This window comes from Oncorhynchus nerka, linkage group LG4 (assembly GCF_034236695.1).
Source record: "Oncorhynchus nerka isolate Pitt River linkage group LG4, Oner_Uvic_2.0, whole genome shotgun sequence".
Lineage (NCBI taxonomy): Eukaryota > Metazoa > Chordata > Actinopteri > Salmoniformes > Salmonidae > Oncorhynchus > Oncorhynchus nerka.
Window position 1 is genome coordinate 51,851,312 of NC_088399.1, and position 71,289 is coordinate 51,922,600.

Consider the following 71,289-nt stretch of genomic DNA (forward strand, 5'->3'; position numbering starts at 1 on the left):
GTGATTATTTCCACCTGCCTGGAGCCTTCCTCCGATTGCCGGCTTGTTGACTGTTCCCCTTGTCTCCTGTGCCCTCTGCCACCTCTGGAGTATTGCCCCTGGAATCGATCTACTTTGGATTTCCCTCAATATATAGCTATTGGATTACCCGCCTCATTGACCCCTTGGGCCCGGGGAAATGGCCTCGCCCTCTGAAGAGCCTCTCTCCCTGGCTCTCGCTTAGCAACTCAGTCACAATCGGATGGGCCCCCGCCGTCAATCTGTTATTCTCTGCTCTCTCTTTGCTTTTGATCTGCTGGTGTTGTTTAAGTTGTGTTCTGTGGGTTCCTGCTTGTGCTACTTGGTCTTTAGTTGTTAACAATGTTGGGCTGTGGTGGTTGGTTAGCCAGGTTAGTTAGCTGGCTATGCTAGCTAGCAGGCTAAAATAGCTAACATTAGCTGGCTGGCTAGCTTGCTGGCTAAGATAACTTCATATAACATTCGTTATGTATTTCCAAAACATGTGGTTACATTTTTGCTACCTTAACTTTAAGGCTGCCCTGAAATACAAGTCACCAGATTTGATGAGGTACTTTTATTATGAAAAGGCCTCCACTGCTGAAACATAAGTCACTTCCCCCTGCCCCCACTGACGGCTTCGTTCTCACTCTTGGTTGTTACAAGCAGTGTGGCAGTGAGTGTGAGAAAAAGCACTGTGCAGCACCACCATCATTACTCACTGAAGTAACTGATGCTCTGTGTCATTCCATTTCTCCAAATGTCAAATTTTTAAGTTAAGGGTTAAGGTACGGGTTAAGGTTTGGGATAGGCTTCGAATAAAAACTAGAGTCCACGACTGTGATCAAACACACAACCTTCTGATCCAGAGTCATGAGATTACCCCTACCCACCACCCGTTTCCACAGCACCCTATGAAAATCCAAACTTAATTTATTTTAAGTGCTCACTATTGCCCCTAGTGGCTGGTATTGAAGGTCTTTCCTGACGTCCTCAGGATATGGATAGACGTCCAATTTCAATGTCAATCTTGAAGGACCTGGCTATGTATCTAACTAGCTAATGCTGGGTAGTTCTGGCTGTGTGAAAAACTGAAGGGGAATTTTTTGAAGCCAATAATTACTTGCAAGCTACAGAATTGTTTCCACAATCACCGTCTTAGTTTTCGTCATAGGGTCAGCAAGTTGGCTATGGATTGTACCACCAGTCAAGAAGAGAAAAACAATATATTTTTTCAAAGGAAGGGCAAAGGACTGTAAGTAAGGTTCTCAACTGCCTGCACACCACCCCTGGCAAACTAGCTGGCAAATTTGAGAACTTTCAACTTAGATGTCATTAACTTAATCACAGTGATCATGGGTCGTGAATGTGTGTTCCATGTTTTAAAACTTTGTTTGGTGCTATCATGATCATAGCAGGAGAGTGACAGCCATGAACAGACAGACAAGCAGAGAGAGAGAAACCAACAGGTAAGTCAGAAGTGTCTCTCCAAGCCAATAGAGTTCATAGACTGGTGATATGTCACATTGTGAATCAATCTGAATGATCATATATGGTCTCTGATGAAATGATAGCATCGTAAGTCTAGAGGGTGTATCGCATGTGTTAACATCATTCAGGAGTGAAGCAGCCATGATGATCCCAACAAACAGACACAGGCAGAGAGAGAGAGAGGCTACAAACCAACAGGTAAGATAGTGTACAAAATGGTGGTTTAATTGAATATATCCACATTAACAGTCACAGTGGTATTCAGTACAGTATGAATGGCCATGGCCCTAAGACTGATTGGACTGTACCAGAGTAAGTGCCCCTCTGCAAGGCACCCATTAGCCTTGTAAAATTGCCCATTTGTAGGTTAAGATTTGTCTATATCCTTTCCTCAAAAGTCACTAGAATTTAAACCGGCATGCCCCCGAACCCCCGTAGCGGAATGTGTCCCCCCTCAATGTCAGAGTCGCTCCTACGCCCCCTCTCTCTCTCCATCCCAGTGTCCCAGTGGAGAGAAGGGGGGTGTCTGCAATGTGATTTCTAATCTTTGGCAGTAATACCAGTGAAGTGTTGTTTAGATGCAGTGCAGGGGGAGGCCATCATGAATTATAAACTGGATGAAAGCCACCGCCGCCTCCTCCTTCTTTCCTCCCCTCTCCTCTCTTCCATCCTCTGTGTCTCTCTCCTCTTAACCTTCTATCCACTCCTCCGTCTGTCCTCTATCTTGAACCCTCCCTCCCCAAAGTAAAACATATTTTCACACTACCCTCACCTTGTACTCTAAAATAAATTAAACACACTCATAGAATTAACTCAAAATAATGTTTCCAAACTCACAAAATGACTGTAGTGACCCTGTGTTTATAAACGTGGATATCGACTTTTCCACTTCAACATGCTCTTGTGGCACAGTGGATGCATAAAGAGAAAAACTAGAGTCCACGATGTCATTAACAAAACCACAAACAAGCTCACTCTCCCTGCCTGTTTCATTACACTACGATCAGAGACAGCTGCAGACAATGATCAGCTCGGGGGAAATCAGATTTTCCACATTTTGATGCCATATTTATAATTATATACAATATATGCAACCAACTTTCCACCAACAGGTTTCTGTGCCAATGCAACACCCACAAACAATAAACAAAGAATACCAAATTCGGGCACTTTAGTATCAAGGTTTCACTATGTCAACCTTGACGAACAGAAATACACTATGTGGCCAAAAGTATGTGGACACCCCTTCAAATGAGTGATTTTGGCTATTTCAGCTACACCCGTTGCTGACAGGTGTATAAAATCGAGAACACCGCCAGGCAACCTCCATAGACAAACACTGTCAGTAGAATGGCCCGTACTGAAGAGCTCAGTAACTTTCAGTATCAACATCATAGGATGCCACCTTTCCAACAAGTCAGTTCGTAAAGTTTCTGTCCTGCTAGAGCTACCCCGGTCAACTGCAAGTGCTGTTATTGTGAAGTGGAAACGTCTAGGAGCAACAAAGGCTCAGCCGCGAAGTGGTAGGCCACACAAGCTCACAGAACGGGACCACCGAGTGCTGAAGCACCTAGTGCGTAAAAATCGTCTGTCCTCGGAACTGTGCCCCCCCAAAAAACACACAACCCTCCCCAAAGCAAAAACAAAATGTTTGACAACCCTCCACTATTTTGGACCACCTCTCCACCTCAATACATTGCGATCTGACCCTTAGTTGTGTGTGTTGTGTGTGTGTGTGTGCGTGTGTGCATGCTAGTCAGTGTTTGGTCCATTGATCTTAATTCTGGCTCTGGTATTTCTTTGTTATTTTAATAAAAATGGTAGATATTGTATATACAGACCCAGTCAAAAGTTTGGATACACCTACTCATTCCAGGGTTTTTCTTTATTTGTACCTTTTTCTACAGTGTAGAATAATAGGGAAGACATCAAAACTATGAAATATTACATATGGAATCATGCAGTAACCAAAAAAGTGTTAAACATGATGACAGCTTTGCACAGTCTTGGCATTCTCTCAAGCAGCTTAATGAGGTAGTCACCTGGAATGCATTTCAATTAAAAGGTGTGCCTTATTAAAAGCTAATTTGTGGAAGGTGAACAGCTGATCTCCACGTGTGTGGTTCCCACAGTGAAGCATGGAGGAGGAGGTGTAATGGTGTGGGGGTGCTTTGCTGGTGACACTGTCTGTGATTTATTTAGAATTCAAGGCACACTTAATCAGCATGGCTACCACAGCATTCTGCAATGATACACCATCCCATCTGGTTTGTGCTTAGTGTGGAAATTATTTGTTTTTCAACAGGACAATGACCCAACACACCTCCAGGCTGTGTAAGGGCTATTTGACCAAGAAGGAGAGTGATGGAGTGCTGCATCAGATGACCTAGCCTCCACAATCACCTGACCTCAGACCAATTGAGATGGTTTGGAATGAGTTGGACCGCAGAGTGAAGGAAAAGCAGCCAACATATGCTCAGCATATGTGGGAATTCCTTCAAGACTGTTGGAAAAGCATTCTAGGTGAAGCTGGTTGAGAGAATGCTAAAAGTGTGCAAAACTGTCATCAAGGGAATGGGTGGCTACTTTGAAGAATCTCAAATCTATTTTGATTTGTTTAATACTTTTTTGGTTACTACATGATTCCATATGTGTTATTTCATAGTTTTTATGCCATCGCTATTGTTCTACAATGTAGAAAATAGTTTTAAAAAATAAAGAAAAACCTTTGAACGAGTAGGTGTGTCCAAACTTTTGACTGGTACTGAATATATTTCTGTCAAAAAAATCCAATGTACCTGAAAGAATATAAACTCCATCTCAACTGTAAGATGCTTCTTCTATCACCTTTCAAGTCTATCTGTTACAAAATAGATACCAGATGCCAGAAGCGTTAAAACACCCAAACAGAGTTCTGATGTGACGTGACCTTTCTTTACAAAGCCAACAAACTTCATCCTCCTGTTCTGTGGTTTAGCTGGGGGGAGGTATGTGGGTTTTTAAAGGCGTATTGATTGCTCAACTTCTTTCTGTCTATTTCCACCTCAGGCTAAACAGGTATACAGAACCACTCAGAACATGTAGTGTGGTAGATATACCCAGTGGTAGCAGCATTTAGAAGGCAGGGAAACCATGAAGGGATCTCATAGTGTATTTGTATATATTAAGGATTCCCATTTTCCTGGGGTCCAAACACATTAAGGCACATTAAGGCACACATCAGATAACATTATTACACCACTACATCCAGTGGGGCAAAAAAGTATTTAGTGAGCCACCAATTGTGCAAGTTCTCCCACACTGTTGCTGGTATTTTGGCCCATTCCTCCATGCAGATCTCCTCTAGAGCAGTGATGTTTTGGGGCTGTTGCTGGGCAACACGGACTTTCAACTCCCTCCAAAGATGTTCTATGGGGTTGAGATCTGGGGACTGGCTAGGCCACTCCAGGACCTTGAAATGATTCCTACGAAGCCCCCTGGTCTTTTTAAGTGGGAGAACTTGCACAATTGATGTCTGACTAAATACTTTTTTGCCCCACTGTATCTACAGTCCCAATTGTATAATACCACCATACAACACTATTACAATGTACGTGTATGTACAGTGCATGTGCTAGCATGTGTGTGCATATGCGTGTCTGTTCCTGTGTGTGTGTATCTCTTCACAGTACCCGCTGTTCCTTAAGGTATATTTTTATCTGTTTTTTCAAATCTGATTCTACTACTTGCATCAGACACCTGATGTGGAATAGAGTTCCATGAAATCATGGCTCTATGTAGTGCTGTGTGCCTACCTTAGTCTATTCTTGACTTGGGGATTGTGAAGGGACCTCTGGTGGCATGTCTTGTGGGGTATGTATGGGTGTCTGAGCTGTGTGCTAGTAGTTTAGACAGACAGCTCGGTGCATTCAGCATGTCAACACTTCTTATAAAAACAAGTAGTGATGAAGTCAATCTCTCCTCCACTTTGAGCCATGTACATACAAATCATTGATGTTAGCTCTCTGTGTACATTTAAGGGCCAGACATGCTGCCCTGTTCTGAGCTAATTGTAATTTTCCGAGGTTCCTCCACATTAATTATTGCACGATTTAGTTGAGGCTTAGAGTTTAATGAATGATTTTGTCCCAAATACAATGTTTTTAGTTTTTGAAATATTTAGGACTAACTTATTCCTTGCCACCCATTCTGAAACTAACTGCAGCTCTTTGTTAAGTGTTGCAGTGATTTCACTCGCTGCAGTAGCTGACGTGTCTAGTGTTGAGTCATCAGCACACTGTACATAGACACACTGGCCTTTCAGAAAGTATTCATACCCCTTGACCTTTTTCCATACTTTGTTGTGTTACAGCCTGAATTTAAAATGGATTAAATAGATTTTTCCTCACTGGAATAACCACAATACCCGATAATGTCAAAGTGGAATGATGCTTTTCAACATTTTTACAGCTGAATTAAACATGAAAAGCAGAGATGTTTTGAGTCAATAAGTATTCAACCCCTTTGTTTTTGCAAGCCTAAATAAGTTCAGGAGTAAACGTTTGCTTAACAAGTCACATAATAAGTTGCATGGGCTCACTCTGTGTGCAATAATAGTGTTTAACATGATGTTCCCCACACTTACAAGTATCTACAAAATAACGTCACTCGGGTGAGCAGTGAATTTCAAACACAGATTCAACCACAAAGACCAGGGAGGTTTTTCCAATGCCTTGCAAAGGAGAGCACCTATTGGTAGAGGGGTAAAAAAAAAAGAAGACAATAAATATTCCTTAGAGCATGGTAAAGTTATTAATTACACTTTGGATGGTGTATCAATACATCCAGTCACTACAAAGATACAGGCGTCCTTCCTAACTCAGTTGCTAGGGAGGGAGGAAACCGCTCAGGGATTTCACCATGAGGCCAATGGTGACTTTAAAACCGTTACAGAGTTTAATGGCTGTGAGTAGGAGAAAACTGAGGATGGATCAACAACAAGTGTGAAAAGAAGGAAGCCTGTACAGAATAAAAAATATTCCAAAACATGCATCCTGTTTGCAACAGGGCACTAAAGTAATAATGCAAAAAATGTGGCAAAGCAATTAACGTTTTGTCCTGAATACAAAGTGTAATATTTGGGGCAAATCCAATACAACACATTACTGAGTACCACTCTCTGTATTTTTAAGTACAGTGGTTGCTGTATTATGTTAGGGGTATAATGTATAGTTAAGGGCTGGGCAGTTTTTCAGGTTAAAAAAATGACGGAATAGAGCTAAGCACAGGCAAAATCCTAGAGGAAAACCTGGTTCGGTCTGCTTTCCACCAGACACTGGGAGACAAATTCACCTTTCAGCAGGACAATAACCAGAAACACAAGGCACATTTACACTGGAGTTGCTTACCAAGAAGACAGTGAGTTTGAGTTAAATTGCCTTGAAATACTGCACAATTCAGGTGTAGAAAGCTCTTAGAGACTTACTCAGAAAGACTCACAGCTGTAATCATTGACAAAGGTGGTTCTAACATGCATTGGCTCAGGGGGTTGAATAGTTATATTATCAAGATATATTAGTGTTGTTTTTTTTGACAAATGTGTTTATTTTACAAAAAATTCACACACTTTGATATTATAGAGTACATTTTGTGTACATCGTTGACAAAAAATGTTGAATGAAATTAATTTTATCCCACTTTGTAACACAACAAAATGTGAAACATTTCAAGTGGTGAATACTTTCTGAAGGCACTGAGTATACGAAACATTAGGAACACCTTTCTAACGCTGAGTAGCACCTACCAGTTTTGCCCTCAGAACAGACTCAATTTCAAGGTGTCAAAAGTGTTCCACAGGGATGCTGGCCCATGTGATCTCCAACGCTTCCCACAGTTGAGACAAGCTGGCTGGATGTCCTTGGGTGGTGGACCATTCTTAATACACACAGGAAACTGTTGAGCTTGAAAAACCCAGCAGCGTTTTGCAGTTCTTGACACAAACCGGTGCGCCTGGCACCTACTGCTCAAAGGCTCTTAAATCTTGCCCATTCACCCTCTGATTGGCACACATACACAATTCATGTCTCAATTGTTTCAAGGCTTAAACTTCCTTCTTTAACCTGTCGCCTCTCCTTCATCTACACTGATTGAAGTGGATTTATCCAAGCTGTATCACAACCGGCCGTGATTGGGAGTCCCACAGAGCGGTTCACAATTGTTCCCAGCGTCATCCGGACTTGGACGGTGTAGGCCGTCATTGTAAATAAGAATTTGTTCTTAACTGACTTGCCTAGTTAAATAAAAATAAGAAAAAATGTAAATAATAAAGTGGCATCAATAAGGGATCAGAGCTTTCACCTGGTCAGTCTATGTCATGGACTTCTTAAAGGTTTGGACACTCAGTGTACAGTACTGCTAGAATATTCCACGGCACCAGAGAGAGAGTAGCCAGTGAGAACACATACATACACACACATGTACTGCACACACAAGCATGCATGGCAAGTGTAAGGAATTGCTATTTCGTATGCAGGTGACTAACTTACTGCTAAATTACGTGGCTACAACTCACAGTAAAGCCTGTGGGGTCCCCTACAGGATAGCTCCCACATTACACATAATCTCTTTTGTAACCGAACACTGTGTGCCCGAAGAAGATTCTACGATGACGGACAGACAACTGAGCCAATGGCGGAAGACCAAAGACTACTACCAGCTGAACCAATCCGGAGATCCGATCTTCCTAGGGTCAACCTACTTTCTGTGACGTATATAAGGGCTGTGCTGACTGTTTACGCTCTCTTTTTCCTGCCGTTCCACACGAACTAACGGAAGAGCCGTAATTACGTTGTACTACATATTTTCACACTGAATAAACTGTTTACTTGTCATAAAATTTACCACTTAGTCTGAATCGATCCTTGACCGGCTCACCCATCTACACATTTAATTTCTAACACAAGCTCACACACAAACTTGACATACGCAAACAACACACACGCACACCTCCCGACACACACATACCTGTTGCATAATTATCACAGTTTCAGACCCTGAGAGGTCACTACAGGACCATTACCACATGTTTTTGATCCCCTGATTTCTAAAAGGAGAAAGAGACTATGTGCCTCTCTGAATGTTTCATTCTGCACACTCCTCTTTCTGTAACGACTGATAAAGCCAGAGGGCTCGCAGAATGGGATGCTTCTTTTGGTCCTTTATTTTGTATGGAAAATGTCATCTCGTTTTCTCCTTTGATAATTTTCCTAGTGAACCGTGAGGTAAGAAGACAGCTTGTTCATGAGGCTCTCTTTGGATAGTCCATCCGGAGATGCTATACAGCCTATTGGTAACACTTACTAACCATAAACTTAACCCTTACCCTAAACGTTAACCATTATTCTAAACATAACCCTAACCTTAGCAAGCAGTGGCTTATCAACAGATAGTTTGTGAACTATCCAAATAAAGTGTGACCGCTCTTTCCTGAGATAGCTCCAAGAGTACCAACTCTACGTTACGATCCAAATCAAATCCAATTGCTATTTGTCTCATGCTCCGTAAACAACTGGTGTAGACTAACATTGAAATGCTTACTTGTCCTTCCCATCATTGCAAAGAGAAAAAAAGACCAGATAATAGAACAACGTTAAAACACGAGGAATCAATACACAATGAGTAACGGCAACTTGGCTGTATGCGTGGGGTACCAGCATCGTGTCGATGTGCAAGGGTACGAGGCAATTGAGGTAGATATGTTGTGTACATAGGTAGGGATAAAGTGACTAGGCAACAAGGGTAGATAATAAACAGTTCCAGCAGTGTATGCGATGAGTCCAAATAGTTAAAGGCGCTGCATGGTCAATACGTCGTCTGCATTGCCCGTGCAGCATTTATGATGATACGGCCTACGCAGAACTCAAGGCATTCATACGTCTAGCACTTCGTCGACCAGCGCAAAGCTGTTGTCAAGGAAGTGAGTTTGTGTTGATACAGGACATCCCGCTCTCATCTGCCGTCAAACCAATCATGTCAATGTGGAGCTAGGTATACGTTGCCATCCACATGTTGCCACATTGCTTCTACACCGTGCTTCTACACGTGCATTGCTTGCTGTTTGGGGTTTTAGTCTGGGTTTCTGTACAGCACTTTGAGATATCAGCTGACGTAAGAAGGGCTATATAAATACGTTTGATTTGATTTGAGAGCCACACATCGATGCGGTACAGAGCTCGATTTGGCCTCTTGAGTGCAGCCAGAGGCTCCGTCTTTACGTCACACCCTCCATACGAGTCCTCCCCCCACGCCATAATACTGCTAAATAGTTAGTTAAATAGTTCGACAGTATCACCATGGGTGCCATGGAATTTGTGCTGAGGGGAAAACACTGGCTAGGCCTATACAGTGCGAAAATTAAAAAATATATATATGTCAAATGTAATTCTATATCAATATGAATTTTTCATAATTCAACAAGGGTATTTTTATTTTATTATCCTTGAGACCTTCTGACTTGGAGTTGGGCTTGTCCCCTGGTGAAATAGTTTTGGTTAATGCCGCCGCCTAGCGGTCAAATAGTAACATCACACATCGACCCATTTAATGCTGAGGACCAATGAAAACGCCGTACGTTTTCTTAGCGCGGGAAAGAATGATGCGACAACTACATAGGTAAACTACAGGGAAAAGGCGAAGACACACACCCCACGGAAGCCAGTTTTGAGACGTCGTTTTCGCATAGTTTGTCATTTCATCTTGGCTAATATCCATCGAGGTGCTATGGCTACAGAACGGAGTCCTGAAATATGTGTGAATGTCCCGGATGTAACGTTGTCAACGCCAAAGGGGAAGGACTTCTCTACAGCTAAAGGGGCTCATAAAAGGTACGAAAATGGGGTTCCACAAAGTCCCAAATCTTGTTAACTGGACAGGGTCATAGCTACCTTTTTATAGCGTGGGGTGACACTATTGTAATTGCTCCACATTCAAGGTACTTTTCTATCACGGTGTCGTAGTTAGCGTCTATTCAGTTGTTCGCTGAAAGGTTGTGATGCTTCATCTTTGCCGCTAGGTGGCGGTAGTGTAGAGTTATTGAATGTTAACACGTTTGAAAACTATACAACGTACAAGGCAGGCAGATTACTTAAAAAATAAAAAGATGCTATGATTTAAGTACACCTAGAGTAATAAACCAATATATTGAATGGTGCCACACAATGTACTTTGCCACAAGCTAACTGCACTTCCATCAAGGTACAAACTACCTGGCAGAGAGTACTAGTTGCATTTTCATGAATCAATTCAGTTTGTGGCAAAGCAAATTCCATAGTGTGGCACCATTTCAACATCTAGGTTGAATAATCTAGGTTTATTTCACATTTATCATACCATTCCCTCTTGAACACAACTTGATATAACTTTGTGACAGGATATTGAACGTAATCTTACCTACCTTATCTTTAGGCCTAGATCCCTGACAACCTGGCCAGACTCTTATACACACTGAGATGTGGCATGTGATACTATTCCATCTAGGTTATAGATCAGTGATTTCATTGAATAGGAAATATTCTACTTGTTTTCATTTTCCTCCCCTTAGGACCCCATACTCGGGACACACAAAAGTCCATTCCAGCTTCAAATCACCTGTAAGTCTTCTGATGTGGAATTGCTTTTGCATATCACACACACACACACCACAACATGTTTTGTCATCATCATAGTCCTTGTCTTTCCCCAGGTCCAGACCTCTAGTACTGTCCCTGCCAAGCCTGAAGAAGAGATAGAGGAACTGAAGAAGAGACTGGCAGAGTTGGACTCTGAGATTACACTGTTGGAGAAAGAGTGAGTACAATGGGGAATAGAGTTGAATAGTAGAGCAGTTTAAATGTCGTTCCTTAAGATGTCCTTCACTGTGGTTATTTTACTGAATGGAGTGAAAATCTTTTACTTGTTGATTAGGTTGTGTGTGTGTTATCTGAAAGTGTTGTCCAATATTTGCAATAACATTAACACTTTGGTTTCTATACTGTTATCAGTTCACAAACAACACATTGGCGGTATAAGATGAAACCATGTCTGTTGAGAGACTAACCAATTTGTGTGGATTTCTACAGTGGGATCAGAGTTGATGAGTTGGAGCAGCACATCGACTTGCTACATGAGTACAACGACATCAAAGACATCGGACAGTCACTAGTAGGCAGGATAGGTGAGGCCTACACACAGGTGTACACAGTATACAAACACACGCACACAGATTTTCACATTCACTAACTACTCTGCCACAATCTAATCAGCTTTGGTGGTAGTAAAATGTTTTTCTTCCATTCAGTAGAATAGCCATAGTGAAGGACATCTCATGGACTGACCATAATATAATTTCAACTCTTCTACTTTAGTTATTCAAATAATTTCAACTCTTCTACTTTTCTGAAAGCTCCATTGGTTACATTAAGTCAGGCAAGCACAGATCGTGTTGGAAATGATTTCAAACTGGTGTGTGTGTGTGTGTTGCAGCAGCCCTGAGAGGAGTGACCACACGAGACCTGTACGGCCAATTTGGGCTTGAGCTGGATGACTGAGGGAGAGCGACTGGGTGCCCATCCTATGCTCTGCCCCCTCCAGAACAAGAAGGGGGGGGGGCTAAGTTGCGTTCTTCAACAGTCTTTTCTTTGGTGGGTGTTTGGCGCGGTATGGCCTAATCCATATCGGTATAACCATGTGTGTAGGCAGCACACCGTACACAATTGCCCTCTGGGCCAACAACAAAAGTGGAAATTCAGAACAGTACAGAGTCTAGAATTAATTGTTGCACATCGTTCTCTTTTACTACCCCCCCCCTGTTTTATGGGTCTTGAGTGTTGACAAAGAACTAAGAGAACGGATGAATCTTAACTTCGAAACGGAATCTACTTGCTCTCCTACATTGCACTCATATAAGAGAGTAATGCATTTATTTCCATTAAGTATAGTAATGGTGCATACTCTGCTTCGGAAGTGCAAGGGGAAACCGACTTTCAAACTAACATCTGCTCTATTTCCAAATGTAGTGCTGGCAAGTTTATTAGGAAAACAAATGTTTTACTTCGTAAATGTATTATATTTGCAAATTTAAGTTCTGGCAAGTTCCAATAAAATAACTTTGTGTAGTATGTTTTGTTTTTGACTGCATGTTCAGAGATAAAGTGAATTGTCCTGCCAGTGTCTTCAGAGGTTTTTGTTGGGCTTGTTTATTGGAGGAGAACGTTCTGTTGAAGATCACTGAGGAGAATGATTGTCACTGATTGATGTAAATAAAATAAGAGGTGTCCATAATCTATGTGGAAACCACTAATATTTTGTCTTGAGCTGAAAGTGGCTGTAAGAAGTGCTGCCGCACTGCCCAGATGATCCAATGATTAGTGTAGGCTTTGTGTGTGGTAGGCTATGTGTGTGGTAGGCTTTGTGTGTGTTTTAGCTCCTCTTTAGCATGAGTCAATGAGCATACCCAATGGACGCAAGCTAGTTGTTTCAACTTCATTTTTCAACGTGTCATGGAAAGTACATTGGATTTGCAAAAAGTCATCAATGTAAACTTGTTTTGAGGGTGAAATTTCAGCCATAGAATTGTCATCATGGTAACCCATTTTCAACAGGCAAACCTTGTATGAAATATATTCAAGTTGTGCCTTTGAAACATCAGTTCTTCAATGTTCTATCCATTATCGGAAAAAACAAAAGGCTAGGCAGCACCTCCTACTGGAGAATTGATCTATCTACAGCTATCCATTTGGTCTTTCCTTTCCCGAGATAATCCATCCACCTGGCAGGTGTGGCATATCAAGAAGCTGATTAAACAGCATGATTGTTACACAGGTGCACTTTGTGCTGTGGACAATAAAAGGCCACTCTAAAATGTGCAGATTTGTCACACGCAGCAATGCCATACATTTGGCAGTATGGATGAATGCCGGTTTCAATTGTACCGGGCAGATGACATGTGGGTGAGCAGCTTGGTGGCGGTGAGGTTATGGTATGGGTAGGCATAAACTACGGCCAATGAACACATCTCCAACTAAACTAAAAATTCAAATTAAAGAATAGGATTAAGCCAGTGGCTCAGATTAAACTATCCGAGCCTTAGATACATGTCCTTTAAATGTTGGTTGAGTTGTCCACCTAACACAATTCTACGTGTCTTTTGTAAATAGCCTATCTTACAAACTAATGTCAAAGTTTTTATTCAACCTTAAAATGAGTAACACAATCCATGGTAACATTTTGAGGTTACTGTAACTATAAAAGTCTTATGTAATCATAGAAAGTGTGTATGTTCAAGATAGCATGCAAAGGTTTCTGGTCTGTGGAGATCTTCACATATATAAATATCTGTGCAGAACCTCGAACAGCATTGATCACTTACACAACGATTTTTTTTTTTTTTAAATGTTACCTCAACTGCAATACAGGTCAATTGGTTGTGCTATTAGTTGAAGCACAGTGATAACATATTAACATCTTACATTGTATTCCCATTTCAACTTTATTGTGCTTTTTTGAGTGGGCGAGTAAAGGTTGAAATTCCAGTAATCCACGTCTCAACCACAAATGACCCGAATTTCCATGTTGAATTGATGTGGTGTGCCCAGTGGTTTCCTCTGACTATAGCCTACCGAACTGGCCAACTGTTTATTCACACTTCCTGCTTTAGAAAGAGCCTGCAAAATAGCAAGCAACCGCAAGGCACGCTCATTAAATAAAAAAAAGTGCTTTCTGTAAATGATCAAGTATCATCCTGTGATAATTTTCGCAGCCTAAAAACAATTGCCTGCACAGTGCCTCACTGACTATATTGCCATAGAGTAATGTGGTTATGGTGTGAAACGAATGCCTTATTGAACCCTGCACCTACCTCGGTCCATATCCGAGCATCCGAACAGTACCAGTGCTGCGCTCTAGTGGAGGCCTGGGTTTATTATGGGCAGACTAGAACTACCGTTATGCGCAGGTCTGGTCCGGTGAGCGGCTCCCACGATATGACTGTATACGGTGATCTACCCTACCCTACGATTTGATGCTGTGAGGGTTTTACGTGCGTCTCATAGACCCGCATCAGGCCTATGTCACTACCGGGTGGAAACGGTCGTGCACCCACTCGTCTGCAGGGCCGCATTTCCTTGACATAATTTCTGAGGCAAGCTCCACCTCTATCGGAGTCAATTATAAACTATGGGCGCTGTGATTCGTCGTAGGTCATGCCACTCATCGTTTACACATGACAGTGTATACGAAGGGGGCGGGCTCAACTAAGAAAATTATAGTCATTTGAATTACTGTAGCGAGAGAGCTCATGGCTACAATGAAGCTGAAAAAAAATGACACTGACTATATAAATTAGCTGATGATTTAGATGGGGGAAAAGTCGAACCAAGGAGGCAGGCGAATTTGATATAATCCTACAGGAGGAAGGGCAGTTCGCTGAAACCCTGGTGTGTGCTGTGTGTGTGTTGGGTGTGTGTGTTCCAACGCACAAGTAAAAGCCAGAGAGCGGTGGAAGGCTTTGCTAAGCCGATCAAGGCGGAATTGTAGACTACAAAACGGGTTCCACGTCCGGTGTAATACGCACATTATTGTGATTGTGGGGGACGTGAAACAAGGTATGTCAAAGAAGAACACTCACACCACTTGTCATTTCTATTTCCCTCAATGGTCTGGTTTCCGGCTCCATGATTATTTAGTAGCCTAGTGAGGTTCGAATAGCGTAGGCTTCACCAACTGTCCTTTAACAACCTTGCCAATGTATGGAAGCCTGTGTTTGAATGGACCAGGTTCGAATCTGTTGGACGATTCTATTCCGTTATGTAGAATACCCTAATATTATATCTTGTCAGTGCCAAGAGGGCGTGTGGCCGAAAATCGGGCAGCGTTGACACACTAAATTGAGAGGCTACAGAATAGCCACCACCACTTCCATTCTGGTGTGTATTTTGTTGCGCACTATAGCGACACATGCAACCTTGCTGATGTTGCTATCACCTTATCATAAATTGATCGACACCATGGACGTTCGATCGGATGTACATGATTGAAACCTTTTAGAGATGTAACGGTTCTGATTATATTTGGTCGGGTCGCGCACATGGAAATAGCTGCTGGTGTTGGTCGAGTCTTTTTTTATTTCCCATCAGCAGTGAGCCTGCCTCTCTCTCTCTCCCTACTACCGCAGTACTGCTGCTGTGATGCTACTGTACGCGCGTTTCAATTTCCGGGATGTAGGCTATAGCTATAGACCATCTATAGATGCGCAGGTTGCCAAACATTCTCATTTTCCAAGCCCCTGCGTTGTTGTGATGTTGAATGATGATGTATAGTCTAAATAGTCATATTATTTAATCGCAGCGATGTTTAATCCTCTTCTGTGGGCCATAGCCTAGGCTACATTCTAAATGTATGTAGCCTATTGCCATGCTGGCCAGATGGTGTTATATCCGCTGATGATGAGCACTTTGACGCAAGCGATAATTTGTTATCATAATCATGCTCCCGCCTCCCAACAGAAAATATTAGAAATAAGAATCATGTGTTCTTGTTGAGACCGATGCATAGATAGTCGCGTCAGATAAAGGTTCCGATCTCATTAACAAAAGACACTGGCCATATCAGGTAGCATTGAGATGGACCAACGTCAACAAATGATTGTTACCGCCGGTGTCCTCTGCCCTCTGGCTCTGTGCTGGTTCTGATCTGTATGTCCAACAGTAAATAATACATTTTTATGTCATCTGTGAGCCCAAGCTTGTGCTGTAAATGGACAGATAAAATTGTAACAAACAACATGTCTCACCTGTAGCCTACTGCATAGCCTACTGCATACTGACATGACACTAATGGCCCATAGCCAATTTTATAATTCTTTGATACCAAAATATGTCATAGGCAGAGACACCTTTTGGCTTTGTTTTTACATCAATATGGCGCTGGCCTGGTACCTGGAGAGCCCTTGTGGTCAGGACATTCCCAAACTGGACCTTGCAAAAACAAATCAAAATCAGATTTTATTGGTCACATGCTCTGAATACAACAGGTGAAGTGCTTTACTTATGAGTGCATTCCCAACAGTGCAGAGTTTAAAAAAAGTAAGACAAATATTTCAATAAAACAAGGAAATAGTAACACAGTGAAAACAATTACAAGGCTGTATACAAGGAGTACCAGTACCTCGTACCCCTGCACATTGACGAGGTAGGTAGAGGTAATACAGTATGTACATGTAAGTAGGGCTAAAAGTGACTAGGCAACCAGGATATATAGTAAACAGAGTAGCAGCAGCGTGTGGGAAAGTGTGTCTATATGTGAGTGTGTGTGTCGTGTCAATATGCATGTGTGTGTATGTAGTATGTGTGAGTGTGTGTGTAGAGTCTAGTGAGTGTGCAAAGAGCGAGTGCAAGAGAGTCAGTGCAAAATAATTAAGACAATAAAAGAATACAGGGGGTCAATGTAAATAGAATACAGGGGGTCAATGTAAATAGAATACAGGGGGTCAATGTAAATAGAATACAGGGGGTCAATGTAAATAGAATACAGGGGGTCAATGTAAATAGTCCGGTTAGACATTTGTTCAGCAGTCTTATGGCTTGGGGGTAGAAGCTGTTCAGGTGCCTTTTAATCACAGACTTGGTGCTCCGGTATCGCTTGCCATGCGGTAGCAGAGAGAACAGTCTATAATTTGGGTGGCTGGAGTCTTAGACAATTTTTTTAGGGCCTTCCTCTGACACCGCCTGGTCCTGATTGGCAGGGAGTTCTGCCCCAGGGAAGTACTGGGCTGTACGTGCTAACCTCTGCAGCACCTTGCAGCCGGATGCCAAGCAGTTGCCATACTAAGCGTGGATGCAGACAGGCAAGATGCTCTCAATGGTGCAGCTGTATAACTTTTTGAGAATCTGAGGGCCCGTGTCAGCCTCCTGAGGGTGAAGAGGTGTGGTCGTGCCATCTTTAAAAAAAAACAAATATTATTATTATTATTTTTTTAAATGTAACCTTTATTTAACTAGGCATGTCAGTTAATTAAGAACAAAATCTTTTTTACAATGACGCTGGGCCAATTCACGACTGTGTTGGTGTGTTTGGACCATGATAGGTCCTTAAGTGATGTGGACTAGAGGTCGGCCGATTATGATTTTTCAACGCCGATACCGATTATTGGAGGACCAAAAAATAATGAAACCTGTTCAATTTGGTTTAAATAATGCAAAGTGTTGGAGAAGAAAGTAATATGTGCCATGTAAAACGTTTAAGTTCCTTGCTCAGAACATGAGAACATATGAAAGTTCGTGGTTCCTTTTAACATGAGACTTCAATATTCCAAGGTAAGAGGTTTTAGGTTGTAGTTACTATAGTTTTATAGGACTATTTCTCTCTATACCATTTGTATTTCATATACAGTGCCTTGCGAAAGTATTCAGCCCCCTTGAACTTTGCGACCTTTTGCCACATTTCAGGCTTCAAACATAAAGATATAAAACTGTATTTTTTTGTGAAGAATCAACAAGTGGGACACAATCATGAAGTGGAACGACATTTATTGGATATTTCAAACTTTTTTAACAAATCAAAAATTGAAATATTGGGTGTGCAAAATTATTCAGCCCCTTTACTTTCAGTGCAGCAAACTCTCTCCAGAAGTTCAGTGAGGATCTCTGAATGATCCAATGTTGACCTAAATGACTAATATTGATAAATACAATCCACCTGTGTGTAATCAAGTCTCCATATAAATGCACCTGCACTGTGATAGTCTCAGAGGTCCGTTAAAAGCGCAGAGAGCATCATGAAGAACAAGGAACACACCAGGCAGGTCCGAGATACTGTTGTGAAGAAGTTTAAAGCCGGATTTGGATACAACAAGATTTCCCAAGCTTTAAACATCCCAAGGAGCACTGTGCAAGCGATAATATTGAAATGGAAGGAGTATCAGACCACTGCAAATCTACCAAGACCTGGCCGTCCCTCTAAACTTTCAGCTCATACAAGGAGAAGACTGATCAGAGATGCAGCCAAGAGGCCCATGATCACTCTGGATGAACTGCAGAGATCTACAGCTGAGGTGGGAGACTCTGTCCATAGGACAACAATCAGTCGTATATTGCACAAATCTGGCCTTTATGGAAGAGTGGCAAGAAGAAAGCCATTTCTTAAAGATATCCATAAAAAGTGTAGTTTAAAGTTTGCCACAAGCCACCTGGGAGACACACCAAACATGTGGAAGAAGGTGCTCTGGTCAGATGAAGCCTAAATTGAACTTTTTGGCAACAATGCAAAACGTTATGTTTGGCGTAAAAGCAACACAGCTCATCACCCTGAACACACCATCCCCACTGTCAAACATGGTGGTGGCAGCATCATGGTTTGGGCCTGCTTTTCTTCAGCAGGGACAGGGAAGATGGTTAAAATTGATGGGAAGATGGATGGAGCCAAATACAGGATCATTCTGGAAGAAAACCTACAACAAATCTACAATGGAATGGTTCAAAAATAAACATATCCAGGTGTTAGAATGGCCAAGTCAAAGTCCAGACCTGAATCCAATCGAGAATCTGTGGAAAGAACTGAAAACTGCTGTTCACAAATGCTCTCCATCCAACCTCACTGAGCTCAAGCTGTTTTGCAAGGAGGAATGGGAAAAAATGTCAGTCTCTCGATGTGCAAAACTGATAGACATACCCCAAGCGACTTACAGCTGTAATCGCAGCAAAAGGTGGCGCTACAAAGTATTAAAGTAAACTTAAGGGGGCTGAATAATTTTGCACGCCCAATTTTTCAGTTTTTGATTTGTTAAAAAAGTTTGAAATATCCAATAAATGTCGTTCCACTTCATGATTGTGTCCCACTTGTTGTTGATTCTTCACAAAAAAATACAGTTTTATATCTTTAAGTTTGAAGCCTGAAATGTGGCAAAAGGTTGCAAAGTTCAAGGGGGCCGAATACTTTCACAAGGCACTGTACCTTTGACTATTGGATGTTCTTATAGGCACTTTAGTATTGCCAGTGTAACAGTACAGATTACGTCCCCCTCCTTGCCCCTACGTGGGCTCGACCCAGGAACACATCGACATCAGTCACACTCGAAGCATCGTTACCCAATTCTCTACAAAAGCCGCGGTCCTTGCAGCGTAAGGGGAATAACTACTCCAAATGTAAAAGGGAGTGACGTTTGAAACAGCATTAGCACACACCCAGCTAACTAGCTAGCCATTTCACATTGGTTACACCAGCCATTAGGCTGATAGGCTTGAAGTCATAAACAGCGCTGTGCTTGCGAAGAGCTGCTGGCAAAACGCACAAAAGTGCTGTTTGAATGAATGATTACGGGCCTGCTGCTGCTCAGTCTGACTGCTCTATCAAATCAGACTTAATTATAACATAACACACAGAAATACGAGCCTTTGGTCATTAATATGATCGAATCCGGAAACTATTGTAGCGACCCGCACAGACAGCTGTGTGTTATGTGCTAGGCTAGGAGGTGGTTGTGTTGTACTGACCAGTACCCGGTGTTCGCGGGGTCCGACATGTCAATCAACCTGCTATCTGCCAATCACGGGAATGCCTGGAATGTTCTGATGCCGGGCATCCTGGTGGTTGGCGGAGTGGCGTGGAGGGGGGTTGGGCATTGGAAGTTAAGACCAGGTTTAGCCTTTGTTCTCTCTCTCTTACATCTGGGCTTCACAAGAGAAGGTCACGATTGGCTTGTGGGTTATCTGTCATCTATTTGGCGTGTGCTACGGCCCAAACAGTAGCCTGTGTAAAGTTGGTTCAATAAACCGTCAATTCGCAAACTCAAGCCTCTGTCTGGACAATTGTTCATTTATGATCTAGTCAGGTCATTACATTGGTGTCAGAAGTAAAAACGTTGATACAAGTTAGCCAGCTAGCTAGCTGACTTATGTGGCTAGCTACCGTAGGTGAGAACGGGGATTGAAAATGCTTCGAGGGAATCCGAAAGTGAAGGTGGAGGTAGGGGACGATTATGGCCAAGGAGGTGCGTGTGAATGGACGTCGGGTGTTCTGTCTGAGGAGATCGCCAGGGCGTCGGAGCGCAGAGGCCGCTTGAGGGAGGACGTTAGAGTGATGGTGGCTGAAGCGGGCATGAGTGCTTCGTCGAGTGTATTTCGCGCGGATTCTGGTGGGCGGACCGAAGTGGCGGCGTGACGAGGAATCTGGGGCTCAGGATGTAAACAAACATGGCGGCGCCCAGTTCCCGGCTGCGTCCGTATCTGTTAAGACCCCGAAGTATTCCGGTAAGGCGGATTGGGAAGCTTTTCATGCTCAGTTTGAACTGTTAGCTCATTTTAGGGGGTGGTCGGATGAAGAAAGGGCACTGCAGTTGGCTTTATGCCTCACGGATGAAGCTCTGGCCTGTTTGATATTGATTAGCCCCGAGGACAGGCATGATTATGGTGCTCTAGTGGGAGCACTGAGGAGGCGCTATGGACAGTGTGTACAGCCCGGGCTACTGCGCTCCGAACTGAGGAATAGACGCAGGCAGCCTGGAGAGCCTCTACGGGTGCTAGCTAATGACATTGAGAGCCTCTCTCGGCGGGCATATGCTCACATGCCCCCTCCGTGCAGAGCGAGCTAGCACGGGACCAGTTCATACAGGCGCTCTCCCCTACGGAGCTGCGCATACAGACCCAGCTGGCTCATCCTGAGTCATTGCAGACAGCCTTGGAGATGGCTTTGGAGAGGGAGCTGGTGTGGGCTGGGGCTTCAGCTGGGGCTTTGGTGGGGGTGCAGGGAGACACACCCTCTGTGCGAGCTGGGGGCAGAGCAGCCCGGAGCCGGAAAAGCCTGCTTGGGTGGCCGAAATGACAGAACTCATTCGGGCTGTGTCGCTACAGGCGGCACGAAACACAAGCCCTGGTCCCAGGGTCTGCTGGGGTTGTGGCCAGCCAGGCCATCTGCGCCGAGATTGCCCCATGTCCCCCAGAGCTCAGGGAAACGGCTCGGGGTCCGCATAGACCGGGTAGTGCGGACCCCTGGCTTTCTATCCCAACCACCATCATCTTCAGGAGGAGCCCACCGGCACAGACGGGGAAGCAAGGCTCCACTTCCCCCAGAAGCAGACGAGGGCAAGCGGAGGGAGCCTGTTGTTGTGGTGGGCCGGACCTGTGTTGGGGACTTTTGTCATGTCCCTGTCACTGTGGAGGGGGTGCCCTGCTCCGCCCTGGTGGACACTGGGTCCACAGTAACCCTGGTGAGGCCAGATATTGTGCCAGGTTGGACTCAGTGTGAGCCTACAAATGTGCAGCTCCGCACAGTCACAGGTGAGCTGGCACCCATGAAAGGGAAGGGAATAATGACTCTGACAGTAGGGGCAGGACTGTGCGTCATCCTGTGTGGGTGGCGGCTGTGCAGGACCCTTGTATCCTGGGGTTGGACTTTCTTAGGAGCACAGGCTGCCAGTTAGACCTAAATAGGGGCACACTGAGCTTCCAGGGAGGGACGGAAGTCACCATGGCCCCTAATGTCACATTCACTCAACCCAACAAACCCTTTACTCCAACAGTTAAAGCAGCAGAGACTCATGGCTGCGCCCCTCCCCCACAGCTGTGTGTGACTTTTCCCCAGTCCCCTGTCACCTACGGCGGTGTGTTACATTCCCCAGCTACCTCCATGACACAGCCCTCTGTGAGCCCGGCCGCACCCCCAGCCCAGCTACCCCAGATGGGAGAGGAGAGGACACTGTCTGCAGTGAGGGAGATATGGGGAGGAACTGTGTTGGTCTTGACCCCGAGCAGCAGGGACGGTTGTGGCAGTTGCTGTTTGAATTCAGAGACAGCTTTGCGTTGAGTGAGGAAGAGGTGGGTCAGACCCATCTGGTGCAGCATGAGATCGACACAGGTGATGCTCGACCCATCAAGATGCGTCCCCGCCGTATCCCGCTGGCACGCCAGGAGGCGGCAGACAAGGCTGTGTTGGAGATGCAGCGGGCAGACTTCATTGAGCCCTCAGACAGCCCCTGGGCGGCGCCAGTCGTCATGGTTCCGAAGAAGGGGGGCAAGCTGAGGTTCTGTGCGGACTACAGGCGGCTGAATGAGGTAACCAGGAAGGACTCATACCCCATACCACGTATCGATGAGTCGCTGGACCTGGTTAGGGGTCCTCCTGGTTCTCCTCACTAGACCTCCGCAGCGGCTACTGGCAGGTGCCCCTCTCCCCAGAGGCCAGAGCCAAAACTGCGTTCTCCACTAACAGAGGACACTGGCAGTTCAAGGTCCTGTGCTTTGGCCTGTGCAACGCTCCAGCTACTTTTGAGCGTTTGATGGACAGGGTGCTGGATGGCATCCCCCGACAGCAGTGTCTGGTATACCTCGATGACATCCTGGCCCATGGCAGCTCCTTCCAGTCAGCCCTGGGGCGCTACGGCGTGTGCTGGAGAGGGTGGCTGCCGCAGGTCTGAAGCTCCACCCCGAGAAGTGCCACTTCATGAGGAGAGAGGTGTCCTTCTTGGGCCACCGAGTGGGGAAGGAGGGGATCAGCACCATGGAGGACAAGGTAGGGGCTGTCAGAGACTGGCCCACCCCCACCGACCAGCGTCAGCTGAAGAGCTTCCTGGGCCTGGCCTCGTACTACAGGAGGTTTGTACGGGGCTTCTCAAGCATTGCTGCTCCACTGAACCGCCTGCTGCCGAAGGACAAGGCTTTCACTTGGACAGTGGAGTGTGAGGAGGCGTTCAACACCCTGAAACGTGCACTGATCGAGGCCCCGTGCTCGCCCCCCTGACCTCACCTTGCCCTTTATCCTGGACACAGACGCGAGCAATGTGGGCATGGGTGGGGTGCTGGCCCAGGTGGGGCCAGAGGGGAGAGAGTGGTGGCGTACTTCAGCAAAACATTTGACAAACATGAGCGCCGCTACTGTGTCACCCGGCGGGAGCTCTTGGCTGTTGTGGCTTCCGTCAAACACTTCAAGTACTACCTGGGTGGTCTGCCCTTTACTGTAAGGACTGACCACTCTGCTCTCCAGTGGCTCATGTCTTTCAGAGAGCCAGAGGGGCAGGTGGCACGCTGGTTGGAGGAGCTTCAGCCGTATGACTTCACGGTGGTGCACAGGGCAGGGGCACGCCACTCCAACGCCGACGCCATGTCCCGTCGGCCCTGTACTGCAGACGGCTGCCGCCACTGTGAACGGAGAGAGGGACGGGAGAGAGCTGCGGGCAGAGGAGGGTGTCTGTGCCACAGTGTGTCGGGCGAGCGGGCCTGTCTGCTGTGAGCTGCAGACTGTCGACGTGGCTGAATGGCGGCAGCAGCAGGGACGGGACACAGACCTACAGCCAGTGCTACAGTGGGTAGAGGCGCAGGTGAGGCCACCATGGGAAGAGGTGACAGCGCTCTCACTCGCGACCAAAGGGTTGTGGTCGAAGTTTGAGAGACTGCGGCTGGCTGATGGCGTGCTACAGCGGGCATGGAAGGAGTCAGCTACGGGAGAGGAGAGGTGGCAGGTGGTGGTCCCAAAAGCATTGCGGGAGGCTGTGCTCCAGAGTACTCATGGGGGGGGGGGGGGACTGGACACTTTGGGGTCACAAAAACACTGCGCCGTCTCCGTCAGGGCTTCTACTGGGGGCAGCACAAGAGGGATGTGGAGGACTTTTGTCGCCGCTGTGACAACTGCACAGCGAGAAAGGGCCCCCCAGGCCGCTCTCATGCTCAGCTCCAACAGTTCCCAGTGGGGGCTCCCATGGAGAGGGTGGGAGTGGATGTAGTTGGGCCGTTCCCCACCACAGACAGTGGAAACCGCTGGGTGCTCACGGCCATGGACTATTTCACAAAATGGCCCGAGGCCTATGCTCTGCCTGACCAGGAGGCAGAGACCATCGTCGACGCCTGACAGCGGGGATGTTCAGCAGGTTTGGAGCTGCAGAGTCCATCCACAGCGACCAAGGCAGAAACTTTGAGTCCCGTGTGTTCGCCACCATGTGTGAGAGGCTGGGCATGCACAAGACCCGCACTACTCCTCTCCATCCTCAAAGTGATGGCCTTGTGGAGCGCTTCAACAAAACGCTTGGACAGCAGCTGGCCATCGTCTCTTCCAAACACCAGCGTGACTGGGACAAGCACCTGCCTATGGTCCTCATGGCATGCCGCTCCGCTGTCCAAGACTCCACCTCCTGCACGCCTGCCCTCCTCATGCTGGGGAGAGAGATCCGCACCCCTGCGGAGATGGCGTTTGGTCGGCCCCTGGATAGCCCTCATGTTCCTCCGGGGCCGGAGTATGCCCGGAGACTCCAGGACCGCCTGGAGACAGCCCACACCTTCGCCAGAGAGCAGCTGGTGAATGCAGGTGTGAGGCAGAAAAGGAACTATGACGTGCACACCCGGGAAGGCACTTTGTGGCTGGGGAGCTGGTCTGGGTCTACAGCCCCCTAAGGAAAAAAGGCAGATGCCCCAAGTTGGACAGTCACTGGGTGGGACCCTGCAGTGTCCTGGAGAGGGTAGGGGAGGTTGTGTACCGGGTGCAGCTTCCTCCCAGGGGAGAAAGGTGGCACTGCACCGGGACAGGTTAGCCCCATACAGAGGGGCCTCTTCTCCCCAAACCCCAGGAACCCCCACAATTCCCCTCTCTGGCAATGACATTCTCCAGGCACCCACCCTCAGGTGCCGCAGACAAGGCTCCAGACAGCCCACTCCCCCTGTCTCCCCCCCTGTGTCACCGCGTGGTTCCCCAGAACCACGGACTGTATTACCCGTTCCCGCTTCCTTGTCCCCCATATCCCTGCCTTCATCCCCTGGTTCCCAGAGGGGCACTCTGCGACCATCACGGCCACGCAGGCAAAGGAGACCTCCGGGTCACTTCAGAGACTTTGTTTGTTCCCTCGGGGACGAGGGACTTTGTGGTGGGGGGGCTGTGTAGCGACCCGCACAGACAGCTGTGTGTTATGTGCTAGGCTAGGAGGTGGTTGTGTTGTACTGACCAGTACCCGGTGTTCGCGGGGTCCGACATGTCAATCAACCTGCTATCTGCCAATCACGGGAATGCCTGGAATGTTCTGATGCCGGGCATCCTGGTGGTTGGCGGAGTGGCGTGGAGGGGGGTTGGGCATTGGAAGTTAAGACCAGGTTTAGCCTTTGTTCTCTCTCTCTTACGTCTGGGCTTCACAAGAGAAGGTCACGATTGGCTTGTGGGTTATCTGTCATATATTTGGCGTGTGCTACGGCCCAAACAGTAGCCTGTGTAAAGTTGGTTCAATAAACCGTCAATTCGCAAACTCAAGCCTCTGTCTGGACAATTGTTCATTTATGATCTAGTCAGGTCATTACACTATAATTTCGAAAACAAAACGTTTATTTATTTCAGTGAAATACGGAACTGTTCGGTATTTTATCTAACGGGTGGCATCCCTAAGCCTAAATATTCTTGTTACATTGCACAACCTTCAATGTATGTCATAATTACGTAAAAGTCTGGCAAATTAGTTCGCAATGAGCCAGGCAGCCCAAACTGTTGCATATACCCCGACTCTGCGTGCAACGAATGCAAGAGAAATGACACAATTTCACCTGGTTAATATTGCCTGCTTTACTGGATCAGTAGTTATAACTAGTGATTATGATTGATTGTTTTTTATAAGATAAGTTTAATGCTAGCTAGCAATTTACCTTGGCTTCTACTACATTCGCGTAACAGGCAGGCTACTCGTGGAGTGCAGTGGTTAGAGCGTTGGACTAGTTAACTGTGCGGTTGCAAGATTGGATCCCCTGAGCCGACAAGGTGAAAATCTGTCGTTCTGCCCCTGAACAAGGCAGTTAACCCACAGTTCATTCCTAGGCAGTCATTGACAATAAGAATGTGTTCTTAACTGACTTGCGTAGTTAAATAAAAGGTATAAAAAAAATATAAAAAAATAATCACCGGCCAAAAATACCGATTTCCGATTGTTATGAAAACTTGAAATCGGCCCTAATTAATCGGCCGATCTCTAATGTGGACACAGAGGAACTTGAAGCTCTCGACCCACTCTAATACATATTGCAAAGGACACCTTGCTGTTTGAAAGGCTGTGAGGAAAAAACATGTTATGAAGCATTCTTGGAAAAGTTACAAAGCATAAACTAGACCTTTACTTTCGTTGACTTGTAATTCTGCATAAAGCCTATCCAAAAAGGCACGTAGTGTAGGTCTAAATCTGGAAGTTATAAATAGGTAGGAAGACGTTTAAAGGGGGAAATAGATGTGGAATACAGAGAACCTCTATAGAGATTTAGAACAGAGAATGTTTGATTCCCCTCTATTCTGACCGAGAAGAACCTGAATGATCCGAATGGATCAGCCACATCCCGACCCCGACCCCACCATACCCAGCTGGGAATGCTGCTCAGGAAAGGCTCGGAGGCAGCGAATGTCAAAGGTCGCCTTTTTAGTCGCCTTCCTCATCTAGATAGGCAGGGTGTAAGGCCTACGCACGGTTACACTTGACATATCACTAATTCAGTAGACGCTCCTATCCAGAGAGACTTACAAAAAGTGCATTCGGCTAAGGAAGGCGAGTCTACCACACACCACCACAGGTTCATTGAAAGTGCAACCTCTGTGCTAGAATAAAATGACATACCAGTAAATGAAAGTAAAGGTCTAGTTTATGCTTTGTAACATTTTATCATGTTTTTTTCCTCACAGCCTTTCAAAAAAATCACGGTGTCCTTTGCGACATGACAGGCAAATGCCCTCTCGTCACGTCACCAACTGTACAGTAACTTGTGTTCAGAACTTGGGACCGCTGATTTTAAAGCCCTTAGAAAATATGATTGAAAATTGATAGAATGTGTTGACATTGTGACTTGTGTTTCCTACTCTCCAGGATGATGCGCCTGGCCTGCTGTACTGTCCTGCTCTTCGTGCTCCGTCTCCTGGTGGGCCTGCCCTGGTTCCAAGTCCTCCCCTCCATCCTCATCTTCTACCTGGGCTCTGGAGGTTGGAAGTTCATACATATTTTTGCCAAGACCATCGGCAGAGACTTACAGTGAGTGGGAGTATAGTGTGGGCTGCGGTGTGTGTGTGTGTGTACCTGTCTACAAGTACACAGGTTTGTTTTTCAAGTCACTCAGAGGCCTGTTTTATGGAAACATGTGTGTCAGTCCTGCTTGGTTTTAAGACCTTTCAAACAACAGATAATTTGACCATGGCTAAATTATTGTGTAATTGTCTCCAGCAGAAAAAAGCAGCACATTCCTGTAAGACAAGCTAAAGTGTGTGAGGGGGGGGTGTTGAGGACTCCTGAGGTTTGTCTGTGTTGTGACTTCACAGCTCGCTCGACAAGACCATTGGCCGTCACCTGGGGTGAGTAGGGGGTTAGGGGTATGTGTGTTACGTTCCCCAGCAAGAAAACCAAAAATTGACGCTCAGAAAGTAAGGAGAACTTACAAAGAGTCACTGACAACAAGCAAAACTAAACAGTTGGGGTTTTAAGAGGGGTTCTAAAAGACACTCATCTGGGTGTCCACTGAAAGAGCAACAGCAACTGAGACCTAAAAGAAACGCACCATGAGCGCCCACTTAATTTGCCCAAGAACAAGCAAACAAAATTTAAAACCAAACTTAAAGACAGGAAGCAAAGCAAAACAAAGTGGAGCGAAACGACAACAGGAAGTCATTGCTCCTTAAACCAGTTTACAGCTTTGCAGAACAGATTTTCTAAAACAACAAATGTGACTAGGACTAGGAGTGCAAATGTCTTCTACAAGAAAATGATCATATTCCTGTAAGACAAGCTAAAGTGTGTGACAGAGGGAAGAGTTGAGGAGTTAATCAGGTCAGGTATGGAGGAACATTTCAGAGAGAACAGAGACATAGCGCAGACACACGAGAGAGACAGGTGCTGAGGTTTCTCTGCGTTATAAGCTGTTCACCATTTAAAAAATTTTTTTTTAACCTTTTTATTTATACAGGTTTTTTCTCTCATTGAGAACATCTCTTTTCCAAGAGAGACCTGGTCCAATAGCAGCAGGGGGAACAACGTGTCAGACAAAACCATGGTGACAGGTACAGCCACTACCCCTCGCCCCCAAGTAACCTTTCAATGTTTGCAGATCTGAACGGTCTGGAATGGTGTAGTGGTGTTGACCTTACACATCTGCAAACATTGAAGGGGAATCGGTTGTTACCCGTATCGGTCACACTGCTGAGCCAAGCCGAGCTGAGTTGTTACTACTCTAGCCTGGTTGTGCGTCCACCATGGTTCAGACAGGAAACGTCACGTATTAGTTTAGCCATTCATTCGAAGATTACAATACACGCAGTACTGTACGTTAGTCTTGGCGTTAGGCTTTGCTCCTTCGGGGCTAGCTCACTGACCGATCATGCGTCATGTAAGATGTAATAATTCCAGCAGAAAACAAGGTACTGCTATACCAATCCCCCTGATCGAAAAACAAAAGCAGAGCCCAAACAGGTGGAGGCTGGGGTGGGTGGTGGGAAAGCAGGAACACAGACAGGCATAGCGAGTAACGCATGTTACAGCATTAGCATGTCACCGAGAACACCAGCGCATAGCTTGTGCACGGCAGCCATCAGAGTATGTGTGCGTTAACCTGGTTGACTAATAGACCACCATTTAGTTTTCATTAGGATCCCCATTAGCTGATGCCAAGGCGCTACTCTTCCTGGGGTCCAAACAGGAATGAAACAAGAAACAACACACCACAGCAATAATCTACATCATAAACGCAACAAAACATCACACAATACATTGTGCACTATACAAATGTACAATGCACCATCATTGCCATTACACTATATGTGTGTGTGTGTGTGTGTGTGTGTGTCACAGCTATATTAAGGTACGGTGATGAATCAAATTGGTGCAATATCAGCTGATGCAACACTCGTGTTTCCTGTATGAGCCTTTTGCTCTTTATTTCAGACAGGAAACCATTTATTAGACGATGACAATACATGCAGCAACATTAGCAGTGGAGCTCGGCTCTGCTCCTTCAGGGCAGCTCACTGCATGTCCGATATAATAATAACAGGCAGATATCAAGGTATGCTATACCAATCCCCAAAACAGACAATGGACTATGTGCACGGCAGGCGCACGCCACCAAGAGCTTTTAAGATCACCTATGTAATATGGTTGCTACTGCATATGTGTGACGTGAAGGATAAACTACGTGTAAGCTACAGCAGGCACACCGTACTCAGATAGCTTCTCAGAAAACCACGAGTCGGCTTGTTGGCCATATACCACACCCCCTCGGGCCTTATTGCTTCATTGCAGAGAATGCAAAAGAGTGTGCAAAGCTGTCATCAAGGCAAAGGGTGGCTACTTTGAAGAATCTAGAATGTATTTTGATCTGTTTAACACTGCTTTTTTTGTTGTTGGTTACTACGTGATTCTATATGCGTTATATCCTGGTTTTGATGTCTTCACTATTATTCTACAGTGTAGAAAATGGTACACATCAAGAAAAACCCTGGAATGAGTAGGTGTGTCCAAACTTTTGACTGGTACTGTATATAGTAGTATTTATATGCAGTAAAAGAGAAGCGACGTAGCTATTAGACCCCAGGGCTGAGAGTAAATAACACGATTAGCCATTACTGCAGTAACTCATCTAGGCTTCCACAATCTCTGTTCGTAAGCAGCAGAGGCCAATGATCTTGAGGTTAAGATGGGACCCATTGAGAGGCAGTAGCAGCGTCCATGCTGGAGTGGGCTGTCTGTAGCTCAGAGCTCGCTCTCAACGCTGGTCGAAGGAACCGGAGCCACGATGAGTTGCAGTATCTTGTCATTTTTGCTAGCATCATTGTTCGACAGGGGTTCGCCAGGTGCAGCCCGTGGTCAGCATGCAGTTAGCATAACATGAACGAGAGGACAAAGGCAGTGTTAATTCTAGTGATGACAACTGATGTTCCATTGCTAGTCTTACATTTTTGGAGTGTATGAGAATACAATTAACATGGGAGTGGTCATAAGCGGCCAGAACTTGAGAGATCATACAAGATTTAAAGGGATGGAACATATGGTGTACTTCGGAATGACGAACCCATAAAAGCCATCACACAGACCGCCTCTGGAAAAGCGTCAGTGTAAACCCAACACCATTGCTTTAACGTCAAAGTCAAACTTGTGTTCTAATGAGAGACGAGAGATACTCTTTGATATACACGATGGTCGCTTCTTCGTAGGCCATGAAGAGGAGGTGGTCAGATGTTATTCCCGAGCAGACTACACACGGAAGGGTCCTGACACCTAAAATCAACTGAAACCCTGCTATCGGACAGTTGGTGAGGAAGGCGGCATTCGCCTGAATGAGATTTCTAAAAGGAAACGACACAAGGCGGGAACCAGATGCAGACACAGGAGGCAGATGGTTTGAGCTCTGTTTATTATAGTCCAAGGGATAGACAGAAGGCAGGCCGGGGACAGGCAAGGGTTCATAGCCAGGGCAGAGTCCAAAAGGGTACAGGGCGGCAGGCAGGCTCGAGGTCAGGGGCAGGCAGAGTGGTCAGGCAGGCTCGAGGTCAGGGGCAGGCTCGAGGTCAGGGGCAGGCAGAGTGGTCAGGGGCAGGCAGAGTGGTCAGGCAGGCTCGAGGTCAGGGGCGGGCAGAGTGGTCAGGCAGGCTCGAGGTCAGGGGCGGGCAGAGTGGTCTGGCAGGCTCGAGGTCAGGGGCGGGCAGAGTGGTCAGGCAGGCTCGAGGTCAGGGGCGGGCAGAGTGGTCAGGCAGGCTCGAGGTCAGGGACGGGCAGAGTGGTCAGGCAGGCTCGAGGTCAGGGACGGGCAGAGTGGTCAGGCAGGCTCGAGGTCAGGGACGGGCAGAGTGGTCAGGCAGGCTCGAGGTCAGGGACGGGCAGAGTGGTCAGGCAGGCTCGAGGTCAGGGACGGGCAGAGTGGTCAGGCAGGCTCGAGGTCAGGGGCGGGTAGAGTGGTAAGGCATGCTCGAGGTCAGGGACGGGCAGAGTGGTCAGGCAGGCTCGAGGTCAGGGGCGGGCAGAGTGGTCAGGCAGGCTCGAGGTCAGGGACGGGCAGAGTGGTCAGGCAGGCTCGAGGTCAGGGACGGGCAGAGTGGTCAGGCAGGCTCGAGGTCAGGGACGGGCAGAGTGGTCAGGCAGGCTCGAGGTCAGGGACGGGCAGAGTGGTCAGGCAGGCTCGAGGTCAGGGACGGGCAGAGTGGTCAGGCAGGCTCGAGGTCAGGGACGGGCAGAGTGGTCAGGCAGGCTCGAGGTCAGGGACGGGCAGAGTGGTCAGGCAGGCTCGAGGTCAGGGACGGGCAGAGTGGTCAGGGGCAGGCAGAGTGGTCAGGCAGGCTCGAGGTCAGGGGCGGGCAGAGTGGTCAGGCAGGCTCGAGGTCAGGGGCGGGCAGAGTGGTCTGGCAGGCTCGAGGTCAGGGGCGGGCAGAGTGGTCAGGCAGGCTCGAGGTCAGGGGCGGGCAGAGTGGTCAGGCAGGCTCGAGGTCAGGGACGGGCAGAGTGGTCAGGCAGGCTCGAGGTCAGGGACGGGCAGAGTCAGGTCAGGCAGGCTCGAGGTCAGGGACGGGCAGAGTGGTCAGGCAGGCTCGAGGTCAGGGACGGGCAGAGTGGTCAGGCAGGCTCGAGGTCAGGGACGGGCAGAGTGGTCAGGCAGGCTCGAGGTCAGGGACGGGGGCAGAGTGGTAAGGCATGCTCGAGGTCAGGGGCGGGTAGAGTGGTAAGGCATGCTCGAGGTCAGGGGCGGGCAGAGTGGTCAGGCAGGCTCGAGGTCAGGGGCGGGCAGAGTGGTCAGGCAGGCTCGAGGTCAGGGGCGGGCAGAGTGGTCAGGCAGGCTCGAGGTCAGGGACGGGCAGAGTGGTCAGGCAGGCTCGAGGTCAGGGACGGGCAGAGTGGTCAGGCAGGCTCGAGGTCAGGGACGGGCAGAGTGGTCAGGCAGGCTCGAGGTCAGGGACGGGCAGAGTGGTCAGGCAGGCTCGAGGTCAGGGGCGGGTAGAGTGGTAAGGCATGCTCGAGGTCAGGGACGGGCAGAGTGGTCAGGCAGGCTCGAGGTCAGGGGCGGGTAGAGTGGTAAGGCATGCTCGAGGTCAGGGACGGGCAGAGTGGTCAGGCAGGCTCGAGGTCAGGGACGGGCAGAGTGGTCAGGCAGGCTCGAGGTCAGGGGCGGGTAGAGTGGTCAGGCAGGCTCGAGGTCAGGGACGGGCAGAGTGGTCAGGCAGGCTCGAGGTCAGGGACAGGCAGAGTGGTCAGGCAGGCCCCGTGTCAGGGCAGGCAAAGATCAAAATCAGGAGGATGAGAAAAAGAGAGACTGGGGAAAAACAGGAGCTGAGAGAGAGAAGTTCTGGTTGACTTGGCAAACAAGATGAACTGGCACAGACCGAAAACACAGGTATAAATGCACAGGGGATCATGGAGAAGATAGGCGACACCTGGAAGGGGGTGGAGACGAGCACAAGGACAGGTGAAACAGATCAGGGTGTGACAACATGGTTATATGACAGAGAACACCGTACAGAGAGAAGAGCTGACATTAGACTGCGGCAGATCTGCACAGCTCAGCCATGACATACCAACATATACTGTGCATCTGGAATGTATTCAGAACCCTTGACTTCTTCCACATTTTCTTACGTTACAGCCAATGCCACAGGCAGCAAAAAAGCAACAAAAAAAAGGCTAATTTATAAAAAATGTAAAACATCGATATTACATTTATTACAAGTATTCAGACCCTTTACTCAGTACTTTGTTGATATGTGTGGAAACGATCCCAATGCATGGTTTACGCATAGATTTGTGCCTACGCGTGACTGATAAATGAGGCCCCTGGTCTTTTGCCTAAATCTTAAGTGTGAATTGTTAGCTTCTATCTGTTATTCAAGAACATTCTGTGCCATTCTGTTCTCTTTAGACTCTTAGCACCTTTGAGCTGTTGTTGTTGTCGTCGTATTCTCACCCTATCCTTCACCTCCTTCCACCCCCACAGTGCAGCGGGCGTCCTCATCAAGGTGAAATGGAACGTCAAGCGTCACCTGCGGGAACGAAATACCCTCCCGAAGATCTTCGCAGAGACCGTGCGTCGCCATGGGGACAAGACAGCGCTCATCTTTGAAGGCACCGGCGAGAAGTGGTCCTTCCGGCAGCTGGACGAGTACTCCAACCGCGTGGCCAACCTGCTGCTCCAGAGGGGCTTCGTGGAAGGGGATGTGGTGGCTCTCTTCATGGAGAGCCGATCCCAGTACGTGGGCCTCTGGCTGGGCATGGCCAAGATTGGTGTGGAGGCGGCCCTGATCAACTTCAACCTGAGGCTGGAGGCCTTGGTGCACTGTGTCACCATTTCCAACGCCAAGGCTGTGGTGTTCGGCAGCGAGCTGACCAAGGGTGAGGAGAGGGGGGGTGGTGGAGGGAGGAGAGGATGGAGGTCTAGGTGAGGAAGTGGGGGGGATGGAGGGAGTGGACGGAAGGAGTGATTGGTTGAGTGACAGGTTGCTGGAATCAGGTGAGGCGGCATTTAATACTCCACTTTTTTAAATTTTATTTAATATAATATATCGACGCAAAGCGTATAAAAGAGGGGCAAAGTACTGCTTTTTTAAACTGTTGCTGCAGGCTCTTTGCATGCCATGACCAATCAGATTCACGGAAATTGCAGGTAGCGCGGACCGGACACAATGCACAAAGCTCAAGGGGCGCTCTCCACTTTTTAACACATCACTCTCGACCACAGGAGGCAGGCGAGGGGAGGACGGCTCATTATAATGGTTGGAATGGAGTGAATGGAATGGTATCAAACACATGGAAACCATTCCATTTATGTCGTTGCAGACATTTCTATGAGCCCGTTCTCCCCAATTAAGGTGCCACTAGCCGCCTGTGCTCCCGACAGACACAAGCAAAAACTCTGAGTTTATATTTTATTAGACCTACAGTTGCATAGGGCAGGACTACACGATGCAAACCTGCATAAAATCAAGCTCAGCCCTGTAACTTGTATTGTCCAATCATGTTGCTTCCTTTGTGTCTGTGTATAGGAACCCCCCGCAAGTCCTTAAAATATCATTCATATGAACAAGTACAAGGTTGCTGCAGTTTGACAGGGTTTTCATCCTCCCCGAGGAGTTTTTCCAGGAGTTTTTTAAAACCGTGTGACCTGATTAGAAAAACTGTGGTCCCATCATAGCCCATATTAAACCTTTTTACAAAAGATGAGTCACGTTATACTGTATGAGGTCCGGAGTTTTACCTGGTTACGTTACCAGATCAGGAAAAACTACTGGGCCCAGCTATTTTTTTTTCTCCCCAAACCACTCTGGGACCTGTGGTGCCACCTCTGACTGAAAGCCTTTGTTTTAAGGAAATTGTATACACCACGGGCTGGTTTTGCAGACAAACAATGCATTCGGAAAGTATTCAGACCCCTTGACTTTTTCCACATTTTGTTAGTTTTAATTCTAAAATTGATTAAATACAACATTTTCCTCATCAGTCTACCTACAATATCCCATATTGACAAAGCAAAACAGTTTTTTAGAAGTGTTTGCAAATATATTAAAAAATGTTAAAAATGAAATACCTTATTGAGATAAGTATTTGCTATGACACTCGAAATTGATATCAGGTGCATCCTGTTTCCATTGATCATCCTTGATGTTTCTAGAACTTGATTGGATTCCACCTGAGGTAAATTCAACTGATTAGACATGATTTGGAAAGGCACACACCTGTCTATATAAGGTCCCACAGTTGACAGTGCATGTCAGAGCAAAAACAAAGCCATGAGGTTGAAGGAATTGTCTGTAGAGCTCTGAGACTGGATTGTGTCAAGGCACAGATCTGGGGAAGGGTATAAAAAAAATCTGCAGCATTGAAGGTCCCCAAAAATAGAGTCCTCCATCATTCTTAAATGGAAGAAGTTTGGAACCATCAATACTCTTCCTAGAGCTGGCCTCCCGGCCAACAATCGGGAGAGAAGGGCCTTAATCAGGGAGGTGATCAAGAATCCACTGTGGAGAAGGGAGAACCTTCCAGAAGGACAACCATCTCTGCAGCACTCCACCAATCAGGCCTTTATGGTAGAGTGGCCAGACGGAAGTCACTCCTTAGTAAAAGGCACATGACAGCCTGCTTGGAGTTTGCCAAAAGACACCTAAAGACTAAACACTAAGATTTAATTATTTGGCCTGAATGCCAAGCGTCACGTCTGGAGGAAACCTGTCACCATCCCTACTGTGAAGCATGGTAGTGGCAGCTTCATGCTGTGGGGGTGTTTTTCAGCGGCAGGTACTGGGAGACTAGTCAGGATCGAGGGAAAGATGAACGGAGCAAAGTACAGAGAAATCTTTGATGAAAACCTGCTCCAGAGCACTTAGGACCTCAGACTGGGGCAGTCTGACAGGACAATGACCCTAAGCAAACAGCCATGAAAACGCAGGAGTGGCTTCGGGACAAATCTCGGAATGTCCTTGAGTGGTCCAGCCAGAGCCCAGACTTAAACCCGATCGAACATCTCTCGAGAGACCTGAAAATAGCTGTGCAGTGACACTCCCCACCCAACCTGACTGCTTGAGAGGATCTGCATAGAAGAATGTGAGAAGCTCCCCAAATACAGGTGTGCCAATCTTGTAGCGTCATACCCAAGACGATTGGAAGATGTAGTCACTGCCAACGGTGCTTCAAAAATGTTCTGAGTAAAGGGTCTGAATACTTACGTAAATGTGATATTTTAGTTTTAAATATTTAACTCTTAAGGATCGTACCCTTTTTTTTGTGGAAATGTGAAATTAATGTCGGAGAATATAACACATTAGATCTGATAAGATAAAACAAACAAAAAAACATGCATTCTTTTTTTTCGTGTTTGAAATGCAAGATAAAGGCTAGGTTTAGGTGTAATTTAGATTTTGGCCACCAGATGGCAGAAGTGTGTGTGCAAAGTTTCAGACTGATCCAGTGAAGAATTTCACTACTGCACAATATTTTGTATCAAGTCTGCCAGGAGTTTGCCCAAATGTGCAGAATTGGTCAATTGATACATTTTCAAGTACCTAACTATAGAGAACATACAAAAATGCTATGTTAAATAAAAAAAATTACACACTCCCAGGAATGTCATTCATGATGGATCATTAGCTTATACACTAACTTTCACACATCTAGATGGCCGGGCGGGGTGGGTGTGGAGCCAGAGACAGCAGTGGGGTCAAACTGTAGACACTCTCCTCAAACAATAGCATGGTATTTGTTCACTGTAATAGCTACTGTTAATTGGACACTACAGTTAGATTAACAATCATTTAAGCTTTCTGCCCATATAAGACATGTCTATCCCTAAACCGGAAAGTTGGTTGTTGTATACAACGTCATTCTAGTCACATTAGCGCACGTTAGCAACAACCTTCCCGGTTTAGGGACACCCATCCCGTAGAGGTTAATAAATTAGGCAAACAATTCTAAAAACCTGTTTTTGATTTGTCATTACGGGGTATTGTTTGTACATTGATGAGGGAAAAACAACAACTTAATACATTTTAGAATAACGCTGTAATGTAACAACATTTTGAAAAAGTCAAGGGGTCTGAATTACTTTCCAAATGCACTGTTGATTACGTCTAGTCCCTAGACTAAAAAGCATGTTCAATAAATGTTGAACATGCTTGATCTGGCTTGATCTGGGTCTGGGAAACTGGCACAGAATGTTCTTGAATTATGCAGTGATAGTTTCCACCTTCACTATTTAGGACCCTAATCTGCATTGTATATGTAAATGGAGTGTTATAATATAGAAGGTTCCAGACAGTTTTCAGTTGTTGTTGCAATTTCACTTGGTTTGAGAAACTTACCCCACCAGCAATTGGACTACCTTAGCCTCATTCTGGAGTTCCAGGGCATCCAAAAACATGAACAAAGGCTCATGAACCAACCAAACGTGTCCTTTTCTTTTGATGCAGATGTTGTACGTATAAAATTGTGTCATACCTAACTTTATCTGCAACGTTATAATCCATTTTGTTGAACTCAAGCTATAATTTCTGCCGCAAGCATATTGCCTTGTACTTCCTCGTTCCTCTCGCTACTGCGCGACACACACATACTGTACACACTTTTATGGTCATTATATGCTGATGTTACTCTGTTCTTTTATTTTACTCTTATTATTATCTATCCTGATACCTAGTCACTTTAGTTTATTGTCCTTCTGAAAGGTGAATTCATCTCCCAGTGTCTGGTGGAAAGCAGACTGAACCAGGTTATCCTCTAGGATCTTGCCTGTGCTTAGCTCCATTCTGTTTATTTTTTTATCCTGTGAAAACTCCCCAGTCCTTAACCATTACAAGCATACCCATAACATGATGCAGCCACCACTTGTTATTATCTATCTATCCTGATGCCTAGTCACTTTACCCTGCTTTCATGTACATATCTACCTCCAATATCTCGTACCCCTGCTCATTGATCTGGTATTGATACTCCCTGTATAAATTGTGTATTTTATTTTATTCCTCTTATGTTAAAATTGTATTATTATTATTTTACTCTGCATCGGTCTGCATTCTCTTGGGAAGGGCTTGTAAGCAAGCATGTCACGGTAAAGTCTATACCCTTTTGTATTCGGCGCGTGTGACAAAAGCAATTTGATTTAATTTGGTTCAGAAGCAGTCTAGCCAGTCCACAACAACGTGTCCACTAGCTAGCTAATATATATATATTTTATTTCAAACTACTACGCTTCCGACGTGTTTACGCGTTCAACATGTCTGCCTACGGTTACGAGGAGGAAGTGTTCTAAATTTGCAGGCCAGCCTTTATTATATTTGAACTGGAAAGGAGCCTCGACAGATGGAGGATGACAGAGAAAGGAGAGAGAGAGAGATGACTAATCTATAGTAAGGACACATGACTATTAACTGTGTAGCGATGTGGAATCCTGTTCAGACTAATGATAAAGCATACAATATATATCAAGTCTTATCTTTTATCCTTTGGTTTATATCAATAAGTCAGGAAACCCTGCATCCCTCTGCGTTTTAAACATGCCAAATGCAGTCAGCATATTTTCCTGCTGAGAGAATGCAGACAGAGTAGGTTTTTATTTGATTTGTGTCTCTGTTTCTGTGAAATTAACTTTTAACTCACTCTCTCCTGTCATTTCTCTCTCTCTTTCTCGGTCTTTCTCTCTCCCACTCCCTCCCTCCGTCGTCCAGCCATGTGTGAGGTACACAGTTCCATGGGGAAGACAGTGCAGATGCTGTGTTCAGGGGACTGGGACCCCAAACAGGTTCCTGTGGGGACAGAGTGCCTGGAGCCTCTTCTGGACGCTGCCCCCACCCACCTGCCCAGCCGCCCAGACCGCTGCTTCACAGGTCAGTCAATCTGTCACTCAAAAAATCCATCCAATCACACTCAGACACTGTAAAAGGAGCCAGACCTGGGCTCAAATAGTTTATTCTTACAAATATTTTGAGCATTTGATTGAACCTGTCTGAAGTGCAGTGTTTCCACTTTTGGGACTATTCCATTGCTTCCATTGCGCTAGCCAGGCAAGATCAATCAAGCCCATAGTTGTACTGATTTGTCCACTGTTTTCTATTGTATTTCTGTTATTTTGACTGTTTTTTCCCTTATTTGTTTTTGTATGTGTTTATTGATTTCTTGTCTCTGTCTTACAGATCGTCTGTTTTACATCTACACATCTGGGACCACTGGGATGCCCAAAGCTGCCATCGTGGTTCACAGCAGGTAGGCACTAAGTAGCTCCTCTTCTCTCTCTCTCTTATTCTCTCTCTCTATTCTCTCTTTTCTCTATTCTCTCTCTCACTCTATTTTCTCTCTCTCTATTCTCTTTTCTCTATTCTCTCTCACTCTATTCTCTCTCTCTCTTATTCTCTCTCTCTCTCTTATTCTCTCTTTTCTCTATTCTCTCTCTCTATTCTCTCTCTCACTCTATTATCTCTCTCTATTCTCTCTCTCACTCACTCCCTCTCTTTGTTTCTTGTCTTTCTCTACACTATCTCTCAGGAGCTCCTTTTCAAAGAGGAGTGTTTGTATAAAGAGGAGTGCTCTATCTATCTATCTATCTATCTATCTATCTATCTATCTATCTATCTATCTATCTATCTATCTATCTATCTATCTATCTATCTATCTATCTATCATGACTTCAGGAAGTATTACTGCCCCTTGACTTATTGCACATTTTGTTGTGTTACAGCCTGAATTTAAAAAATGTATAGATGTATTTTCTCACCCGTCTACACACGATACCACACATAATGACAAGGTGAAAACATGTGTTTATAAGATTTTAGCACATTTATTGAAAATTAAATACAGTAATATGTCATTTACATAAGTATTCCCACCCCCGAGTCAATACTTTGTAGAAGCACCTTTTGGAAGTGATTACAGCTGCGTCTTCCTGGGTAAGTCTTTAAGAGATTTTCTCACCTGGATTGTGCAACATTTGCTTATTATTATTTTCAAAATTCTTCAAGCTCTGTCAAATTGGTTGTTTATCATTGCTAGACTGACATTTTCAGGTCTTGCTATAGATTTTCAAGTAGATTTAAGTCAAAACTGGTAACTCGGCCACATTCACTGCCTTCTTGGTAAGCGCCTCCAGTGTAGATTTTGCCTTGTGTTTTAGGTTAATGTCCTGCTGAAAGATGAATTAATCTCCCCATGTCTGGTGGAAAGCAGACTGAACCAGTTTTTCCTCTAGGATTTTGCCCGTGCTTAGCTCAATTTTTTTATCCTGAAAAACTCCCCAGTCCTTAACGATTACAAGCATACCCATAACATGATGCAGCCACCACTTTGCTTGATAATGTGGAAAGTGGTACTCAACAATTTGTATTCAGGACAAAAAGGGAACTGCTTTGCCCATGCAGTATTACTTTAGTGCTTTGTTGCAAACAGGATGCATGTTCTGGATTTCTAAAAACGTTGTACAGGCTTCCTTATTTTTACTCAGTCAATTAGGTTAGTATTGTGGAGTAACTACAATGTTGTTGATCCATCCTCAGTTTTCTTCTATCACATCCATTAAACTCTGTAACAGTTTTAAAGTCACCACTGGTGTCATGATCAAATCCCTGAACGGTTTCCTTCCTCTCCAGCAACTGAGTTAGGAAGGATGCCTGTATGGTTGCAGTGCCTTGGTGTATTGATCCAAAGTGTAATGAATAACTTCACCATGCTCAAAGGGATATTCAATGTACGCTTTTTAAATGTGTACCCATCTGTCAATAGGAGCCCTTCTTTGCGAGTCATTGGAAAACCTCCCGGGTCTTTGTGGTTGAATCTGTGTTTGAAATTCACTGTTCGACTGAGGGACCTTGTGTGGGGTACAGAGATGAGGACGTCATTCTAAAAATCATGTTAAGCACAAGTATTGCACAGAGTCCATGCAACTTATGATGTGAATTGTTAAGCACATTTTAACTCCTGAACTTATTTCGTTTTGCGATAACAAAGGCGTTGAACACTTATTGACCCAAGACATGTCAGCTTTTCATTTTTCATTCATTTGTAAAACTTTCGGAAAACATATTTCCACTTTTGACATTGTGGGTTATTGTGTGTAGGCCAGTGACGACAAATCTCAATTGAATCCATTTTCAATTCAGACTTGTAACAAAAACAAAATGTGGAAAAAGTCAAGGTGTAAATACTTTCTGAAGGCACTGGATCTCTCTCTTTCACTCCATCCCTCCTTCCCCCTCTTCTAACTGTCTCTCTCTTTCACTCCATCCCTCCTTCCCCCTCTTCTAACTGGATCTCTCTTTCACTCCATCCCTCCTTCCCCCTCTTCTAACTGGATCTCTCTTTCACTCCATCCCTCCTTCCCCCTCTTCTAACTGTCTCTCTCTTTCACTCCTTCCCCCTCTTCTAACTGTCTCTCTTTCTTTTCACTCCTTCCCCTCTTTTCTAACTGTCTCTCTCTTTCACTCCTTCCCCTCTTCTAACTGTCTCTCTCTTTCACTCCTTCCTTTCCTCTCCCTCTAACTGTCTCTCTTTTCATCCCTCCTTCCCCTCCTTCCCCTTTCCTCCTTTCCCTCCTTCTTCTAACTGTCTCTCTCTTTCACTCCTTCCCCTTTTCTCTTCTAACTGTCTCTCTCTCTTTCACTCCTTCCCCTTTCTAACTGTCTAACTGTCTCTCTCTTTCACTCCTTCCCCCTCTTCTGTCTCTCTCTTTCACTCCTTCCCCCTCTTTCTAACTGTCTCTCTCTTTCACTCCTTTCCCCTCTTCTAACTGTCTCTCTTTCTTCCCTCACTCCTTCCCCCCATCTTCTAACTGTCTCTCTCTTTCACTCCCCTTCTAACTGTCTCCTTTTCCCCTCTTCTAACTGTCCCCCTCTTCTAACTGTCTCTCCTTCACTCCTTCCCCCTTCTTCTAACTGTCTCTCTCTTTCACTCCTTCCCTCCTTCCCCCTCTTCTTCTAACTGTCTCTCTCTTTCACTCCATCCCTCCTCTTCTAACTGTTTCTCTTTCACCCTCCATCCCTCCTTCTAACTGTCTCTCTCTTTTTCACTCCTTCCCTTTCTCTTCTAACTCTCTCTCTCCATCTTTTCACTCCATCCTTCTAACTCTCTCTCTCTTTCACTCCATCCCTCCTTCTAACTGGATCTCTCTTTCACTCAATCCCTCCTTTCCCCTCTTCTAACTGTCTCTCTCTTTCACTCCTTCCCCCTCTTCTAACTGTCTCTCTCTTTCACTCCTTCCCCCTCTTCTAACTGTCTCTCTCTTTCACTCCTTCCCCCTCTTCTAACTCTCTCTCTTCACTCCTTCCCCTGTCTCTCTTCTAACTGTCTCTCTCTTTCACTCCTTCCCCTCTTCTAACTGTCTCTCTCTTTCACTCCTTCCCCCTCTTCTAACTGTCTCTCTCTTTCACTCCTTCCCCCTCTTCTAACTGTCTCTCTCTTTCACTCCTTCCCCCTCTTCTAACTGTCTCTCTCTTTCACTCCATCCCCCTCTTCTAACTGTCTCTCTCTTTCACTCCATCCCTCCTTCTAACTGTCTCTCTCTTTCACTCCATCCCTCCTTCTAACTGTCTCTCTCTTTCACTCCATCCCTCCTTTCTAACTGTCTCTCTCTTTCACTCCATCCCTCCTTCTAACTGTCTCTCTCTTTCACTCCATCCCTCCTTCTAACTGTCTCTCTCTTTCACCCTCCATCCCTCCTTCCCTAACTGTCTCTCTTTTCACTCCATCCCTCCTTCTAACTGTCTCTCTCTTTCACTCCATCCCTCCTTCTAACTGTCTCTCTCTTTCACTCCACCCCTCCTTCTAACTGTCTCTCTCTTTCACTCCACCCCTCCTTCTAACTGTCTCTCTCTTTCACTCCACCCCTCCTTCTAACTGTCTCTCTCTTTCACTCCACCCCTCCTAACTGGATCTCTCTCTCTCTCCCACCTGTGCTTGACAGGTACTACCGCATGGCAGCGTTGGTATACTATGGCTTCGGGATGACGTCTGATGACGTGATGTACGATTGCCTTCCACTCTACCACTCTGCAGGTAACAGTGCTGTGTGTGTGTGTGGCTGCGGGTGTGTGTGTGGGTGCGGGTATGTGTGTGTCTGCACATGCCTGTACTTGTCTGTGTACGTGCATGCGTAGGGGGCGAGTGTGTGCTTGAGAGGGTGAAGCTAAATTTGTGTGCGTGCGTGCAAGCGTGTGTGTGCGTGTCAGTCACAGCCGCGGAAAGTAGGGGTGCTGAGTTCGCTGCAGCCTCGCCTGAAAAATCAGACTAAAAACAAATTCTCAGAACTACTCTTTTTTTTAATGAATAGCGCAGGCAAAATAAAAACAAATTCAGCATCGCCCACCCAGCAAACTACTTTCTGTGTGTGTGTGTGTGTGTGTGTGGGTTACCTCTGAAACACTAAACACATACATATGTTGCCCAGGTAACATAGTCGGAGTGGGGCAGTGCCTGATCCATGGCATGACAGTGGTCATCAAGAAGAAGTTCTCTGCCTCCCGGTTCTGGGATGACTGTGCCAAGTACAACTGCACGGTGAGCCACACACACACACTCCGCATGGTGAGCTATCTAACTCCGTAGCCGAATGAGTACAGAGTAGCTCAGAGACTGGAGGATAAATCTGTACAGAAAAGGAAAGTGGGGATCAGTAGAGACTGAGAGGAGATACTGTACATGTTTTGGGTTAGTTTGGTTTAGAAGGTAGTGTTGTTCATGTATTGTTCCACTGGGCTGACGTTTATCTACAGAAAAGCTCAACGATAGCGCAGGGAGATTTAGCTAACACAACGTGCCATTGGAACACAGGAGGGATGGTTGCTGATAATGGGCCTCTGTGCGCCTATGTAGATATTCCATAGAAATTCTGCCGTTTCCAGCTACAATAGTCATTTACAACATTATCAATGTCTACACTGTATTTCTGATCAATTTGATGTTATTTTAATGGACAAAAGAAGTTGCTTTTCTTTCAAAAACAAGGACCTTTCTAAGTGACCCCAAACTTTTCAACGGTTCTGTAGCTCAAGAAGATTTGTGGAATAATAAAGTAAGGGTGTTAAGAGTGGTGTGTGTGTGGCCAGGTGTTGTAGTTCCTCACTCATACCCCCTCGTCTCGCTGTGCTGGTGATTGATTGATTGATGGATTGACTGACTGACTGATTGACTCTTTTCCCCAGATTGTCCAGTACATCGGGGAGATCTGCCGGTACCTGTTGAACCAGCCAATAAAGGACATAGAGCGGCAACACCGGGTCCGCATGGCGCTGGGTAACGGCCTGCGCCAGTCCATCTGGGAGGAGTTCACCTCTCGCTTCAACGTGCCACAGATAGCAGAGTTCTATGGCGCCACAGAGTGCAACTGCAGCCTAGGCAACTTCGGCAACATGGTGAGGCGTTGAGGAGGACACTTTGGTTCTAGCACAAACCTAGATCTCAGATGATATGGTGTAGCTAGAACTTTTGGCTCTCACGGGGCATGTTCTGGTCTTTTACTATAATATCTAATCCATGGGGATCGACGTCCACTTTGTAACGCTGCCTGGTCTTAATTATATTCTCACGGGGCTCAAAGAACTCACCAGTCTGGTCGTTTATTGTCTGGTATTGAATCGTCAGGAGTCAAAGTACTGTATTAGTTGTCACTCTGAATTTCTCCCATTGATTTGCCTCGTCTGACCTACGTAGCTATAGGCTGTAAGGTTAACAGAGTTTCAGTGCACCGTTTTTCTGTAACAGTAGTAGAATTGGGTTTGACCAGTAGTTAGGGTTGACCAGTAGTTTGGGTTGACCAGTAGTTAAGGGTTGACCAGTAGTTTGGGTTGACCAGTAGTTGTATGTGGTAGTGTTGCCTCTGTTGTCAGACGGTAGCGTAGCGGGTCCAGCAGCCAGATCCTCCCCTTTCATCTACCGCACAACCCTGTAGTGTACCCACTAGATGTTAGTTGGGTTGATGTTACAGTGTGGTAATGTCGTAGTAATGCTATCTATCCACCAGACGGGAGCGTGCGGGTTCAACAGCCAGATCCTCCCCTTTCATCTACCGCACAACCCTGTAGTGTACCCACTAGATGTTAGTTGGGTTGATGTTACAGTGTGGTAATGTCGTAGTAATGCTATCTATCCACCAGACGGGAGCGTGCGGGTTCAACAGCCAGATCCTCCCCTTCATCTACCCCATCAGACTGGTGAAGGTTGACGAAGAGACTATGGAGCTCACTAGAGGGCCCGATGGAGTCTGCATCCCATGCAAGCCTGGTTCGTCCCCGCCCTATACCCATTCAATACCTATTTATAACTTCTTTTTTGTTTTTTTACAGTGGTTGAATATTTAGTTTTGCCCACCTATAAAGTCACATTTTAGTTCACCAATGTATATTAGGAGAAGCAAAACCCAAAGCAAACTGGTGGAATGGACAACCGCACACTGTGTATACTTGGTTAAGTAAACTAAGTAAACATTTGTTAACAAAAGCAGCAAGGTTGCACAAAAGGTCGCTGTGACTAAAATGCTGTGTTTGTTATGTTTGCAGTAGTTGAGTTGGCCAGGCCTGTTGCTTTATGTAATAGACTCTCTGTCTCTCTCTCTCTCTCTCTCTCTCTGTCTCTGTCTGTCTAGGTGAGCCCGGCCAGTTGGTGGGTAGGATAATTCAGAATGATCCCCTGAGAAGGTTTGATGGCTACGTGAACGAAGGAGCCACCACCAAGAAGATCGCTAACAACGTCTTCAAGAAGGGAGACAGCGCCTATCTGTCAGGTAAAAGGCTACTAAACTTAATCATAGATCCCCCTGTCTCTATCAATCAATATCTCGCTCTCTCACGCTGTCTCCTTTTCTCCCTCTTTCTCACTTTCCCCTTTTTTTTCTCTCTCACTCTCTCACTCTCTCACTCACTCTCACTCACTCACTCACTCACACACACACACACACACACACACACACACACACACACACATTCTGAGGTGTTGAGGCATCATGGACCAGTATGGTTACTTGTACTTTACAAACGCACGCACGCATACACACACACATTCTTATGCTTATTACCCCTGTCTCCCTCAAGGCGATGTCCTCATCATGGACCAGTATGGCTACATGTACTTTAAGGACCGTACTGGGGACACGTTCCGCTGGAAGGGAGAGAACGTGTCGACCACGGAAGTGGAGGGGACGTTGAGTCGTCTATTGGACATGAAGGACGTGGTGGTCTACGGAGTCGAGGTCCCAGGTACAGTAACACAGATCTTATATACTGAACAAAAATATAAATGCAACATGTAACAATTTCTAAGATTTTGCTGAGCTACAGTTCATATAAGGAAATCAGTCAGTTGAAATAAATTCATTAGGCCCTAATCTATGGGTTTCACATGACTGGGCAGCGGCACATCCATGGGTGGGCCTGGGAGGGCATAGGACCACACCCTTGGGAATCAGACCCACCCACTGTAGAGCCAGGCCCAGCCAATCAGAATGAGTTTTTCCCCACAAAAGGGCTTTATTACAGACACAAATACTCCTCAGCACCCACCCGCCCCCCTCTGACGATCCTAAGAAGCCAGATGTTGAGGTTCTGGGCTAGTGTGGTTACAAGTGCTCTACAGTTGTTAGGCTGGTTGGACCTACTGCCAAATTCTGTAACACTGACGTTGGAGTCAACTTATGGTAGAGAAATTAACATTATCTGGCAACAGCTCTGGTGGACATTCCTGCAGTCAGCATGCCAATTGCACACTCCCTCAAAACTTGAGACGTCTGTGGCATTGTGTTGTGTTACAAAACGGCACATTTTAGTGACCTTTTATTATACACAGGTGCACCTGTGTAATAATCATGCTGTTTAATCAGCTTCTTGATATGCCACACCTGTCAGGTCGATGGATTATCTTGACAAAGGATAACATGCTCACTAACAGGGATGTACACACATTTGTGCAAAACATTTTGAGAGAAATAAGCTTTTTGTGCATGTGGAACATTTCTGGGATCTTTTATTTCAGATCATGAAACAAGGACCAACACTTTACATGTTGCATTTATATCTTTGTTAATGTTCTAAATGAACCTATTAAAACTCACGGATGCTTAATAAATCTCAAACCAAGTTTATTCCCACACAGCTGCATAAGACAAAATACATAATCACACAAGCGCTGGTATTTAACCCTTTCTCCTATGCCGAGTCTCCTCTTACACATCTGAACAGCCGATTGCATCTCTCTTGCTAGGCAGAACCTTAGTGATATCTGTTCTTCCTCAATTCATTTGACCTCTGACCCCAAAGTGCTCACTCCTCCCCAACTCACGGCTGTCATGTTGACTCGTACCAGACTGTCTATTCTCCTCCCATAGGATCCCTGATGGCTAACAATAACATATCCGGACAGAATGTAAACATCACACATTACCCTCTCTCCCTCAGTGACATGAATAAGTATATTTCATATTCTCAGAACGGTATATATATTTGGGCAGAAGGCAAGGAGAGGTGAGGGGAGTGGTGATTGAAGGGAGATATCTTGCAGCCCGCTGGCTCCACCCCCGAGCCTTATATGAACTTCCTGCCCCAACGAGGCGACCCTGTGGATCTTTAAAGCCATGGAGTGCTTGGGGATAAAAGAAGAAGCGGGCTGCACAAACAGGGAGAGGTGTGCGTGCGATCTATATTACCTGTTGTGACCTGGACTGGCTGATTACCCCCCCCCCCCCCCTATTGAACTGGGTGACGTGGAAACCCCACCCCCTTGATCCCGCTACTATATATATGACCTAAGGATGCTAGACCACCCTAGGTCAGCACGGGTCTTGTTTTCAGCAGTGGGGACATAATCCATGTTACCCTCCCCCCACCTCTTGAGCCTTATAGTTTCCCCACGGAAAGGGTCATAGCTACCCTGGCACTTTTTTAACACACAGCCAAGAGAGCGTATCAATCGATGTTTCTTCTGCATGTGACCAAACAGAATGTGTCAAAGGAGGCACTTTGCCGTTCTACGAGGGGTGTCGGACTGAGTCGCCATGTCGAAATAAAGCACCACGTTAGCTTCAAAGCTTATGTGAAACTCTCCCCAGTTCTGGTGATGGGAGGAGAGGAGGAGAAGAGGAAGAACTGCCGCGCTGTGACTGCCAATGGCGTGTCACGGGTGTGTGCTTTGCTTTGCGCTCTCAAGGATATGTTGATAGTCACGTCTGTCTGCTTGACTGTGCTTTGCCGACCGACCATGTCGCCTACTGGCGGTAATGTGGTGGCGGTGAGCACTGAGCAGCAGACAGGCTTTGGAATGTTTGACCCATGATGTCATCACTAAAGCATGTTTCCCTCTTAAGGCAATTCCAGCCGCCTCTTGGTTGTTACAGCAGATGTGAATGACTGGATCTTTCACTAATTGTATGTACAGGTTGCCCTTTCAAAAGAGTTGTATAACCTCAGTGGTCTTTCCTGGTTAAATCGAGGTTAATTAAATGACCGTACCGTAAAATAAATAAAAGCTTTGGGGTTTTATGTTGTCTCAGGAGCCGAGGGGAAGGCTGGGATGGCTGCTGTAGCAGATCCAGAGAGGTCTACAGACCTGGAAAAGTTTGGGAAGGATCTGGAGAAAGCCCTGCCGCCATACGCACGACCCGTCTTCCTACGCTTCCTCAACGAGGTCAACAAGACAGGTGGGTTCAGTCTGTAGCTGTGTCCCAATGATCTCTCCTTCCTCCCAAAGTGTGCATTTGTTCACTTTGAAATGAAATTACTGGTATAAGAAATGTGGCGGAAACTCCCACTAGCCCATGCCTCCGGCAATCCAATGCTTTTAGATTTGTGGGATGTAGTGAACTAGTGCACACTTCTCTACCGCACTACCACCTCTCCTCTTCTTCCTCACTCTCCTCCTCCAGGCACCTATAAGTTCCAGAAGACAGAGATGCGGCGGGAGGGTTTTGACCCAAGCATCACGTCAAACAAACTGTACTTCCTTGACCCCAGCAGGGGGCGCTATGTGGAGCTGCACCAGGAGCTCTACAGCAGCATCATCTCAGGGAAGCAGAAACTGTAAATGTGACATCTGATCTGGTCACTCTTTGCCCCCCCCCCCCAGCCAATATCCCTAAACCATCCCTATCCACCCCCCCACACACACACACAGAAACCCCTATACCTGAAGTCACTCTCCCTCCCCCAGAAAAACTCTAACTCCCACAACCCCCCTATCTGCTCTCTCTAAGCCCACGCCCTCGTTACCTCAGCAACCAGAAAGGGGCAGCTGGGTCTCATCTGGAACACATGACAAGCCAATCTGACACCCTATCCCATGATACACCTAGAGCGACCTTTGCCCTTTGACCCCTGAGGCACTTCCCCCGACCCTTCACCCCCCCACCCCAGAGCTTCACCTGACCTGGACCAAGAGGAGCGCCCGCTGGAAGGACACAACTTTTTCGCTGAGAGGGGCATGTGGCATGTCTCCAGAATGCAAAAACATAATAACTTACTCCAAATCTAAAAAATAAAATAAAAACTAGTTAGAGGAACATGAACATGGCACAATGAAGGAACGTGAATTGAACAAAGGAAACACTCCTATTGGTCTGTCGAGTTTGTCTGTCTAATGTTGATGAGGTCACTCCATCTGAGGCCCAGCCTGCACAATGCCCAGTCAGTGACCAGTGACTAGAGGCTGTATGTCAGGGGAGGGAGATTCACATGTGGTTGAAACTGGGATCCAACATTGGCAGATCAATAATCAGCCAGCCATAAGGTGATCTGAGAAGAAGCTGTCTATAATATTGAAATATGTCTGCATTACACCAAATATATTTAATTTGTAGAATAGTCTTTAAATATAAAAAATTTAAAAACGATGATGTTTAACATCGAGTTCCTAATAAAATGCAAATCAAAATGCTAATCATGTTATGCCATGTCCACGATTGCGCTCGGCTTTCTCCTGACCTCCCCTTCACTACCTTACGGGGTTCTCCCTCCCCTTCACTACCTTACGGGGTTCTCCCTCCCCTTCACTACCTTACGGGGTTCTCCTCCCCTTCACTACCTTACGGGGTTCTCCTCCCCTTCACTACCTTACGGGGTTCTCCTCCCCTTCACTACCTTACGGGGTTCTCCTCCCCTTCACTACCTTACGGGGTTCTCCTCCCCTCCCCTTCACTACCTTACGGGGTTCTCCTCCTCCCTTCACTACCTTCACGGGTTCTCCTCCCCTTCACTACCTTACGGGGTTCTCCTCCCCTTCACTACCTTACGGGGTTCTCCTCCCCTTCACTACCTTACGGGGTTCTCCTCCCCTTCACTACCTTACGGGGTTCTCCTCCCCTTCACTACCTTACGGGGTTCTCCCTCCCCTTCACTACCTTACGGGGTTCTCCCTCCCCTTCACTACCTTACGGGGTTCTCCCTCCCCTTCACTACCTTACGGGGTTCTCCCTCCCCTTCACTACCTTACGGGGTTCTCCCTCCCCTTCACTACCTTACGGGGTTCTCCCTCCCCTTCACTACCTTACGGGGTTCTCCTCCCCTTCACTACCTTACGGGGTTCTCCCTCCCCTTCACTACCTTACGGGGTTCTCCCTCCCCTTCACTACCTTACGGGGTTCTCCTCCCCTTCACTACCTTACGGGGTTCTCCTCCCCTTCACTACCTTACGGGGTTCTCCTCCCCTTCACTACCTTACGGGGTTCTCCCTCCCCTTCACTACCTTACTGGGTTCTCCTCCCCTTCTTCAACCAACCACCGGCAGCTAGAACACATAACTCTCACAGTTTCAAACATGATTCTGAAAGTTCTGAATCTGGGATAGAAGATTCTGATTCTGAAAGGTTCTGAATCTGGGATAGAAGATTCTGATTCTGAAAGGTTCTAATTCTGGGATAGAAGATTTCTGATTCTGAAAGGTTCTGATTCTGGGATAGAAGATTTCTGATTCTGAAAGGTTCTGATTCTGGGATAGAAGATTTCTGATTCTGAAAGATTCTGATTCTGGGATAGAAGATTCTGATTCTGGGGTAGAAGATTCTGTTTCTGAAAGGTTCTGGTTCTGGGATAGAAGATTCTGATTCTGAAAGGTTCTGGTTCTGGGATAGAAGATTCTGATTTTGAAAGGTTCTGATTCAGGGGTAGAAGATTCTGTTTGTGAAAGGTTCTGATTTAGATGGGGAGGGTTTCTGTCAGTATTGTGCAGGTTGGGCCTAAATGGTATGGCATAGTGGATATTTTAAAGCCGGACAAAGAGAGCTGAATTGAAAAGCACCAACTTCTGTCCGTCTCTGTGGCGGATTTAATATGAGCAGAGTAATATTCTGGTGCCTCAGAAGGAATTCAACTCTCTCTCAGACTCTGGTGCAGCAAACCAAACGATCGAAGAGAGTTGAGAGGAAAGAGCAAAGATCATTCTCTTCGTCATCGTTGTTTGTTCTTCTTCTTCCTTGTTTCATCTTCTTAGCAGCATGAATGATCAACACAAACAGAGCACTGTGCCTTCACTGTGAGTTTACAGACTCAGATTCACAGGCCCTGTCCCATAACACCCTACTCCTTCACCCCTCACTCCCTTCTGTCCCGTAGTCTCTCCCCTCGCTCCCTACTTTCCCATAGTCTCTTCCCTCTCTCCCCTCAGTCTCTTCCCTCTCTCCCTACTTTCCCATAGTCTCTTCCCTCTCTCCCCTCAGTCTCTTCCCTCTCTCCCTACTTTCCCATAGTCTCTTCCCTCTCTCCCCTCAGTCTCTTCCCTCTCTCCCTACTTTCCCATAGTCTCTTCCCTCTCTCCCCTCAGTCTCTTCCCTCTCTCCCTACTTTCCCATAGTCTCTCCCCTCAGTCTCTTCCCTCTCTCCCTACTGTCCCATAGTCTCTTCAGTCTCTTCCCTCTCTCCCTACTGTCCCATAGTCTCTTCCCTCAGTCTCTTCCCTCTCTCCCTTCTGTCCCGTAGTCTCTCCCCTCAGTCTCTTCCCTCTCTCCCTTCTGTCCCGTAGTCTCTTCCCTCAGTCTCTTCCCTCTCTCCCTTCTGTCCCGTAGTCTCTCCCCTCAGTCTCTTCCCTCTCTCCCTTCTGTCCCGTAGTCTCTCCTCTCAGTCTCTTCCCTCTCTCCCTTCTGTCCCGTAGTCTCTCCCCTCAGTCTCTTCCCTCTCTCCCTTCTGTCCCGTAGTCTCTCCCCTCAGTCTCTTCCCTCTCTCCCTACTGTCCCGTAGTCTCTCCCTCAGTCTCTTCCCTCTCTCCTTCTGTCCCGTACTCTCTCCCCTCAGTCTCTTCCCTCTCTCCCTTCTGTCCCGTAGTCTCTCCCCTCAGTCTCTTCCCTCTCTCCCTACTGTCCCGTAGTCTCTCCCCTCAGTCTCTTCCCTCTCTCCCTTCTGTCCCGTACTCTCTCCCCTCAGTCTCTTCCCTCTCTCCATTCTGTCCCGTAGTCTCTCCCCTCAGTCTCTTCCCTCTCTCCCTACTGTCCCGTAGTCTCTCCCCTCAGTCTCTTCACTCTCTCCCTTCTGTCCTGTAGTCTCTCCCCTCAGTCTCTTCCCTCTCTCCCTTCTGTCCCGTAGTCTCTCCCCTCAGTCTCTTCCCTCTCTCCCTTCTGTCCCGTAGTCTCTCCCCTCAGTCTCTTCCCTCTATCCCTACTTTCCCATAGTCTCTTCCCTCTCTCCCCTCAGTGTCTTCCCTCTCTCCCCTCAGTCTCTTCCCTCTCTCCCTACTGTCCCGTAGTCTCTCCCCTCAGTCTCTTCCCTCTCTCCCTACTGTCCCGTAGTCTCTCCCCTCAGTCTCTTCCCTCTCTCCCTACTGTCCCGTAGTCTCTCCCCTCAGTCTCTTCCCTCTCTCCCTTCTGTCCCTTGGTCTCTCCCCTCAGTCTCTTCCCTCTCTCCCTACTGTCCGTAGTCTCTCCCCGCAGTCTCTTCCCTCTCTCCCCGCAGTCTCTTCCCTCTCTCCTCTCAGTCTATTCACTCTCTCCCTACTGTCCCGTAGTCTCTCCCATCAGTCTCTTCCCTCTCTCCCTTCTGTCCCGTAGTCTCTCCCCTCAGTCTCTTCCCTCTCTCCCTACTGTCCCGTAGTCTCTCCCCTCAGTCTCTTCCCTCTCTCCCTACTGTCCCATAGTCTCTCCCTACTGTCCCGTAGTCTCTCCCCTCAGTCTCTTCCCTCTCTCCCTTCTGTCCCGTAGTCTCTCCCCTCAGTCTCTTCCTCTCTCTCCCTACTGTCCCGTAGTCTCTCCCTCAGTCTCTTCCCTCTCTCCCTTCTGTCCCTAGTCTCTCCCTCTGTCCTTCCCAGTCTCTCCCCTCAGTCTCTTCCCTCTCTCCCTACTGTCCCGTAGTCTCTCCCCTCAGTCTCTTCCCTCTCTCCCTACTGTCCCGTAGTCTCTCCCCTCAGTCTCTTCCCTCTCTCCCTACTGTCCCATAGTCTCTCCCTACTGTCCCGTAGTCTCTCCCCTCAGTCTCTTCCCTCTCTCCCTTCTGTCCCGTAGTCTCTCCCCTCAGTCTCTTCCCTCTCTCCCTACTGTCCCGTAGTCTCTCCCCTCAGTCTCTTCCCTCTCTCCCTTCTGTCCCGTAGTCTCTCCCCGCAGTCTCTTCCCTCTCTCCCCTCAGTCTCTTCACTCTCTCCCTTCTGTCCTGTAGTCTCTCCCCTCAGTCTCTTCCCTCTCTCCCTTCTGTCCCGTAGTCTCTCCCCTCAGTCTCTTCCCTCTCTCCCTACTGTCCCGTAGTCTCTCCCCTCAGTCTCTTCCCTCTCTCCCTTCTGTCCCTCAGTCTCTTCACTCTCTCCCTTCTGTTCCGTAGTCTCTCCCCTCAGTCTCTTCCCTCTCTCCCTACTGTCCCATAGTCTCTCCCCTCAGTCTCTTCCCTCTCTCCCTTCTGTCCCGTAGTCTCTCCCCTCAGTCTTTTCCCTCTCCCCCTACTGTCCCGTAGTCTCTCCCCTCAGTCTCTTCCCTCTCTCCCTACTGTCCCGTAGTCTCTCCCCTCAGTCTCTTCCCTCTCTCCCTACTGTCCCGTAGTCTCTCCCCTCAGTCTCTTCCCTCTCTCCCTTCTGTCCCGTAGTCTCTCCCCTCAGTCTTTTCCCTCTCCCCTACTGTCCCGTAGTCTCTCCCCTCAGTCTCTTCCCTCTCTCCCTACTGTCCGTAGTCTCTCCCCGCAGTCTCTTCCCTCTCTCCCCGCAGTCTCTTCCCTCTCTCCCCGCAGTCTCTTCCCTCTCTCCTCTCAGTCTCTTCACTCTCTCCCTACTGTCCCGTAGTCTCTCCCCTCAGTCTCTTCCCTCTCTCCCTACTGTCCCATAGTCTCTCCCTACTGTCCCGTAGTCTCTCCCCTCAGTCTCTTCCCTCTCTCCCTACTGTCCCATAGTCTCTCCCTACTGTCCCGTAGTCTCTCCCCTCAGTCTCTTCACTCTCTCCCTTCTGTCCCGTAGTCTCTCCCCTCAGTCTCTTCACTCTCTCCCTACTGTCCCGTAGTCTCTCCCCTCAGTCTCTTCCCTCTCTCCCTGCTGTCCCATAGTCTCTCCCTACTGTCCCGTAGTCTCTCCCCTCAGTCTCTTCCCTCTCTCCCTACTGTCCCATAGTCTCTCCCCTCAGTCTCTTCCCTCTCTCCCTTCTGTCCCGTAGTCTCTCCCCTCATTCTCTTCCCTATCTCCCTTCTGTCCCGTAGCATCCTATTCCCTCAATCTCACTCCCATTAGGCATGTCTCCCACCAAAGTACCTCACACTCTCATCCCACCCGGACACTTCTGTTTTTGATCCTTGCTTCTCTTGCGGCTAGACATTTTCTGTCATGCTGTTATTTTTCTCAGAGCACATAAATGCACTTCTACCGTCTCCACTCCGACGACTGTCACTGTACACTCTATCTCCGTGTCCTCTCAAAACAAGCAAACAAATCATGAGCCAGTTCGGCAAGCCAAACATCCTGTCTGTGTGAAGTCGATGGTGGAGACCAGGGGAGAAGGATTCTCCTACCACGCTGAGGATCATGGGTAGTGTAGTTTGCCAGGTTCCCAGGTTCCTCCCCTTTGTCTCCTGTCTGGTGTGTCTCTGTCGTCTTACATACGTGCACACCGGGATGAGGAGGAGGAAGAGGAAGTGATGACATTGTTCTCCAGCACTATCCACAATTTTGTGTATTTATTATTAGTGATGATCGTTTTGTTGCTCACAATGTTTAAAGAGGAAAAGTGTTTGAGGAAGAAAACAATTAGACCAATAATTATGTTGTAAAGAGGAATATATACATTTTGGGGGTTATATATGAGAATGCTGCTTTGATGTTTTTGATCCTGGGGTGTCATAGGATAGTATGACCACGAGGTGGCGCATGACTGGGCAGGCCCAGAGGAATCTGGATGGGCATTGGGCGATAGTCTGAAGTGGTTTCCTCGCTTGTCTTCTTTCCTTCATCTGCACTGATATGAAAGGAGTGGAGACAAGTGAAAAACAGCCATAGCCGTATTGCTTTCACCTAACCTGTTGTGTTGTCGTGTTAAAGGAGAGGAGACCAGGAGCGGGATCTATTTTAGACTATTGAGATGCACCTCCTGTCTGTCCCAGATGTGTTTCCCACTTCCTTTTTCGGGGGAATTTAAATTATACATATTTTAAGTATGAATTATTCCTTATTTGAATGTGCATTGACTGTGTCAGAGCTATGCGTTGTGTTTGTTTCTTATTTTCTCTGTGTGAAATCAAAGCTTTAATGTGTCAGGATTCTGGAAGTGAGTGAAGGGGCTCCGCAAGTTTGTCTGTCCGTTAGACCGTTGACCAGCATCCACACCTATGTCAGCCCCTGACCACTGGAGGGCGCCAAACTCCAGCCCTTCTATACAGTCTGCTGTGCGGAGGCCCTCTGTTTTCATACCTGTCCTGCATTGGTCACAAGGTGACACACACACACACACACACACACAGATGAAAGTCGAAGGAGAGTATGGCAATATCAGAGTGTATTGTTTGGATAGCTACAGTCCAACCGCTTAAGAAACAGGTTTAGTCCTACATTCCTACTAGAACCCAGTCAATCAATCAATCAAATGTATTTATAAAGCCCTTTTTACATCAGCAGATGTCACAAAGTGATGTAGAGAAACCCAGCCTAAAACCCCACACGGCAAGCAGTCTCGTCTCACAACTGTGCAGAGTTCCCTGAGTCTGGCGAGCGAGATTACTCTGTCCCCAGCAGAATAAAAATATGTGGAAACTTGAGATGAGTATGAATAATGGCCACGTGCTTACTTTATAAGCCATTACATCAATACTGTTGCTTTGCACTGTAACTTTGATGCCGCTATTTCAAAAGCCTTGTGGGCAGGCGTGTACAGAGAATAGGCCTACCTAGTACCCACACATCCCAATTTCAGTGTTATCTTTAAGTACTGCTATCTTATTCCTGTGACACTGAATAGAGAGACGCGAGTGTCACAGACTCTCTGAGGTTATCGGTTTACTCTTGTTTGGTGATGTCCAGAGACAACTCCCTAGCTGCTAGGAAGTTGTGTAGAACGCACACACTAAGGGGTAAGAGGCTAGGAGTTGTTTCTGGACAGGGCACATGTGTCACAAACCAATGGGAGGTATTGTAACGTGTGTGAGAGGGACAGGGTGTTGGTCAGGTCTTTAACCAGAGGGAGGCGCTGTTTCCCAGCAAAATCATCCTGGCTGCTGCCTACCACACCAGTGAACCCTCATTCCATAGGACTAAACATTATTATTATGTCCTACTAACAAACTGTATCAAAGAATGTCTGATTTATTTATAAAATATATTGTTGAAATATCAATGCATTGCTCTTCTATAGTACTGGGGTACTGGGATGATGGATAACGAATAAAACTGATTGATGAATGGAAACTTACTTTGTTTACCTTGGTTGTATATTGTGTTGAAGTGAAGAGTCCCAAATGGTAAATAAATAATGCTCTATACCTTTTATTTTTTATGATTGGTTCATATCAGTTGCATGGTATGCTTGAGCCAATCATGAGACCCGATGATACTGACAAACAGGAAGTAGGATGTAGAACTAGAAGCCTGCATTGAATATGTTAGGTGATTTTTGGAGTCATGGGTAACTGCATAGACGGAGTGTGTCTGAAAGTGGGCATGTAAACAGAAGTGGGAGGATCAACAGAAGTGGGTATATGGAAAGCGAATCAGCTAATTAGGCAGGTTTGTTGCCACTCAATACTGTTTTGCGGGGCTGATTTGGCCTCACAACGACTCGATTGTTGACAACTGTAGCATTTTAGCTAAGCCTAATCCGTTTCCTAACCTTAACCTCATTCTCCTAACCTGTCACGTTAATTATCCTAACCTGCTACGTTAGTTCTCTGTTAGTTAACCTGCAATGTAAGCTGGCCATAGCCCGGTACACCTGGCTATGGCCCGTAAAACCAATAATGGAGTACTGATGCTACACCCATCGCTATTGATCCATCCACAGATATTAAACCCATCGCTATTAATCCATCCACTGATGTTACATCCGTCGCTATTGATCCATCCACTGATGTTACATCCGTCGCTATTGATCCATCCACTTCTTTTGCAATGCCCACTTTCAAACACACTCCAAGTATGCAGTTAACCATATTTAGATTTTTGTCTCCTTGTTCTCAAGGCACTAGTCCTTGATCTATCAAGAAAAATGCATAAGACACCTAAACCTATCATGGGGTAGTGAGGATGCTTGTAAGGGTTTTCAGAGGTTGAAGAAGGATCGGACCAAAGCGCAGCGTGGTAAGTGTTCATGATGTAATATTTCATGAAACGAACTGAACACTGAAATACAAAACAATAAAGTGAACGAACGAAAACCGAAACAGTACCGTGTGGCCCAAACACTCACACGGAAAACAAACACCCACAACCCAAAAGTGAAACCCAGGCTACCTAAGTATGATTCTCAATCAGAGACAACTAACAACACCTGCCTCTGATTGAGAACCATCCTAGGCCGAACACAAAAACCAACATAGAAAAACAAACATACTGCCCACCCCAACTCACCGCCTGACCATACAAAGACAAAACAAAGGAACTAAGGTCAGAACGTGACAGTACCCCCCCCCCCCCCAAAAGGTGCGGACTCTGGCCGCAAAACCTGAACCTATAGGGAAGGGTCTGGGTGGGCGTCTGTCCGCGGTGGCGGCTCTGGCACGGGACGTGGACCCCACTTCACCATAGTTTTTGTCCGCCTCCTCAACCGCCCCCGTGGCCTCGTATGAGTGGCGACCCTCGCTGCCGACCTCGGACTGGGGACACTCGCCACGGGTCCCGAATGGATGGGAGATTCCGGCAGCGACGGACGGACGGACGGTAGATTCCGGCAGCGCCGGACAGGCGGGAGGCTCCGGCAGCTCCGGAGTGAAGGGCGATTCTGGCATCGCCTGGCTGACTGACTGCTCTGGCAGCTCCTGGCTGACTGACGGCTCTGGCGGCTCCTGGCTGACTGGCGGCTCTGGCGGCTCGTGGTTGACTGGCGGCTCCTGGCTGACTGGCGGCTCTGGCGGCTCCTGGCTGGCTGGCGGCTCAGGACAGACGGGAGACTCTGTTGGCTCAGGACAGACGGGAGACTCTGGCGGCTCAGGACAGACGGGAGACTCTGGCGGCTCAGCACAGACGGGAGACTCTGGCGGCTCAGCACAGACGGGAGACTCTGGCGGCTCAGCACAGACGGGAGACTCTGGCGGCTCAGCACAGATGGGAGACTCTGGCGGCTCAGCACAGACGGGAGACTCTGGCGGCTCAGGACAGACGGGAGACTCTGGCGGCTCAGGACAGACGGGAGACTCTGGCGGCTCAGGACAGACGGGAGACTCTGGCGGCTCAGGACAGACGGGAGACTCTGGCGGCTCAGGACAGACGGGAGACTCTGGCGGCTCAGGACAGACGGGAGACTCTGGCGGCTCAGGACAGACGGGAGACTCTGGCGGCTCAGGACAGACGGGAGACTCTGGCGGCTCAGGACAGACGGGAGACTCTGGCGGCTCAGGACAGACGGGAGACTCTGGCGGCTCAGGACAGACTGGAGACTCTGGCGGCGCTGGGCAGGATGAAGGCTCAGGCGGCGCTGGACAGGCGGGAGCACCTATAGGAAGGAGACGGAGAGACACCCTGGTGAGGGGGGCTGCCACCGGAGGGCTGGTGCGTGGAGGTGGCACCGGATAGACCGGACCGTGAAGGCGCACTGGAGTTCTTGAACACCGAGCCTGCCCAACCTTACCTTGTTGAATGCTCCCCGTAGCCAGGCCAGTGCGGCAACGTGGAATAGCCCTCACTGGGCTGTGCTGCCGAACCGTGGACACCATGCGTAAGGCTGGTGCCATGTATGCCGGCCTGAGGAGACGCACTGGAGACCAGATGCGCAGAGCCGGCTTCATGGCACCTAGCCCGATGCCCACTCCGATACGGGGAGCTGGGATGCTCCACCGCATAACACGGTGCCTGCCTGGTAATAACGGGAAGTTGGCACAGGTCTCCTACCTGACTTCGCCACACCACCCGTGTGCCACCCCCCAATACATTTTTGGGGCTGCCTCTCAGGCTTCCAGCCGCGCTGCCGTGCTGCTTCCTCATACCAGCGCCTCTCTGCTTTCGCTGCCTCCAGCTCTGCTTTGGGGCGGCAGTATTCCCCTGACTGTGCCCAGGGTCCTTTGCCGTCCAGAATCTCTTCCCAAGTCCAGTTCTCCAAATATCGCTGCCTCTCCTGCTGCTGCTCGTTACCACGCTGCTTGGTCCTTTGGTGGTGGGTGTTTCTGTAAGGGTTTTCAGAGGTGGGAGAAGGATCGGACTAAAGCGCAGCGTGGTAAGTGTTCATGATGTATTATTTAATGAAACGAACTGAACAAAACAATAAAGTGAACGAACGAAAACCGAAACAGTACCGTGTGGAGTAAACACTCACACGGAAAACAAACGCTCACAACCCAAAAGTGAAACCCAGGCTACCTAAGTATGATTCTCAATCAGAGACAACTAACGACACCTGCCTCTGATTGAGAACCATACTAGGCCGAACACAAAAACCAACATAGAAAAACAAACAGACTGCCCACCCCAAGTCACACCCTGACCATACAAAAACAGAGACAAAACAAAGGAACTAAGATCAGAACGTGACAATGCTGATGTCCTCTTGTCTATAAATGACTAGCTGGCTTTAAATCATGCATACAAAAATATTGTTAATGGTGAATCCATATTAATAAATTTTATTTTTTTGGGGGGGGGGATTTATATTGTAAAATGACATGTTGCTCTTCTGACAGTGTTGCCCAGTGTTTGACTCAGTCAAAAAACAAAAGCTTCTTGGTTGGTAAAAGGACAAACAGTGAATTGAATAATTGTTTAAAAAATAGCACAAATGTCCCTTTATCTGTCTGAATCCTACGACTGGTGTATTTGAAGCTTGGTTTTTGCTCTCCTCTCAGAATTGTAGTAAAGAATTTTCAGCAATGTCTATCATTCCCTCTCTACCTGCTGCAGCTGGGCACTGTCCTCGGCGGATGCTCAACGAAGTGGAGAGTCTCAAATGGCCAGTAAGCAATGGTCTATAACCATGTTATATGGTATGCCTGAGCCAATCATGAAACCCCGATGCTACTGAGAAAAGGAAGTAGAATGTAGAACTAGAAACCTGCAATGAATATGCTATGTGATTTCGGGGAGAATCTCAATTGCATGCTCCTCGCATCCTCTCTACTCGCCTCATTCTGAAAACCCATTGGAGGAGAAGGTCGGAGGGGCGGGACCTCTGGCTTTCTCATCCAATGGGTTTTGGCGCTAGGAGTATGCAACTGAGTTTCTCTCCGTGTCTCCTTGTTTTCTCAATGCACTCTAGCCATTGATCTGTCAAGAGAACTGCGTCAGACATCTGAACCTATTATGGGGTAATGTGTATTGTGTGTGGAGAGCAAAACACCTCTCTCCTATCTGATGATGATTCTGTATCTCTCTGGTCTCAGAAAGGATCAGAAGGGAAAATCAACGAGGGGGCTATGCGTTCTCTGGAAAATAATGAACCATGTGGAAGGTGTGTTCCATGACACACTTTCGGAGTGGAACTGACCTTCCACGGAGTTGCTTTATTTCCCAAGGAACACAAAGAGCCCCGAGCTGATTGTCCCTTTTATACCATGGCTATAATTTTAACAAATGTATAGCTAGAAATGTGTTCATTTGCGTTAAACATCCACTGAAGTAGCTAACAAGTTTACTAGATAGTGACAGTAACCAAACCAACAGACTTGCTAGTTTAGCTAACCAAACTATAAGTCCTAGCTTGCTATTATAGAAATCAAATTCACCGATGCCAATAATGTTTTCAATTTGACTTTTGCTTTCAAAAGCAGCTCAAACATAGAACATGCAAGAACTATATCCATTGAATTCATGCTCTAGAATGCCCTTCAAACCAATCAGAAACGAGTATTCAACAATGCCATGGTATAAGTAATATTAATAAACCCTTCTTCTTCTCACCAACCTAGCCACATGATGCACTTTTTATTTATCATTATCAAAGTTAGCTGACGACCCAACAGTGGTAGGACTGATTACCAACGACGATGAGGCAGCCTACAGGGAGGAGGTCAGAGACCTGGCAGTGTGTTACCAGGACAACAAAGGAGCTGGTCGTGGGCTACAGGAAATGGAGGGGCGAGCACGCCCCCATCCACATCGATGGGGCTGTAGTGTAGCGGGTCGAGAGCCTCAAGTTTCTCTGTGTCCACATCACCAAGGAATTAACATGGTCCACCACACACCCACACAGTTGTGAAGAGGGCACGGTAGCTCCTCTTCCGCCTCAGGGGGCTGAAAAGATTTGGCATGGGCCTTCAGATCTTCAAAAAGTTATACATCTGCACCATTGAGCGCATCTTGACTTGTTGCATCATCGCTTGGTGCGAAAACTGAAACCACTCGATTGCAAGGCGCTACAGAGGGTGGTGAGTACAGCCCAGTACATCACTGGGGTCGAGCTCCCTGCCATCCAGGACCTCTGTCTATGCCAGGGGTCAGAGGAAGGCACAAAAGATTGTCAAAGACTGCAGCCACCCAAGCCATTGACTGTTCTCTCTGCTACCACACGGCAAGCGGTACCAGTGCAACAAGTCTGGAACCAACAGGACCCTGAACGAACCACAAGACTGCTAAACAAGACCGTTAAATAGCTAACCAAATGGCTACCCAGAGTACCTGCATTGACCTTTTTTTTGCACTGAATCGATGCACACACACTGGACTCTACCCACACACCCACACATACAGTGCTAGTCAAAAGATTGGACAAACCTAATCATTCAAGGGTTTTTCTTTATTTGTACTATTTTCTACATTGTAGAATAATAGTGAAGACATCAAAACTAGAAAATAACACATATGGAATCATGTAGTAACCAAAAAAAAGTGTTAAACACTTGTTTGAGACTTGTTTTTCAACAGGACAATGTTGACTGCTTTTCCTTCACTCTACAGTCCAATTCATCCAAACCATCTCAATTAGGTTGACGTCGGGTGATTGTGGAGGCCAGGTCATCTGATACAGCACTACGCCTTCTTGGTAAAAAAAAAAGCCCTTACACGGCCTGGAGGTGTGTTGGGTCATTGTCCTGTTGGAACAATGTCCACTAAACTCAAACCATATGTGATGGTGTATCCCTGCAGAATGCTGTGATAGCCATACTAGTTAAGTGTCACCAGCAAAGCAGTGTCACCAGCAAAGCACCCCCACACCTTCACTCCTCCATGCTTAACGGTGGGAACCACAGGTGCGAAGATCATCCATTCACCTACTCTGCGTCTCACAAACACATACTGCTGTTGGAACCAAAAACCTCAAATTTGGACTCTTCAGACCAAAGGACAAATTCCCACCGGTCTAATGTCCATTGCTCGTGTTTCTTGGCTTAAGCAAGTCTCTTCTTATTATTGGTGTCCTTTTAGTAGTGGTTTCTTTGCAGCAATTCGACCATGAAGGCCTGATTCACGCAGTCTCCCCTGAACAGTTGATGTTGAAGTGTGTCTGTTACTTGAACTCTGTGAAGCGTTTATTTGGGCTGCAATTTCTGAAGCTGGTAACTCTAATGAACTTATCCCCTGCAGCAGAGGTAACCCTGGGTCTTGCTTCCTTTGGCGGTCCTCGTGAGAGCCAGTTTCATCATAGAGCTTGATGGTTTTTGCGACTGCACTCAAAGGAACTTTCAAAGTTCTTGACATTTTCTGGATTGACTGACCTTCATGTCTTAAAGTACTAATGGACTGTCGTTTCTCTTTGCTTATTTGAGCTGTTCTTGCCATAGTAGTTCATTTGTACTATTTTCTACAAAACTATGAAATAACATCAAAACTATGAAATAACAAATATGGACTCATGTAGTAATTCCAAAAATATATTTTGTATTTGAGATTCTTCAAAGTAGCCACCTTTGGACAGCTTTACACACTCTTGGCAATCTCTCAACCAGCTTCATGAGGTAGTCACCTGGAAGGCATTTCAATTAACAGGTGTGCCTTTTTATTAGTTAATTTGTGGAATTTCTTTCCTTCTTAATGCGTTTGAGACAATCAGTTGTGTTGTGACAAGGTAGGGGTGGTATACAGAAGATAGCCCTATTTGGTCTCCCTACTTGGTCTTTTACCAAATAGGGCTATCTTCTGTATACCACCCCTACCTTGTCACAACACAACTGATTGTCTCAAACGCATTAAGAAGGAAAGAAATTCCACAAATTAACTAATAAAAAGGCACACCTGTTAATTGAAATGCCTTCCAGGTGACTACCTCATGAAGCTGGTTGAGAGATTGCCAAGAGTGTGTAAAGCTGTCCAAAGGTGGCTACTTTGAAGAATCTCAAATACAAAATATATTTTTGGAATTACTACATGAGTCCATATTTGTTATTTCATAGTTTTGATGTTATTTCATAGTTTTGTAGAAAATAGTACAAATGAAGAAAAACCCTGGAATGAGTAGGTTTGTCCAATCTTTTGACTGGTACTGTATGTGGGAACTCCTTCAAGACTGTTGGAAAAGCATTCCAGGTGTAGCTAGTTGAGAGAATGCCAAGAATGTGCAAAACTGTCACCAAGACAAAGGGTGGCTATTTTGAAGAATCTCAAATATAAAATATATTTTGATTTGTTTAACATTTTTTTGGTTACTACATGGTTCCATATGGGTTATTTCATAGTTCTGATGTCTTCACTACTATTCTACAATGTAGAAAATAGTAAAAATAAAGAATAGCCCTTGAATGAGTACGTCTGTTCAAACTTTTGACTGATACTGTACTTACACTAACTTACCAACACAAACACACAGACACACTGCATACGCCCCACACATTTAACATGCGCTCACATTCACACTGATGCCACACACACACACACTTTCAAACTCACTACATACGCTGCAGCTACTGCTCAGTCTATCTATCCTGTTGCCTAGTTACTTTACCCTTACCTATATGTACATAGCTACCTCAATTACCTCGTACCTCTGCACTTCGACTCTGTACTGGTACTCCCTGTATAGAGCTGTGTTTTTATTAACTTGTTTTTGTTATTAGTTATTTACTGTGAATTTACTCCTTGTGTCACTGTTTCTATTTGACTTTTTTAACTCTGCATTGTTGGAAAAGGACCTGTAAATAAACATTTCACTGTTAGTCTACACCTGTTGTTTACAGTGCCTTGCAAAAGTATTCATCCCTCTTGGCGTTTTTCCTATTTTGTTGCAATTACAACCAGCAATTTAAATGGATTTTTATTTGGATTTCATGTAATGGACATACACAAAATAGTCCAAATTGGTGAAGTGAAATGAAAAAAAGATTGTTTAAAAAAATTCTAAAAAAATTCAAAACGGAAAAGTGGTGCGTGCATATGTAGTCACCCCTTTGCTATGAAGCCCCTAAATAAGATCTGGTGCAACGAATTACCTTCGGAAGTCACATAATTAGTTAGATTGCACACAGGTGGACTTCATTTAAGTTTCACATGATCTGTCACATGATCTCAGTATACATACACCTGTTCTGAAAGGCCCCAGAGTCTGCAACACCACTAAGCAAGGGGCACCACCAAGCAAGCGGTACCATGAAGACCAAGGAGCTCTCCAAACAGGTCAGGGACAAAGTTGTGGAGAAGTACAGATCAGGGTTGGGTTATAAAAAATATCAGTACCTTGGACCTCCCACGGAGCACCATTAAATCCATTTTATTTTTAAATTGAAAGAAAATGGCACCACAACAAACCTGCCAAGAGAGGGCCGCCCACTAAAACTCACGGACCAGGCAAGGAGGGCATTAATCAGAGGCAACAAAGAGACCAAAGATAACCCCGAAGGATCTGCAAAGCTCCACAGCGGAGATTGGAGTATCTATCCATAGGACCACTTTAAGCCTTACAATCCACAGAGCTGGGCTTTACAGAAGAGTGATCAGAAAAAAAGCAATTACTTAAAGAAAATAATAAGCCAACACGTTTGGTGTTTACCAAAAGGCATTTGGGAGACTCCCAAAACATATGGAAGAAGGTACTCTGGTCAGATGAGACAAAAATGTAGATTTTTGGCTATCAAGGAAAACGCTATGTCTGTTGCAAACCCAACAACTCACATCACCCTGAGAATACCATCCCCATGATGCTGCCACCACCATGCTGTGGGGATGTTTTTCATCGGCAGGGACTATGAAACTGATCAGAATTGAAGGAATGGTGATAAATACTTGAGGGAAACCTGTTTCAGTCTTCCAGAGATTTGAGACTGGGACGGAGGTTCACCTTCCAGCAGGACAATGACCCTAAGCGTACTGCTAAAGCAACACTTGAGTGGTTTAAGAGGAAACATTTAAATGTCCTGGAATGGCCTAGTCAAAAACCCAGACCTCAATCCAATCGAGAATCTGTGGTATGACTTAAAGATTGCAGTACACCAGCGGAACCCATCCAACTTGAAGGAGCTGGAGCAGTTTTGCAAAAATCCCAGTGGCTAGATGTACCAAGCTTATAAAGACATACTCCAAGAGTTTTGCAGCTGTAATTTCTGCAAAAGGTGGCTCTACAAAGTATTGACTTTGGGGGGGGTGAATAGTTATGCATGCTCAAGTTTTAATTTTTTTGTCTTATTTCTTGCTTCAAAGTGTATATTATATATATTGTGTACATCAAATTATACAAACCCCAGAAAAAGACATTTTAATTCCAGGTTGTAAGGCAGCAAAACAGGAAAAATGCCAAGGGGGTGAATACTTTCGCAAGCCACTGTATGACGCATGTGACAAATAACATTTGATTAGATTATTTGTCTTCTGTTTTTCTGTTCTGTTGTGGCATTTAGGAACAACATTAAGCAATGGTAGAGAAGGTGGTGTGGCAGAGAAGCAGTGGTGAAAAAACTACCCAATTGTCACACTTAAGTAAAAGTATAGATACCTTAATAGAAAGTTACTCAAGTAAAAGTGGAAGTCACCCAGTAAAAATACTACTTGAGTAAAAGTCCAAAAGTATTTGGTTTTAAATATACTTAAGTATCAAAAGTACATTTAATTGCTAAAATATACTTGTATCTGTCACGTCCTGACCTTAGAGAGCTTTTTATGTCTTTTTTTTGGTTTGGTCAGGGTGTGATTTGGGTGGGCATTCTATGTTCTTTTTTCTATGTTTTTGTATTTCTTTGTTTTGGCAGGGTATGGTTCTCAATCAGGGACAGCTGTCTATCGTTGTCTCTGATTGGGAACCATACTTAGGTAGCTTTTTCCCACATGTGTTTTGTGGGTAGTTGTTTTCTGTCTAGTGTTCTTCACCAGACAGGACTGTTTCGTTTATTCATTGTTATTTTTGTTTAAGTGTTCAGTTCAATAAAAGTCATGAACACTTACCACGCTGCGCTTTGGTCCGATTCCTCCTCATCCGATGACGACAGCCGTTACAGTATCAAAAGTAAAGTTATTAGTCATTTCAAATTCCTTATATTAAGCAAAGCGGACGGCACCATGTTCTTCTTTTTAAAATGTACGGATAGCCAGGGGCACACTCCAACGCTCTATATTATTTACAAAAGATGCTGTTGTGTTTAGTGTGTCCCCCAGAGCATAGGCAGTAGGGATGACCACGTGTTCTCTTGATAAGTGCGTGAATTTAACAATTTTCCTGTTCTGCTAAGCGTTCAAAATGTAAGTACTTTGGGTTGTCAGGGAAACTGTATGGAGTAAAAAGTACAATATTTTCTTTAGGAATGTAAGTGAAGTAAAAGTAAAAGTTGTCAAAAATATAAAAAACGACTTAGGGCAAGAAAAAGTATGTGAACCCTTTGGAATTACCTGGATTTCTGCATTAATTTGTCATAAAATTTGATCTGATCTTCATCTTTGTCACAACAATAGACAAACACAGTGTGCTTAAACTAATAACACACACATTATTGTATTTTTCTTGTCTATATTGCATACATCATTTAAACATTCACGGTGTAGGTTGGAAAAAGTATGTGAACCCCTAGGCTAATCGCTTCTCCAAAAGCTAACCTTGAGTCCAATCAATGAGTCGAGATTGGAGATGTTGGTTAGAGCTGCCCTGCCCTATTAAAAAAACTCACAAAATGTGAGTTTGCTATTCACAAGACGCATTGCCTGATGTGAACCATGCCTTGAACAAAAGAGATCTCAGAAGACCTACGATTAAGAATTGTTGACTTGCATAAAGCTGGAATGGGTTACAAAAGTATCTCTAAAAGCCTTGATGTTCATCAGTCCACAGTCAGACAAGTTGTCTATAAATAGAGAAAGTTCAGCACTGTTGCTACTCTCCCTAGGAATGGCCGTTCTGCAAAGATGACTGCAAGAGCGCAGTGCAGAACGCTCAATGAGGTTAAGATGAATCCTAAAGTGTCAGCTAAAGACTTACAGAAATCTCTGGAACGTGCTAACATCTCTGTTGAAGATTCTATGATATGTAAAACACCAAACGATAATGTTGGTCATGGGAGGACACCACGGAAGAAGAAAAAACTTTTTCGCAAAAGAGCACCTGGATGTTCCACAGAACATCTGGCAAAATATTCTGTGGACAGATTAAAGTTGTTTGGAAGGAACACACAACACTATGTGTGGAGAAAAAAAACACAGCAGACCAACATCAAAACCTCATCCCAATTGTAAAGTACGGTGGAGGGAGCATCATGCTCAGGGGCTGCTTTGCTGCCTCAGGGCCTGGACAGTTTGCTGTCATCGACAGAAAAATGAATTCCCAAGTTTATCATGACATTTTACAGGAGAATGTAAGGCTCTCTGTCCTCCAGTTGAAGCTCAACAGAAGTTGGGTGATGCAACAAGACAACGACCCAAAACACAGAAGTAAATTAACAACAGAATGGCTTCAACAGAAGAAAATACGCCTTCTGGAGTGGCCCAGAGTCCTGACCTCAACCCGATTGAGATGCATGGCCTCGGGAGCGGTTCACACCAGACATCCCAACAATATTGCTGAACTGAAACACTTTTGTAAAGAGGAATGGTCCAAAATTCCTCCTGACCGTTGTGCAGGTCTGATCCGCAACTACAGAAAACGTTTGGTTGAGTTTATTGCTGCCAAAGGAGGGTCAACCAGTTATTAAATCCAAAGGTTCACATACTTTTCCACTCTACACTGTAAATGTTTACACAGTGTGTTCAATACCGACATGAAAACGTATAATTGTTTGTGTGTTATTAGTTTAAGCAGACTGTGTCTATTGTTGTGACTTAGATGAAGATTAGGTCAAATTTGATGACAAATTAATGCAGTAATCCAGGTAATTCCAAAGGGTTCACATACTTTCTTGCCACTACAAGTAGTACTGTCTGGCTGTAAAGCATGCATACAAAAACATTGGCAAGGGAGAATCAATATTAATACAAATACCAAGGCCCAGTGCAGTCAAAAAAGTGATTGTCCTGTGTGTTATATACTGTATATATCTACACTATGTGGTTGGAATAATACAGTGAAATTGTGATAATGCCCTGATAGTGTAAGAGCTGTTTGAAAAGACCGCCTGAAATTTCTGCCTGTTTTGGTGAGATGGAGTTTCGGCCTGCCTGGTGACATTACCAGGTGGTAAATTAGTTAATAGACCAATAAAAAAGTGAGTTCCAAACCTCTCTGCCAATAGCAGCTAGTTTTCAGTTTTTTTTTCCATTTCCACTCAGACCACCCCTAGACAGTCCTAGCTAAATTCTTGCTTGAGAAATTGCTCTTTGCTAAGAAGCTATTTTTGTTTCTTTGTGACCATTTTATTTTAAAACAATCACAGTAAGATACTTAATTGTTACCCAGAAATGATTTGTATTGAGATAAAAAAAATAAAAAAAAACGTCTGCTTTGGACTTAAAACTGTTGTCTTTTTTGTTTTTCTTTAATGTTGTAAAATTACATTTAGCTCTTCTGAGAGTGTTTCCGAATGTATGACTCAATGTATGAGTCAAAAACAAAGACTTCTTGGTTGGTAAAAGGACAAACAGTGAATTGAATAATTGTTTAAAAAAGCACAAATGCCCCTTGTCTGAATACTTTAACTGATGTATTTGAAGGGTGGTATTTGAAGCACTCCTCTGTCCTGTCAGGAATTCAGGAATTCAATGTCCTTCAGGAATGCTCACCAAGGATTCAGGAGCCAACTTGTCTATCATTCCGCGTTCACATGCTGGTCGGAACTAGGAAACTCATAACTGTCCAACTTGCTAACTGGTTGAACGCGACATGTTTATAACTACAACCGTTTAGCAAGCCTGAAATGTCTGAGTTTTCTAGTTCCGACTGGCACGTGAACGCAGCATCATTCCCTCTCTGCCTGCTGCAGCTGAGCACTTCAGCTCAGCTTCAGCTTCTGATCAATGATTGGCTGGGCAAATAATGGGCGGACTTGAGAAAAAAATTGGCATTGCCACTGTAGTCCAGCTCCAGTGCAGCTTTTCACTCTTTTACAGTTCAGTTTGGTTGCAGAACAGGGTACTTGTATTTCTGTCCTCCTCTCTCTCTTTCCTTCTCTTCCTCTGCAACCAACCATGAGGATCACCTTTGTGACAATGGCCACGGCGATGGTGTGTTTGATGGGTGTCCATGGAGACGTGCAGCCTCAGAGAGACTTCGACCTGCAGAGGGTGAGACCAGACTCAAATCAAATCAAAGTTTATTTCTTGCATACACAGAGCGCAATGTTAAAGCAAGTGCAGCGAAACACGTTCTATCTCCAGCAGTGCAGTAAATGTCTAACAGTACAATACTAATACGCAAATAATCAACAACAACAAAAAGAAACAAGAAATATCCGAAGGAGCCAGAGTCATGTCAGAGTCCGTGCTGCTTCCTTCTTTCAACTGCTTGCTTTAATTACCCAGGGTGCATCAGTGAAGGGCCTGCTCTGCTTCCACAAGACATTTCGCATCACACTAGCTGGGTAATCTAATCTTTGTGGGAAATGATTAAGCTCATTTTTAGAGGGCAATGGCATACTGTTTTATTGGTTTTTCATTAGGTGACGCATAACTTTAAAGGGCAACTTCCTGATTTGGCATTGTTTTAGATTTGGTTAATTAAGAAATGCTAGAGGTCATGACTGAATTGAAACATTAGTTGCTTTCAGGGTGTGTTTTGATGTGGTGTCTCGTGTGTGTTCGCAGGTGGGAAGAGTTTTCCAAATTATTAAGCCAATTAGCTTCAGCCGGCTGGTGTGCGAGTGTGGCAAAATTGGGGGCTTGTTATGGGCCGTCAATAAATTACAAAATATAAATGTGTCAATATTTTCATGATGCACAGCTTTGAGCTTTCTCATTAAATGCTTTCAAAATGTGTATATTAATTTCTACAAGGTTGAGGTTTTAAGCCATTGAAATTTGGAGCTATTGGGTTATTTACATATTGTTCCACAGGCAATACAATCGGGCTGTGTGCAGCTGCACTCCGAATGGATGATTACTTGTGTGCTGCCAGCTGTGGGCTTGTGGGCAGGATTGAAACAAACCCAACCTTCATTTATGTTGTGATTCAATCCCGACCACAAAACTGTTTTGGACAACAGTGAATTTATGACCAAAATTATCCTATTTACACGTTATACTCAATTCTGACAGTGGAATAAATGTTTGACTCATGTCAATGCCACATAGGCAGTTTCCTAAATGAGAAGTTGTTTTTTAGGGGCAGTTTCTCTTCAACCTCGACCTCTAGTCCGTGAGTCTATTATTTAAAGTCATAGACATGTTCCCCGTCCCCACATGTTCAGTACTCATTGGCTGTCTGATAGGGAACAGAACGTTGTATCCGTGTGGTTGGGACGGGATCGCATTAGGACAGAGGCAGAAGCTGAACCCAAAGCAAACAGTGCTAGGGTCAAAGGTCAGGCAGACGGCAGGGTTGCGAAACAGATATAATGACTAGCAATGCACGCTAAGTTCCCTCGGCCCAT

General features: G+C 46.0%; 3 protein-coding genes across 7 annotated transcripts in view; all 3 read left to right on the forward strand.

Moving 5' to 3' along the window:
- Nucleotides 1-10,093: 10,093 nt before the first annotated feature.
- Nucleotides 10,094-12,667, forward strand: swi5 (SWI5 homologous recombination repair protein). Of its 2 annotated transcripts, none has more exons than XM_029643456.2 (5): nt 10,094-10,349; nt 11,066-11,114; nt 11,207-11,310; nt 11,583-11,677; nt 11,989-12,667. In XM_029643456.2, the coding sequence occupies exons 1-5, from the start codon at nt 10,246-10,248 to the stop codon at nt 12,048-12,050; spliced, it is 414 nt and encodes a 137-aa protein (XP_029499316.1). In that variant the 5' UTR covers nt 10,094-10,245; the 3' UTR covers nt 12,051-12,667. The 2 variants fall into 2 exon arrangements, with proteins under 2 accessions (XP_029499316.1, XP_029499309.1); XM_029643449.2 differs by having other exon boundaries at nt 10,096-10,349; nt 11,986-12,667.
- Nucleotides 12,668-14,763: 2,096 nt separating this feature from the next.
- slc27a4 (solute carrier family 27 member 4) lies at nt 14,764-49,786 on the forward strand. The gene is made up of 13 exons (XM_029628281.2): nt 14,764-15,104; nt 27,302-27,463; nt 33,396-33,790; nt 38,611-38,769; nt 39,076-39,145; nt 42,834-42,925; nt 43,317-43,426; nt 44,071-44,280; nt 45,022-45,148; nt 45,510-45,647; nt 45,955-46,119; nt 48,405-48,551; nt 48,777-49,786. Exons 2-13 carry the CDS (start codon nt 27,303-27,305, stop codon nt 48,932-48,934), a joined length of 1,932 nt encoding a protein of 643 aa, XP_029484141.1. The 5' UTR covers nt 14,764-15,104; nt 27,302; the 3' UTR covers nt 48,935-49,786.
- A 19,997-nt stretch (nt 49,787-69,783) lies between these two features.
- The window catches only part of ptgdsa (prostaglandin D2 synthase a), a 5,836-nt gene continuing 4,330 nt past the window's right edge, over nt 69,784-71,289 (forward strand). For 2 of the 4 annotated variants that reach the window (XM_029628295.2, XM_065017647.1), the window contains exon 1: nt 69,785-69,985. In XM_029628295.2, coding sequence (XP_029484155.1) covers nt 69,890-69,985 — 96 coding nt within the window. In that variant the 5' untranslated portion in view covers nt 69,785-69,889. Of the gene's footprint in view, nt 69,986-71,289 lie in introns of all 4 variants that reach the window. The other 2 variants (XM_065017646.1, XM_029628303.2) reach the window with 2 other exon arrangements.

What these genes read in the sequence shown, in the direction of transcription:
- swi5 (XM_029643449.2), top strand. Translation starts at nt 10,246, where the DNA reads ATGGCTACAGAACGGAGTCCTGAAATATGTGTGAATGTCCCGGATGTA. An exon ending in GCTAAAGGGGCTCATAAAAG is followed by an intron (nt 10,350 to 11,065) that starts GTACGAAAATGG and finishes TCCTCCCCTTAG; the next exon opens with GACCCCATACTCGGGACACA. An exon ending in ATTCCAGCTTCAAATCACCT is followed by an intron (nt 11,115 to 11,206) that starts GTAAGTCTTCTG and finishes GTCTTTCCCCAG; the next exon opens with GTCCAGACCTCTAGTACTGT.
- slc27a4 (XM_029628281.2), top strand. Translation starts at nt 27,303, where the DNA reads ATGATGCGCCTGGCCTGCTGTACTGTCCTGCTCTTCGTGCTCCGTCTC. An exon ending in CGGCAGCGAGCTGACCAAGG is followed by an intron (nt 33,791 to 38,610) that starts GTGAGGAGAGGG and finishes TCCGTCGTCCAG; the next exon opens with CCATGTGTGAGGTACACAGT. An exon ending in TCCACTCTACCACTCTGCAG is followed by an intron (nt 42,926 to 43,316) that starts GTAACAGTGCTG and finishes TATGTTGCCCAG; the next exon opens with GTAACATAGTCGGAGTGGGG.